Source organism: Sardina pilchardus, chromosome 10 (assembly GCF_963854185.1).
Source record: "Sardina pilchardus chromosome 10, fSarPil1.1, whole genome shotgun sequence".
Lineage (NCBI taxonomy): Eukaryota > Metazoa > Chordata > Actinopteri > Clupeiformes > Clupeidae > Sardina > Sardina pilchardus.
Window position 1 is genome coordinate 12340279 of NC_085003.1, and position 52153 is coordinate 12392431.

At 41.8% G+C, this 52153-nt stretch overlaps 2 protein-coding genes across 3 annotated transcripts; one reads left to right on the top strand and one right to left on the bottom strand.

Annotated features, from left to right (window-relative positions):
- Positions 1-2879: 2879 nt before the first annotated feature.
- Positions 2880-5145, top strand: si:dkeyp-59c12.1 (Ras-related and estrogen-regulated growth inhibitor-like protein). Of its 2 annotated transcripts, none has more exons than XM_062548311.1 (4): positions 2880-2999; positions 3117-3170; positions 3251-3327; positions 3851-5145. In XM_062548311.1, the coding sequence occupies exons 1-4, from the start codon at positions 2927-2929 to the stop codon at positions 4274-4276; spliced, it is 630 nt and encodes a 209-aa protein (XP_062404295.1). In that variant the 5' UTR covers positions 2880-2926; the 3' UTR covers positions 4277-5145. The 2 variants fall into 2 exon arrangements, with proteins under 2 accessions (XP_062404295.1, XP_062404294.1); XM_062548310.1 differs by having other exon boundaries at positions 3251-3322; positions 3843-5145.
- Positions 5146-5328: 183 nt separating this feature from the next.
- On the bottom strand, positions 5329-29036 carry plin1 (perilipin 1). The gene is made up of 9 exons (XM_062548309.1): positions 28949-29036; positions 28633-28698; positions 28175-28373; positions 26379-26461; positions 25928-26192; positions 21754-21944; positions 19318-19449; positions 16543-16737; positions 5329-7160 (listed from the first exon to the last, which is right to left on the bottom strand). The coding sequence occupies exons 1-9, from the start codon at positions 28949-28951 to the stop codon at positions 6843-6845; spliced, it is 1452 nt and encodes a 483-aa protein (XP_062404293.1). The 5' UTR covers positions 28952-29036; the 3' UTR covers positions 5329-6842.
- Between the last annotated feature and the right edge of the window lie 23117 nt (positions 29037-52153).

Consider the following 52153-nt stretch of genomic DNA (forward strand, 5'->3'; position numbering starts at 1 on the left):
TTGATGTTCAATTTGTTTGTTTTGTCAGGGAAAGACAATACAAAGTCTCACACTTTGAATGGTTGTTGTATGTTTTCATGCAGGTGGCTATGTACTGTAAAATAAAAGATAGCAGGTCTGTTTGAAGGTCTGTTATCCAATATCCAATTGAGAGGCTCATGCTTGTTTGTTGTTTCATTTAAACCATTAGTATCTTGAAAATATGTTGATATTTCTGAATGAGCACAGCATGTGTCAATTCAACGCACTGATGCCAAAGGCCTGTCGAGCACTTTTGTGGTGTTCTGACATGCTCTAATATTTCAAGATCACTATTAACATCCTCCCATAGTCTGCCATCTGCTGCACCTGGCCACCTAACCCCAAGTCTATGACCATTAATCTTCTCCCTCCTTGGCTGCCTGGTCACTCTTTCTGCCTCAGTGCTCAAACCTTCCTCAACAACAGGGGTGCTGATGTCTGTTTTACTTATGTAAAACATGACTACAGTATTATTGCATTCAGTACAAAGTCATCAACAGTCTGGGATCAGAGTGAATGCATGGCTCTAGCTTTAGATTCTGTCTTCAATAAGCACACACTTAAAAAATATAATGTGACATGATGTCAAAAGTGGACACACTTTAAGATGTATGAGGAGAGGCCTACTGTTTAGGCCTACTGTATTCTGAACATCATGCATTGTGTACTGTATGTGTACTCCCTAAAGCCCCTGCACACAACTCAACACTAGAGGGTAGTATTTCACAATTCCTATTAGGGATGTGTACTGTTCATTGTTCACTGCTCACAAGATCATTTAATCTGATTTTTTTCTTCTCCAAAACAAGCAAATAAACAAATAAAGTAAATAACCTATAATAAAAGAGTAATATAATATAACATAATACAATATAATGAGAGATGGTTAAGATAGAAAGGTGAGGAGGCTTGACAGGTATGGTATCATAAGTGCCGCTAAGAACCAAAGAGGCAGATGGACAGAGAGTTGTAGGAATTGGAAGAAATAGCATCTGAGGTTGACTCCACAGTTTCTTTATATTCCCAAATTGTTAAAATGAAACAACACAAACTGTTGCCCCTATCTCGACACAGAGATTCACACAGTCACACATTCATTTTAAGAATACAGGATTAAGCCACAACCATACAAACACAACACAAATTGCCTTTTGAGGACATTAAACGTTTTTAAAGTATTAAGTCAACTCACAACAATCACTCCTACTGTTCCTACCCATCCTAACCTTAATTCTTGCTAGGAGACCAACCATCTTCATAAGTTTTGAAAGTACTGAAAGTAGAAATTTTAAGTATAGTCCATAGAATAGGTGTTCATACTGACACAATAAAACAACATCAATATATGAGCCTATAGGGTATTTCCTAAAGTGCAAAAGCATTACAACATAACTACGGAACCCTGGTTAAATTTCTACTTTCACCAGGATGGTGATGAGTCTGCTTACAGGCAGGAGGTGGAGCAGCTGGTGCAGTGGTGCAGTCAGAATCACCTGGAGCTTAAACCCAAGAAGACAGTGGAGATAACCGTGGACTTTAGGAGAAGTCCCCCTCCACTCCCCCCCTCAGAATAACACAGTGTCTAATGTGGATTTCTTTAGGTTCCTGGGATCAATCATTTCACAGAACCTACACTGGTCTCCCCACATTGACACTATTAAGAAAAAGGACCCGCGGAGGTTATACTTCCTGAGACAGCGAAGGAAGTTTAATCTGCCTAAGGAGCTGCTGACCACTTTCTACTCAGCCAGTCTGTCATCTGCACCTCCATCACTGTCCACTGGCTTGGGTCAGTCACCAAACGAGACAGGGCCAGACGGCAACGGACCATTAGGGCTGCAGAGAGGATTATTGGAGTTGACCTCCTCTCCGTTCAGGACCTGTATTGGTCCAGGGTCAGGAAAAGGGCAGCAAAAATCTCTACAGACCCCTCACATCCAGGTCACAAACTGTTCAACCTCCTTCCCTGGTGGAGGGCACTGTTCCTCAAAATCAGCCGATACAAGGACAGCTTCTTTCCCCAATCAGTCACTCTGTTTAACACTCCATCCTTACACAGAAAAAAGTAGGCCTAATCAACCTGTTCGGCACACCTGTGCACTTCAATCTTACAGTTACAAGATTGTTAGGAATAGCCTACATTATTATTGCACTGAACTGCATTGGCTTGCATTTATATTCAATCTTAAACCTAAGTACTACAGTATACTGATATTGCACTATTACCAACCTCTTTGTCTTTTCAATTGTATTATTATCTTGCTTGTGCCTGTTGTAGTGTCCACGACCACGGCAACCTTGAGAGGAACAACAAGGAGGCGGTCATTCACAGCCGCCTCTGAACAATTGCATCACCCTATCTATTTACTCGCAAAATATTGTATTCTTACATTTTCATTATTTTATGTTTTATTTGTTTGAACCTTGACTTCACCTTTTAGTACAGTGTACATCATCAAGCGATGGTCAGTTGTCCTCTGTGAAATGTGTCATACTGTATGCAGGGGTATTTCATCTATTTTCAGTGTTGTTGGCCTCCACCATAAGCATGGCAATCCATGTGGATGCATGAATTGAAACGTAGACTATATGTGTAGACCTGCTATTCATAAACTTGCAGCAGATTATAACCGGTGCGGACACAGAAGGTCCATGTTAAAATATACATTTCAATCAAATCCCGACTGATCTAAGCAACGTAGGCTATACACTTAACTAATGAGTTGGATTTATTGTTTGTCTTATCGTAGTATCTTCCCTTCATTTGGTACAGCCCAACCTTTTCAGTTTATTATACACCCCCCTGAGACTCACGAGACAGTAGTTGCGACTTTGTGTGTAGCACTTCTTACGAGATCCCGCCTCCACTGTTCTGTAAACCACACTTATTGCCATACTGCAAGACATGACCGGACTAAACGCTTTGAAGATGGATGCAAACATAGTAGTTTTGGGGACGGACACGGTTGGCAAATCTGGTAAGAACATAGCTGTTATAGTGCGGTTTTTTTTTGATTTATTTTAAGTTAGACAGATGGAAAATGGTTTAAATGTATTTGAACGCACGTTGTTTCTGTCAATTTCATTGCATGCAGCACTGACAGTCCGCTTCCTGACGCGGAGATTCATCGGAGAATACGGAGACATTGGTAGGTTATTTGATGTTAACCTTACATTTTGACCTTTCATTACTTATAGGCTGCTCACACTTCCATATTTCCTATTTTAGAAACGATATATAGTCATACGTTCAGCTTGGATGGAAGAGAATTGACTCTCAGCATCTGGGATTCCCCTTATTCTCAGGTAAATAACTTCGAATGATGAGTATGAATCTGAAAAGTGAGTTTCTGTTTTGCTTAATAGCGTTTATAAGTGATGTCTTAATTTGTTACACATTTTTTTATTATTACTATTCAAAGCATATTTAATCAATAATTGAAGGAAAGTGAGAACGTGTGGTTTAAGTATTGCACCTGAGGGCATGGACTTTAGTTCACCTTAATGTGTCATGTTTTCTGAAGTCATGTTAAATGATTGACGCTATGAAGTCAAACTTACTGTCATTCTTACATCTTACTTTAGCTCATTTGTATTTTTTCCCCAAAAGCTTCTTCATAATGTCAAGTTTATTGTTATTGTATTGTCTGTGTCATCACATTGATAGTATCTTAGATCCTTTAATAAAGTCAAATATATTGGTATTTATAATATTGGAGTATACCAGGAAAATCCCCTGACCATAGTCTTAGAGATCAGAGAGTGAGAGGAGTGAAGCGGACTCTGGATGTCTCTTACCTAATTGTGGTCCCCCCTCTCACCTCAGCAGGATCTGTCCACAAGCTCCTCCATGTGTGAGAAGAGACTGCAGTGGGCTGATGGCTTTGTGCTGGTGTACAGCATCTGTGACCGGGCCAGTTTCAACATGGTGACTCGGCTCATCCAGACCATCAAGAGCACCAAGGACTACCTGGGGCTGGAGAAGGTGCCCATCGCCATCGTGGGCAACAAGCGAGACCTCCACCACCGCCGCACGGTCCTCAGCGAGGAGGGCCGCATGCTGGCCTTGGCCTCGGACTGCCAGTTCTACGAGGTGTCCGCCGCCGAGAACTACCACAGCGTGCTCATGGTGTTCCACGGCCTGGTGGAGCGCGTCAGGGAGTCGCGCTCGTCCGTCAAGAAGACGGCGGGGATCAAGGGCATCGTGAAGAGCATGTCGGCCGTGTTTGCCAGGAGGCGCACCGACTCGCTGTGACGCCGTGGGGTTCTCAGTGGAGGAGACTGGATCATTTAGGAGCGGTGTTTGACACTGTTGTTTTACAGAGGGGAGCTCTGGGATGCTGGCTGTGATCCCAGGCCATGTCCCCATGTACCTAAGCTGTTTAGTGGAGGGTGGCTGGCTGTAGGGTAGTCTAGGAGGATGAGAGCTGCTCCCATGCTGTCTGCTACAAAGGACACTGTGAGGAGGATGAGGGCAGACCTAGTATAAGCCAATGGGATAAAGGCAAATCTGGGGTAGCCATAGGGAACCAAATCCACACACAATACCTCTTGATTTCTTCGTTAGACTTCACTGAGAAGATGTGAGGATTTGCATGGATTCAACATTATTATCTGATTCAGTGTCCTAACGTCCGATGTCCATTATAAATGTTGCCATCATGTTTGAATTCCACATTAACATTTTCAAAGCCAAAGTCATGTTGAGGCAGTGTTGTTTGGATTGTCAAGGACTCTCGTTATTCATATCTGAGGTCTTAAAATAGTTCAGAGATAACACTGTACTGTGATTCTGAAGAATTCAATCTATTCCATAAAACTACCTTCAGAAACAGCATTGCAAGCAACTCTAGTGTTAGCACTTTCTGTAATATCAAATTCCATATGCATTGATTTTTGTTTCACTTGTAAAAGGTGAGCTCTTTTATATTTTAGCTGGTATTGAGGAGATGGTCAACTGAAAATGCAAATCAGTACTCAATGGCCATTGTACATATTATGAAATGAACTGATGATTAGTCTGTACATATGTTTAGAAAACTGTAAAAAGATAATGTTCCTGTTGTAAAGTTTGAAATTAAATATTTAATAAAGTGGCTTTGGTTCTGGCATACTGTACATCAATGATTGTTTGGGTTGATGTTAAAAGGCTGAAGATTATTCATTTGTTTTGCCCAGGCTGAAAGTTACTTGATTCATCCATAATATATTTGTGCAGACTAGTGACTACTAATACTGCTAATACTGCACATACACACACACACACACACACACACACACACACACACACACACACACACATACATACATCATGCAATAGCTTTATTGGGAAAAAATGATAGAGTCCCTATTAACACTAGCAAATACAGAGAAAGCAAATTAAACAAATAAGTCTCATACAATATCAACATCTGCATAGTGCATTGACAAATATCCTAGACATTTGCAGAGGTCTTGTCCATAAAGTACAACATGCAGATCCTTCTGAATCACTGAATCTACCATTACAAGAGTCTCAAGGAAGAGAAAAACACATTGATTTTCATATAAAAACATGTTTGGTGGCACATCCCAATCCCCCCCATAAAGTCAACCTCAAAACAGAACAGATACCAACTTTCTTTTACAACTTAAAAATCTCACAATCACAACACAAAGACGTTCTAGATTTGATTGGGTCTTAGGCATTATTGTCTCAGTCTTAGTCATCACACGCCTTCATACAAGTTTTTATACAGGACAGTTGTGAAATTTGGCTTTTGGACTTTGTAAACTATTGTAAACTATTTGAAACCTTGCGGTCAGGCTGAAGCTTACAGTACATTCAAACAGTGAGCTCAGCTGAAGCTCTTCTTTGCTAACAAGAGAGCTCGGTGTTATTGTATGTGTGTACTAAGTGCACACATATATTGACTCAAGTCATGAATGGACCTACTTAGGCTACATTAGTGGCACTTTCTTGTTGTCGAGGCTGCAAGACGATATTAGAAATGACAGAGCAAGCGAGCCTTTATGGAATATGTAGAGAGTTAAGGAAAACATACAGTACGTGGAGCAGACTTTAAACACCTCCTGGTAGGGAGGAATAGTCAAGTTAAGGGCTGCTTTAAGTGACAACTTATCACAGCAGTTCCAAATCCACATTTCATATATTTTCAAGACCTCATCAGCTGAGAATTGACCAGGTCCAAGTGAACATTTCAGATAAAAGAAACCCTACATCTCTATTCTACAGTATATTGCTTTGTAATATTAGTTTTTTAGATATTTATAAAAACAAATATCACATGTTAATGATATGATTAATATTTGTTTTGCACCAATTGACATTATTTGCTCGAGGGGAAAATGTTTCTTCTGTTATTGCCTCAGATTCTGAGTAAAAGAAACCGAGACTCTAATATCCAGATATCTAAATAGATCCAAAATCCCATTGTGATCTGTGCAGTATCTCTTTTAGACAATCTGCTGTCTCAGCCAAGGTGGTGCATATGGATTAGCGGGGAGATGCTTTGGAACAATTGAATACTTAGAAGTATCAGTTTGGCTGTTGCATGTCATAAAAGCTTACAGTAATTTCCTGTGTATTAGCCGCATGGTGTATAAGCCGCAGGCCAGTGTTTTAAGCAAGTTAAAACCACATCAGTACCATATTAATGGCTCCTGTGTATTAACCTCATAGCTGAAGACATTTTGCTAAATCAATGTGTAAGCTGCGGCTAATAATTGGGAAATTACGGTACTTTTGCTAAAACGGCAGCTGTTACTGTATCTGTATTTGCTAACTGCATTGAGCTTAAAGAAAGCTGACCAACACGGCATCACTCCCTGATAGCACGTGAGGTGCGTGTTGTCATGGTCAGGTGTGTCTGCCCCTGGCTCCTGTGTTTGTAGCTCGGGGGAGCGAGAGACCGGTGTGTCCCACTGAGGACCACTCTCTGCTGGGTAGGGATGTCCTGCAGAACCCTCCTCTGAAGCAGCCTCGCCTCCTCCGACACCTCCGGCTCCATGGGTTCGGATGAGCCCTGGCCATCTGCTCCATTCTGGCTTGGCTGAGAAGGATCACAGGGTGTGCTTCTGCCACCTTGTTTTTCATTTGTACCAGTTGTAGAAGCCTCTTTGTCCTCTTGGGTGGAGAACTTGGGGAGATATGAATGAGAAGATTAGAACTACATTAACCTGACAATTGAACACATTTACCTATCAATGTCATCCTACTCCGGTGACTTTTAGAATGCAAGTGTTTAAATTTCTTATAATGAAAATGAAATCAGTCGACAGAAAACATATTAAGAAACTGAATAAGCATCCAGCATTAAAGCTTGAGCTTGCTTCCTTTTGGTTTTGGAACTAGCCATTAACATTCCCACCAGATGTTACTGTGTTATTGGCGAGAGAACCACAGCTGTAATCCAAGTGAAATTCTTACACTAGAACAACATAAACCTTTGTTTCCGGAGTAATGATTTTGAAGTTACTTAGGCATTTTTGTGTGTGTGTGTGGGGGGGGGGGGGGGGGGGGGGATTTCAGTATTTATCTAGAAGACATCATTCTGGGGAAAACAGCATTAGGCATCCATGCTTTTGCCTAGTGTGTGTGTGAACTTGAGATGACCCTGCCTAAGGGGTCAAAGGTGAGCCTCTTAGACTCTTCCCTCACACCTTCCAGGGGGCCTCTCCCAACATGGCCGACAAAAGAATGTAAAGAAACCATGGGCAGTGAAGCAGATAGGTAATGCTGGTGTCAGACCCTTTGGAGCCAGTCGACTCTTCTGAGCATCCAAAATCAGACACATTCATAACAGAGTAGTGCGAGGACCGCTCAGATGTGTCTGGTGGTGGCGAAAGCATCTGTCAAATTCCCTGAACTATTTCTCCAAACCATCTCTCGGCAGAACCCTTGCCTCCAAAACAATATGAGTAATTTCTCTCTGATGCATTAATAAGCATGCTAATTTAAGACTCTATACATGAGGTGACCATCTTTTGTCCAATGTAAATACATAATTAAATAAATATACCATACACAATAGTTTAAATTGTTGGTAAAACTGGATGCTAAATGGATTTGCTAAATATAAGACACACAGCAAAAGCATCTCTGGGTCAGCATGTTCTTATCTTCAGACAAAAACAATAAACAACAGAGCAGTGTATCTTAAGTCGCGTGTAAAAGACCATGAACCTCTCAGTTGACACTAGGCAATTGCCTCGCAGTTTTGTGGATATCTGTGATCTCCAGTTACGCATGACTAGCAAGCTGGAACCCTCTGTCTGAGCAGGAGAGCACCACAACATGCAGGCCTAAGACCAACAAACAAGCCCCAATCAGCTCTGCAGAGGTGAGATACACTCTTGTTATTCCGAAAACAAAGACGCTGGAAAGACTAAACAACCCGGCAGGACACCCATCCACCTGATGGTGAGATCAGCCAAAAAACGTGCCCGGGGTTCAGACCCTCTGGCAGCACCCACTGATCATACCACAAGCTGTCATGCATGTATTTGCAAGTCCAGAACACGAAAGCGCAACACTCTCTGCATTTAACAAAGCAGCGGGAGACCCTCATAAAAGTGATGGTAATGAACGGCATCGGACAAAAAGCATGATGCATTTATTCATTGATGTGAGGGGATGTGGGGCATCAGAGGCGTCACGGCCACCTTATTTACCGCAATGTTGCTCTCTGATGTAAGCGTCTGCTCATCGTCTCTGCCGTCGAGGGCAACGCAGACACTCGATGTGAGAAGAACCATGTGCAGCAGGGCGCGGGCGTCTGATTAGAATATCAGACGGTGTTTTCCCAGAAGAAGGCCAGCGGGTTTTGTCCTTAAGGTGGATCGGTTCCTAAGAGACGTTTCCTGCTGTTTTAATTCTTTTTTTTTTCATGGAAATGAGCCGTGTGTGATCCATTAGATGAGGCCCTGATTCATTCATTACCTTCACATGATGACGACGCAGAGGATGCACTCTCATTTCGTCACTACATCTAACGCTGAGGTACTTCATTAAGCAAATAAGAAAAGATCAACCATGCTTTCAACATTTACATCCAGCTATTTGAAAACAGCCCACATGAATTGGGCAATATCTGATGTTTTTTTGTCTCACATTCGACATTAGAGGAAGCCAAAAAGCACCCTGTAAGGTATCCACATTAAGGTCAAATTGTCCGTTCCCATCATGTCCTATCATTCGACTGTTCATAATATTACATCTGCATCTGGATTCTGAAGCTGGAGCCAAGTCATAACATCAGTGGTAGGGTCAGTGTCAGAAGAGACAGAGGAGAAACCCAAAGAAGTTCAGTCTTCAGTCGGTAACACCTACTGTACTTGAAGGTATCTACATACTGTAAGAGTGACATGACACCGTCATGGCACATGTTCCCTAATCCTAACCCTAACTCTAACCCTAACCCTAACTTGTCATGAAAAAAAACATTGTGTCATACAAGTGAATGACTTGTCTATGACATGTTCATGACAAGGTCATGGCACTCTTATGCAGATACCTTCAAGTAAAGTGTAGCCCTTCAGTCTTTCTTTTGTACTTCTGCCAGCCTTGTGCACCCCGAGAACATTCTCTCCAAACAATACTGTTTTTTTTTATCAATCTTTTGTGTTGATGAATGTGTGGCCTATCAAGTATTATGATGGCAACGAAGCATGTGAATGTACTATGTATACAGCCTCAGCTGTGTGGGAGAGGAATAAAGGCTGTCCTACATAGGAGTAAAACAAAGAACATCACAAGGACAACTACTGTATGTATTTGGGTCAGATCAAAGAGTGGATACAAGAACAATCAATATGCACTGTTTTTTCTCTGTTTTTGCTTGTTTGGATGATACAATTTCTCCTGTCACCACTGATCAATGCTAATGCCGGCAATTAGTCCACCTTGTGCTCACTGAATTCAGCACAGTAGCAATAACTGCATTACTGCACAAGAAACTGAATTACTGTACGCATGGGTTTATGAAAAGTCAATAGAGATGAATGTATTGGTGCTCGGGTCAGCCAAACATGACTCATATGGAGCATGTGTGTTGCCACTGACAAATAGGCTTTTGTGGCCAGTTTTGGAGTCATCCTACTGTATGTACCTCCAGTCACTATCTACAGTATAGACACTCACATCAAGCTCATCTTCCATACAGTACTCCTGCTCATCTACAGTACTTAGTAGAATCTCCTCTATCCTCCCTGACCTTTACCGGTATCCCACACCCACTCCAAATGCATTCAATTCCCAACTGTCTGCATCACAATGACATGAAACAATATTAAAATACGATATCACATAGTATGATCTGATCACCTGCTAGTCTGTGTGCTCACAATTCATTAGCGCATCGCAGCCTTGGCCACAGAGTTCTTCAGCTCGCCTCACTCACCTTTCAGCTCTGTCAATTCTGCTTATTACCCTCCTTACGAAAAGATCATCTCCCATATCTTTAACAAATGACAATGACCATGTCCATACAGCATATACTGCCTCCAACTATATCTCTCTAAGACCAAAGTGCCAGCCAAGCAAACTCTACAACTCTCCTGCTCCATCCAAGGCTTTAAGAGTCTTGCACATCATGGCTGATGAGCACCTAACCTTCTCTGTCCATGTTGCCTCTGTTGCACGGCCATGCTTCTTCACACTATATAATGACAAAAAGCAGGCCAACATGCCACTAAGGTCTTGGCACAGACCATTGTTATCCCTAGCCTCGACTACTAGAAGGGCAAATGTTAGGGCAAAACTGTTCATTGTGTGGCACTGGCTAACCTAAGCCACCCACATCATGTTCAAGTCAAATGCTGGCTTACAAAGTGATGGCTGGCTCTGCTCCCACTTATTTCAAATGCTCTCATAAAGGCTTATGTTACCTCTTGTCCGCTGCTTTCCTCTAAGGAACGTCATCTGGTAGAGCCGCCCCTACACACACAGTAATCCTGACTACTTTCATCTGTAGTTCTCCTGATGGTGGATCGACTTACCAAGTGCTACCATGGACGTCCCTCTCTATATTCAAGAGGCTCTTGAAGACCCTTCTGAGAGTACCTCCTCTCCAAACACCCCACAACTCAACAGACCTAACTTACACTTAGCATGCATTTCCCTTCTTCCCTCCTTCAACTTCTATCATTATCTCCATCAACTACACATCAATAGGTACTTAACTTCTGCATTCCTATCCTCTATTAATAGAAGTCATTGTAGTATTAAAGATGAAGTCAGTGACTGTACTGTATGTGCTTTCAAGCCCATAACGTTTTTGTCACCTTCAGTGAACATCTCCTCATGATCCATTAGCTGCCTACAGTATCTCACTGTACACTGTAAAAACTGGTCTCTGTAGGCAGCCTAGGCTCAGAAAACTGTAAACAAACAAAGTGGGGGAAGTCCCCTAAACAAAAATAAAGCCCTGTGTAGTGTTTCTCCGGGAATACTGAGGGGAGGGGTGAGCATCTTCTCTGGCATGTTTTGTTTAGACCTGGTTAGAGTATAATGTATGGTGTTTTGGACAAAAGTGTCTGCTAAGAAATGTAAATATAAACATAAACATAAACATAATCGCATAAGTGCAATCACTGACTGTACTGTACATTGAACTGGTACCCATGGTCTCCTCTGCAGTGTAGCTCTAATGATACTCCTCATTGTTAAAGCTTCTCTGCAGTGTAGCTATAATGCTACTCCTCATTGTTAAAGCTTCTCTGTAGTGTAACTTTAATGCTACTGCTCATTGTTAAAGCTTCTCTGCAGTGTAGCTATAATGCTACTCCTCATTGTTAAAGCTTCTCTGCAGTGTAGCTATAATGCTACTCCTCATTGTTAAAGCTTCTCTGTAGTGTAACTTTAATTCTACTGCTCATTGTTAAAGCTTCTCTGCAGTGTAGCTTTAATGCTACTCCTCATTGTTAAAGCTTCTCTGCAGTGTACAGTAGCTTTAATGCTACTGCTCATTGTTAAAGCTTCTCTGCAGTGTAGCTTTAATGCTACTGCTCATTGTTAAAGGTAAACTATGCAACGTTTTTCAGTTAATCAATTCGTTCCATACTGTTATATATGATTAAATGAGTCATACCAGTCGAACAGTATTTCTTTAGTAACTTTAATACTACTCCTCATTGTTGTACGTTGCTTTGGATAAAAGTGCTAAATGAATGCATGTATGTATGTAAATGCAGCATATTCAGATGCTACCTTACAGAAGCCATCCATTGTGTTCCATCCCCCCTTCTTATTATACCACTGAACATCTTCACAGTGGTCAACAGATTCTATCAATATATGTCCTGCTTTTCAGCTAAGTACAAAATGTCTCCCTGGAGACAAGAACACTCCATCCTTTTTCTTACATTGCTGGAGAGAATGGCACAATTGCATTAGCCACTGAGTGAATACTAGTGGACAAAAAATGGGGTATTCTGCACTGCCAACAGATGCACAACAATGCTCTCGAGATGTTTTTTTGGGCCCCTGTGGTCAAAACAACCCCCACCTCCTGTGACAAGTTGCTAAGGAATCGCTCAAAACATTCTAAAATGTCTAGATTAAAGGTGCATTTCAGGAATGGTTGTGCTGAATTCCTTTACCAGCTCCCTACTCTAAATTTAGACTAGCATGGACAGGAGACAAATATGACACATGGCATCTGTTCACATTTTTTTCTAGGGATGCTCTGACGACAAAAAAGTCAAACAATTCTGTAAAGATAACGAGTCTGAAATGGTGCTATTTTAGGCATTTAGGCCTCAAGTACATCAGAGGAGGCGTGTAGGTGGCCAGATGTGATAGGAAAATAAAGACTGTACACAGAAAACTATCTATATATGATGTGAAATTGCAACACATTGTGCTAAACCTAATGGTTTAAAATGGATGCAGTGGAAACCAACAGTTTGCATTAGATCATACATTAGAGAATGTGCAGAATGAGCCCCTCCAGTCTATCACTAAAACCCTGTAGCCCCTGTTTTATTACCAATTACTCCTAGACTTTGAACCTCTTAGAATAAAGGATTTATCGTGGTTAACAGGGGGTCTGGAATGTACAAACTGTAAACCCAAATGTGCTAAAATGAAGTCCTTCTTTTTATAAGAATGACCATAGAAATGTGTTCACTGTTAAAATATGCCAGTCATCCAGAATCCCTCTGGAGCACCTGGGAATCTCAGCTGTGTTGAAGGTTCCCCCTGCAGAGTTGGCCTCCACACACACACACATCAACTTCCTGTGCACTCACAACTTGACTTTGAGCAAATTAGTACCCACAAATCTCCCCCTACCCGCTTTTGGGATGGATTAAATTACGCCAGTAATAGTAGTATTTGCCAGCAACATGGTGTAGCTCATTTCTATTGCGTTGGCATTGCACTCACAGTTACAAAAACCCTACTGTTAAAGAAAAGCCTTATATTATATCCAGTCAGTGAGGTTACAGGTATATCAGGCAAAGGAATTGCACCGAGGCCTAAGCCCCGAGATAAGGCATTTCAGAGTAATATGTCCCATCCTTCCACAATGCAATTGTGTAATACACAATATTACACAAATCATCAGTTCTACAGTAATATACCGTTTCATTTAATACAATTGTGATCTGCAGCACTACTGGCAAAGGTATACAATAATATAAAACTCACAGAAATAAACAAGCATATCTTAAACACATTGCTGATGGTGTATCGATCTACTCATCTATTTCTTTTAAACTCACTGTCTGCTCTGCAAGAGACTGGAAGAATGTGTAGCCTATCATTTTCATTTACCGGTACTTCACAAAGGCTAGAAGTACACGACCATGTACTAGAAGAGTTTTGTACACTTCACAATCAAATTACAGTTCCTTCTGAAACTCACATGATTGGGTAATGAATGCATGTGTGCCGCGTACAAATCAAGGCATTATGTGCTCACATTTACTGTTTCCACTCTGACTCGGGAGCAAAGGATTTGGTCTGTCTCTGATTAAAGCCAAATTTGGGTGTGTCCTTGGAAAAACAACACCTTTCACAGGCTCCGAAAAACATGGCTGTGCACGTGCCTTTGGTCTGGCTGCTCCTGCTACCTGCATTCTAATATCTCCCTCCCTCTCTCTCCCTCTCCCTCTCCCTCTCTCTCTCTCTCCCTCCCTCCCTCTCTCCCTCCGTCCTCCTCTCTCTTGCCCAGCTGTGGGCTGAGCTGGAGTACTCCACTGAATGTGCCTTGAACCGTCCATAGCATTCTCATACCACTGGTTATTATTTCACTTGTCTGTCAGACAAGTAGGTGTTACTGAGGCCTATCCCAGCTGCTGTTTACACAAAGAGAACTGTATGATTCATTCAGTTCTGAGGCAAAGCAAACAGAGAAAGAGACAGAGAGAGAGGAAGGCAGAGAAAAAGTGAAAAGAGGGTCGTTTCATCACCCTCTCCTCTCACTTACATCAACTTGAGAGAAATTCTCTCAGCATCCGTATAACACCTGCTGAAGCAGCCTTAATGAGAGTTCTGCTGAAGCTTGTCTCTTTCCATTTTTATGGGCTCAGACTGCAGCTTCTGTGCTGCTTCACTTCAAACAAAGAGACACTGATTTTTCTTCCACTTTACAAAAAAAAAAAAGTTATGTTACTGGTTATTCTACATCAAGTCAGCAGGTCACTTCCTGAGCGAGAGACGTGTCTGTCATGTTGCTAGGCCACACATGTGGCCAGCCATTTGGCCAGAGATGACTGAGCACTGAATATATTTGTATTTGAATGTATATTGAATATATTTGTAGATATGAGGCTAAGGAATAACACACAGTTTGAATGACAGCCTTAAAACTCTACAAAGAATAAATTAGCAAAATCGGGACAAGTTATTACTTAAATGAGTCAGATAATTGTCTCTTGATGCAAACTCCTGTGCCTTGGATCAAAAAGTTCCATCTTGCAATATTTTGTCTTGTGTGCTCATACCAAAGTTGCGTTTCAGTAGTGACAGATGTGGAAAGTAAATGGGGATAATGTCTGTGCACATGCACACACACACACAGGCACACACACACACACACACACACACACACACACACACACACACACACACACAAACGCACATAGACACACACACAAACACACATAGACACACACACACACACACACACACACACACACACACCTACTAACTGCTGTCTGCACTGCATGTTTTTTTTATATTTTTATGACCGTGTCTGAGTGGCCCATAGCTCCACAGCATGGGCATTGGCAGGCGGGCGGGCGGGCGGGCAGCACTCATACCCAAGTCTGAGACTGGAGTGACAGGCCAGTGGAAATATTTTCAGGACATTTTGTTCTGTTTACATTCCCGCCTGAGCGCTGACTGCTGAGGACTATGAAGAGGGATGTGATGATGGTGGGAGACATTTTTGGCTGTTTCATTCTGAGTAATATCCACCGTAATCATTACTGCACAATGGGCGGATCAGTCAAGAACAGCCTGGACTCCTACAGTAATTGCCGGTAACGAAGGCAAGATTTCAGTTAAGCACAACAGCATAATCCTCTCACCGAGCATATCCCTGTGGCTATAGAGCTATAAGGAGGAGGGATTTTGTTTTGTATTTTTGTCTAACTTAAGCTATACATACAGAGACAAATCTTACAGCTTGAATTACAAAAAAATGAGAGGTATTTGTATGAGAATTAGAACAACTGCTCCTATACAAAGCCCCCTACTGATGGTTGAATGAACCTCAGTTTGCGATGCTTACAGTAAAAGGACACTTTTCTTTAGCACATGGTGGTAAAAATGGTCCCTTTACTCAGTAAACTCTCTGCAAAGCCTTGAGCGATCCTCCTGTTCATTTTGCAGAGCAGAAGTCTCCGGACGTACTGTTCCTGTCTGTGTGCTTATGGGTGCCATGGATTTTGAATTAATAACATCCATTCCAACCACCCACATTACCTCGGAGTAGAGACATTTATTTGCTTAAGACCCGTTTACTTGAAGTTCTAGAGTTACTTTGTTCAAATTCTCCGAGAGACTATGAGAGATATATCAAGTCAAAAAGTCATTTCCACCCAATGTTTTGGTAAAGATCAGAAAAGAAATATGCATGTGGAGTTCATTGCCAAGAGTAAATCTACAGAGCTTATCAATCTAAAGTACAGGAACCATGTGTGCTGTCTGTGGGGCCGGCAATGCATCTTCATTAGGTAATGACTGTACTGTTCATCTGAAACAAAGCAAAATATCCGCCATGTCACTCGCCGAGAGAGCACATTACTGGTGAAGATAATGGGTGATTGGATTGGGGAGGCGGGCTAGGGTTGTATGTGTGTGTGTGTGTGTGTGTTGGGGCAGGAGGGGGCATTAGGGGCAAGTGGGGTTAGGGAGACAGATGGATGAATCTAAGGATACGGAGAAAGGGCTGGGTGCACGTGAGATATGCACGTGTTTGAGATGCCAGACGGATCAATGCACGTGAGCCAACAAATCAAATCACGGGGGGGCGTGGGGTGGGTGGGGGGGGGGCTGGATGACTGACTCACCCGACCATAATAAGAGATGTTGGCGAGGAGACGCTCCTTGGCTGAGCTCAAGGACCCAAGGACCAAGTCGGCACCATCCTTCGCAAGGCCCACGGAGGTCTTGGGGGCATGCTTCACCCCCGAGATGACTGACACATAGGCGCTCTGAAGCTGCTGTCCTGCGCCACTCAACAGCTCCTTCACCCGGCTGCCACTCTGAAACACAATGGGGAAAGACCTCAGTCTCCGTCTCCGTCTCTCTCTCTCTCTCTCTGACACACACTCACACACACACACACACACACACACACACACACACACAGTGGTTAAAGTGGGATTTGGAAGGTAGTGGAATCCTCAAACCCAGTGTCAGTGCAATGGTGACTCGGGTCTGACTCAAACTCGGCTCCCCAGACTAGCTAATCTGTGGATGGAAATATGTGTGCTGTAGCCTAAACTATTTTGCACTTCAGAATTTTAACCATGCACACACAGGTGGAATAGTTATGATGATACTGCGGTTCAAAACAACAAAGCATTTTTGCTAAGTTTCAAATACATGCTGTATCTGCCTTTTTCATGACAGTCTGGGCCACCCATATCTGGGAAAGTGTGATGTGATGATATTTGTAGTTATTGATATTGTTGTGTTATGTCAGCTATATATTTATGTGCCATATTTTTGCATTATTGTCACTAGGAAGCATGCCAGTAAAATAGTCATATCTGTGTCCGTGGGACTGTCTGGAATCTGGCAATATAAGAACCATGATGGTGGGATACAAAAATGTATGTACTGGCATGAATAGTTTGGGCTCATTTGGAGGCTATGTTGAAATATGTTGCCATCTCAAAACCGGATCACTCGGAAACCGCTTATTGTACAGAGGCTTTATATTCTCATATTCGGTTCCTAAAGTTACTTCCTACTTTGCCTAAACTTTACGAACTGACAATGAACTGCATCATCAGTCAAGAAACAATGTATGTGGGTATGTGGAACCTTTGCTGTAAACACATTTATACATTTTCTCAACTGCATTTTTCGACATTGCAGGTATTGCTGCTTGCTCTGAGGTGCTGGTCTGCAGTTCCAAACCGTTCCGGCCTACTTTAACCCCCGGACTCTCTCGCTCGCTCGCTCGCGCACACACACACACACACACACACACACACACACACACACACACACACACACACACACACACACACACACACACACACACACACACACACACACACACACACACACACACACACACACACACACACACACACACACACACACACACACACTCATCACTCTCCAGGATCTGGTAAACAGTAACACATGTAGTAGGCAGTTGCCCGCATGCATGCTGCACCTAGTGTTCATCCTCAACTGGTGGTGAGCTTCAGCACAGTTACGTAAACTATGCAAACGCGCATGCTTCATGCCGTATGCTCGCTCGCTAACTCATCAGTCTCCTTCGAAGGAGCCTTGGCTTCCAGCCAGCCAAGTGAAAGTGTCAGCAGGGAATGTTGTGTAACAGTACTTAAAATCTCTTTAAACGACAACCCTCCCACCCCCCCGAATTACAGTTGAGACGGGGGGAGGCAAGGGGAATGTGTGTTGAATGCTAAGAATGTCTTTAATAAAGATTTCTGAGAACTCCCCCCTAAAAAAGCAACAGTTGGGGTCAGATTGGGAGATCCTCAGGTCCATCCTTCAGAGGGAAAGACCAAACAGATTTCAGCTGGCCTTTGATGTTGGGGTGAACACTGTTCAACACTGGTTTAACCTGGATCAAACTAGTTTGACTAGTAAATATCCAATATCAAGTGCAATACAACACATTGAAATGCTTTAAAATACCTTTAAGCGTAAACAACAGAGGTCAACACACCTGGAAGGCTGAGTGCAGGTGGAAACGAAGGACCCACATGCGCTGAACTACTATTGGCTCATATAATGTTTGTCTGGTTGGTTCTTGGACACATTTGTCCATACCTAATAACATCACTTCACATTATAATAAACATTACATTAACATGGAATATGGAACATGGAAACAGCATAAAGTCATATGGCCTAAATAAAAACAGGGCTGCAAGGTGATGACACTGTGTTCATCATCACAATCTAGGACCTTATCAGCTATTCAAACGTACTCAGTATACCTGTCACTGCAGCACTGACTGACTGAGCTTAGTTAAACTTGACTGTGTTACTAAAGCTGAACTCTTTATATGGCCCCCGTAGGTTTAACTCTGACAAATAAGATACAGTAGGTTGTTTGTCGCATGCTGTGAGAGACACACTTGAGAGTTGCAGATGCAAACAGGCATTAAGCTCCACCAGAAGAGTGAAGGTCATCTGAGAAAAGTAGGTTAGGACATATTTCATTTCCATCTGCAGAATTAGTTTGATGGACTTTGCAGATGAGCCTGTGATCGTAATTCAAGTGCCTTGTCTATGTTGGCAAATACAAACTGCTATTTGGATAGCAGTCTCAGTGGACCAAATTATTTAGTTCCAAATCTGATCTAAGGCTAATAAAATAATTTCATATCTCACAAGATCAGATCATCAAATGTGACTAGATTATCACACTAATTTGAGCATTTAAGCGACAACTGTCTGTTTTCTGTGTGCCACAATACGCTAAATAAGTTCTTCAATAGATGCAATATAAAGCAAAGGCTGGACCTACAGTAGAAAGTGCTCTTTGCTATACATGACATGAGAGTACCTATCCAAGACAGTGAACAGGTTCTCTATGCATAGTATGAATGGTGTGCTGTCAGTGGGCCAACCTGCTGTGGTTCTCCAGTTGTGTTCTGTCCCTGTCTGCTCTGCTGTGGTTCTTCGAAAAGTCCAGCTACGACACCAGGGAGGCCCAGAACGGTAGAACTCACAGCGTCCAGGTTCTGCTTTGCATAGGTGGCCTGCACGACGACACAGCAACACAATGTCGGTCTGGTTATTCATTACACAACATCAGTGGCCTACTTCTTTTACAGTGAGCAAATGATCAGAGTATATGTCTTTCATATGAGAATAAACTGCCTACGCGCGCCCAGGCTGACACAGAGAAAAGGACAATGATGAATAGGTTTGTCCCAGATATTATGCAAGGACAACTCCATGTATTCAGGTCAATTCCACTGACTTAATGTTGTGTCTCTACCCCTGCTAGAAGATTCACTTTGAATGTGTGCTGTCTGTTCTTTCTTCTGGCCAAATATATTCGAGACACTATTTTAATACCTGTCTCCCTTTGTGCATGAATGGAGGACAATCCAGGTGTCTGTGGAAAACTAGTCCATTCCATAGCTACACATTTATTGTGGATAGAGTGTGGAGTAGAAGGCTCTATCAAAGGCAAAGCCAATCCAGAACCCTTTCACTAAGCGCACTTATGGTTTACAAAGACATCGGCCTTGAACAGCTGACGTCAAACTGCTGAATGTATCACGGGCATCCAGACCCCCACCATCCATGGCCTTCAAGGAGAGATGTGAAAGGCTACTGCGTCAGTGTAACAGTGCTGGGAGGAATATAAAAGATATGGGGCTCTCAAAAATAGAGCCAGAGAGAGAGCGCGCTCTCCTAAACTGTGTCGTCCTTTGTTTGTTTCTGTATAATTCTGTTTTTCTCTGGCAGAAAATAAATTGACAACCCCAATATGCCGTAGGCCTACACAATTTCATAATGTGCATCAATACCTCTTTTGGAGGGATGTGGAAATACATTCTAGCTACAGTACGACATCTGGCAGATTTAAAAGCAGAGGAATCTGTTATGTTTTTTCAAACATTTTATATGTATTTCAGTATAAGTAATAATAGCAAATGTGTTCAGTAATATTACTGCACTACTACTAAAGCTCTTTAAATAATGCTCACTACTCCAGAACGTTGTACATTCTGGAGTTAAAAAATAACCATCAGCAAAATAGCACAAGAAAAAAAATGACCTGTGAACTTGAAGCTGTGGTATGATGTCTGTCCTTAGAATTGGTTATTCAAGTCAGAAATGAGGTTAGACAAAAATGTCTGCTTATAACTATTGAGCCCTGTTGCCTTGCCAAAAGAACACAATGGATCTGCATTTTCAGAGCTATCGGTTAAAACAAATAGACTGTCTACTGACAGCACTGGTCTGAACTGAACTGAAATTACTTTAATTTTCATAACCACAAGTAGTTCTCTTCTGTTCCCTTTTAAATGGACGAATCGCTTACATAGTACACAAAAACAAACCTCAATCAAATCAAAAAAAGCACACACTGACCTAATGTAAGTGACAACAACTTAACAACAACCAAAATTATATAATAGCCCAATGTGATTCAATGTTTACATAAACAGGTCAACTTTGTTATTGTCTTGTAATGGTATGGCCTAAACATAACAACACTGCCAAGGACTTTTCTGTGCTTGAATTATCATGTAATAACACCGTAACTGTTATTCTGGAGAGAGTAAATGTTTATGTTTGCCAATTGAATAGACAGATAGAGTCCATGTCCATGACAAACAGTGTTTTGGATCAGAAGCATGAACCTCAAGCACTGAGTGATCACTAGTCATCCATTATGAAAGCTTTTGTGCCGTTTGTTTGTGTCGACGTTATTGCATGATGCACCCCAGTGACAACCAACAAACTAAGCTAGGCATTCTACTCATCATATCATCTATACTACACTTACACTGTTTCTGCCTATAATGGTACTTACTACCCTTACTCACTATAAAGGGCTTACTACCCTTATTCTTACTACTCTTACAATGTTACTGCTACTACACTGAATATATTCATATTTAGTTTATATAACTGTAAACCAAATGTTCACTGCGGTCTACACTGCACTATTTATATTATCCTGTCTATGCACCACCTGTCTATACTTTCTATTTCACATTGCACTCTTCTGTTATTTTTGCACTTCTGGTTGGATGCAAACTGCATTTTGTTGTTTTTGTACTTGTAAGATTAATCTAATCTAAAGTTGAATCTAATCTAATGAGATCAGTTTGGTCAAAGTGAATTCAATTTTCTATGAGAAAACAAATGGGCCCAAAATCATATTGGCCAGACCCATAGTAGAAAATACCCCTGTTATCTATCTATCAATTATGTGGTATGCATTACTGTAAACACAGTTGCAGCCCAAAAGTAAACCCAAGGCAGAGAGTGAAGTACCGCGAGGATTCATAGGTCTGTGCTGACTCGTGACAGTGACTTACCAGAGACACCACTCCAGGGATGCGTGCCACCAGGTCCTGGCCTTGACTGCTCGTGCGTTGGATCTGCGTGGCCGTCTGACTGTAGGCACGTCTGCACGCGGTGTTGACCAAGGCACCGAGTCGACCTAGACTGGGCTTGGGGCCAGGGGAGCTGACATCACTCGACTGCTGCTCCTTGGACACGTCCCCCTCTGGAAGGAAAACGACCCTCTCAGTGAAAAGTTTACAGAGAGAAAGACACATTGTTGACTTTGTCAGTCTTTGTGTTTCTGTTTTGGTTCTCACTCCCGTCCCATTCTTTTCTTATCTCTCGGTAGCTCTCTAACTTTGGATTTTCCTCTTTTGCATATAAAATGTGCAGTTTCAGGGATGGGGGTGTGGGGGGGTTAACTTCTGCTGAAGTAAACACAGAGCTTTCACACCCTATTCCCATCAAATCTAAAAATAGATAAACCAACGAAGATAAACCATCGAAGATAAACCAACAATCTTTACAGTGCGGTCGGTGCCAACCGAGATGCAGCCGTTGTGATTACAGTTGCAGCAGGGCCCAAACACGTGAAGCCAGTCTCCCGACACCACTAATGGAATCAAGACACATCCGTATCCTCTGCCTGACCTACATGCCTCAGGCTCACGCACAGGCTTCACCCAATCGGTTGACGAGAGATTGGAGCTAACTCTGGAGTCGACTGGCCGGTGATGTAGCCTCGCCAAACAGTTTCGGAGTGGATCATGAGCTCATTGACCTCCGATGCCAGACGTCGAGCTTCCGGAACCAGCATTAGCGCATTGTTGGTAGCAGTGATTGTAAAAGGCAACATGTATTACAATGACAGATAGCGATGTCTGCGTTACAATGACAGATAACAATGTTCTGCCTGCTGGGCGACAGTGGGGAGTGGGGAGTCTCAACAGAGCCCAGACTCCCATGCAGCTCGTCCTCCAGCTCGATACGTTAGCCGTAGCGCTGATGAAATTCAATTAGGGATGGCAGATGAAAAGCTCGCTAAACGGATTGTCTGAGGAGAATGTTCCATTAAGGGAGGCGGCAAGCAGGCCGGACGGTGAAATAAAAGGCTGCGGAGGCGCCATTACAGGGGCCACATGGCTAACGTGGGACTGCTGTCGGGCCACGTGACGCTGGCATCACTTCCACTGACACACTTTGGCACGCTCCCCAAAGAGACCCATAGACCAGGTGGAGAGAGAAGAAGAAAGAGGCACAGGGGACGGACACAATGTCCTTGGGACAGAGGGAACTTTGTGTGCTGCTGTTTCTAAGGGGCCTCAATGACTTTAAGATGTAGAGGTGAGTGTGTGTGTGTGTGTGTGTGTGTGTGTGTGTGTGTGTGTGTGTGTGTGTGTGTGTGTGTGTGTGTGTGTGTGTGTGTGTGTGTGTGTGTGTGTGTGTGTGTGTGTGTGAATGTGTGGGGGGGTGTGTGTGTTAGTCTAGGGGTGTGTGGGACGTGGACAAAAGTATTGGAGATAAACGGAAAATAACCATGAGTGTGTGTGTGTGTGTGTGTGTGTGTGTGTGTGTGTGTGTGTGTGTGTGTGTGTGTGTGTGTGTATACATGGTTAGTGACCAGGCAACCCCCGCGAACTTCCAACCTCAACCATCCGCACTTCCCAAACGCAAATCATGACACTAGCCTATGCGGGATGGCCTTCAGAAAGACCTCTAGGGCTCTGGAACGCCGGGTCTCTTTAAACAGTCCAGAGGCCCATGTGTTGTCCTAACCATAAGGCTCTCGGCGGGGCTCTGTGGGACTCTTGTTTTGTATATGTGGGGAGTGGTGGGGGTGGGCGTAGGGGTGCAGACAGCAGTCTGGTGGCCACACATGATAGAGGGACCGTGGGACACCGGCGCTCTGCTGTGGCCTGCAGCCGGCCCTAATCATCAGCTCCAGTACAGCATGTTCTGTTCTGTGGGGAGAGTGCAGTGAGGCCCTGGAGCTCACATTGAAGTCATTTGGGGGGAGACAGCGGGATTTAACCTCCAGCACCAGAGGCCAAGGGCTCTTCCTGTTCCCCCCTGGGTTACAGAAAGGGCTCTCACTGCCTGCACGTTTGCATACTAGCATGAGAATGTGCAGTGATTTTCATAATTAAATAAATTATAGTCAAATGGTTAGTCTAAATGAACTTGCTAGAGGATAAATAAACTCATATCCACATAATCCTCCATATCCTTAGTAGGATAAGATTAACTGAAAGATACACTTTTGACTTGCATACTTGAATACATACTTCCATATATTGATATATATACTCCTATGTTAAATTAGCATAGAGGCAGGCAGATTTTTACTTTTAAAGGCCAGTTATTTCATGGATCCAGGATACTATGCTTCCTGATAAATTTCCCTTAGCCACTGGAATTGAAATAGTCCCACACCATCACATATCCTTCACCAAAGTTAGAGATGGGCATAGTTTTATTTCAGTTAGCCTAATGGCTGGTTTGATTAGCATTAAGAGATGATCTTATGGAAAGTAGTCCATGCCCATTCCATCTACTATATAAGTATACATTTGCCCACATTGGGCCAGTCAGACAGACAAACAGAGCAACGTTTTCAACTTGTGTATTCTTTGGCTCTGTTACTCAAAACACCACTTTTTTAAAAAAAAAAAAAAACATCTTGACCAAAGATCTGTGCATGATTTCAACAAAAACGCTCACATGGATTGTTCACATGTGTGTCTACAGCACCCCTCTATGGGTGCATCCAGAACACCACTTACTTACACTTGGCCTCACCCTCACGCTATTCTAGACTTCACATCAGCCAGTATCTTCTCATCACAACCATTTGTCTCACAAACAGAGATTAAGTTTCTTCGTCTCTCTTTGCTTTTCAACAGCTGTAATGTCTACTCTGCAGACTCAAAACAAAACAAAAACATAATCACAATGTTTATTCTACTGTTCCTCATCCTCATCATGTTAGATCTCTGGTAGTCTAGTACCTGGTACCAAATGCATAACGATCAGTCCAAATAATAATGGCCGGGTTTCCCAGATTTGTTAAGAAGCTCTTAAGTGCTAAGAACTTCTTAGAACATTCTTACAGCGCTCCTAAGAAGTTCTTAGCACTTAAGAGCTTCTTAACGAATCTGGGAAACCCGGCCAATACCTGTCAATCAAAGAGATGATCTAACAGGCGAACAAGCCCCTTTACCTACCTACAGAATCCTGTATTATGAGGACATCTAGTGGCCATGACGACTACTATAATATGGTGTCACAAGAGTGCAATATCCTCCTAGTTGACATGCCCTCTTTAGTAATAGCCTTTCAGACAAGCGGTCCCTCGTCTACCCCACCCCACAACATTACAAGTAATGAAAAGTCGAATCCTAAACCACAATTTAACCCTTAAAAGGGAAACGTGCTGTAAGAGGTGTTAGTGTATTTGCTAAGGTAGCAGCTTATTAGGAGTACCATTAGAAATCACCATTGAGCGCACTAATGCTGAACAACAAAGTGGAGGTGTCCAGTACACTTCATGAACCCATGTGCTCTTCCTACAAGTAGTAAGTTGTCCAAAAATCCCCCCCTTAAATTGTCTGACAAGAAGCGATCTCATACAAGTAAGGAAATACACACTGTTTTAGTAGGAAACTAGCCTGGGTGTTCCCATCATGCCTTGTGCGGTGATTTCATTCACACTGCTATGGCAGTCTGGAAACTACAACCCTAATTTTTGCCTGAGATAGGGGACCAATCACAGAACAGGGGGGAAAGCAAGACGATGATGAGATATGCAGACGGATTTGAAAAGCAAGAAAGAAGGCCGCACTATGCATAATCACCATTTATTCACACAGATGCGTTCCATAAATGGTCATCATGCATAGTGCGGCGCTGCGGCCTTCTTCCTTGTTTTTCAATGATAGTTTATACTTTGGTCAGCACTCTAAAAACTTGAGTGAAGTCTGCTCCTACCCTTACAGACGGATTTGATATGACATCCGTGGCGCCCAACGGACGGATCTGGGCATCTTTTCAAATACGAGAAAATGAACGTCTGGTTGCCAGACCATGTCTCATTTGAGAAGTGGTAGGCGCTAGACAGGCTAGTAGAAAACACCAAGGTTCAAAGAATTCTAAATGGATCCGATAACCAGGTCGTTGTTGGTCTAAACACATCCACAGTGACCTCACCTGTCTCGTTGGCGGAGGGGGGCAGAATGTAGTCGACCAGCTGCTCAGCGATGGCCAGGGCACCGCCGGCCCCCTCCTCGGCCAGACGGACAGGCCTGCTGTTCAGCACATACTCTGCCCCGTCACTCAGGACACTGCGGGTCAGCTCGACGCTTCCGGATGCCAGGCTGACAACCGCGTCAGACGCCGTGATTATGGGAGTGGTGACGCCATCCTTTGCCGTCTGCATAGTGGATGACACCACCTCCGAGATCTCTGTGGCGAGCTGGGTAAGAGACAGAGTGAGAAAGAGAGAGAGAGAGAGAAAGACAGAGATAGATAGAAAGAGAGAGAGAGAGAGAGAGAGAGAGAGAAAGGAAGACAGAGACAGAGAGAGCACACATGGCAAGTCAGATGAGGACACCCTGGGGAGGCTCTTAGTGTTTAAAGGTTGGTGAGTGTTGCTGGCTACCTTCTCAGGGGAATACTGCAGAGCAGGGATCCTCTCCTCCAGATGGTCCAGGCCGCGACAGACCAAGCTGTTAGCAGCAATGACTGTGGACGTCAGAACAGGCCAGTGTCTTACTTGGCTGCACACACTGACACCCTTGCCACACACTCCCAGAGCATGTCGGTGTCATTCAGGGTCAATGTCATGATGAGCCTCGTCTATCAGAGTGCTAGGCCTCTGCAGTTTCTAATAGAGAGTGTGTGCTTTCTAACACTTTCTGTGTATAACACAGCAGCACCTAACATGTTGTTTGCCATAACATGGACGTATATGTTATGTTATAAATGTGTGCCATTCAGAATGTCACACAAGATTTTTATAGAATATTTATATTAAATAGAGTTCACACTATGCACTTACTATGTCTGCTTCCCCAGCAACTAGCTAACGTTCAAATGACCGTTCAAATGACCTTTGCTGCTGCTCTTCCAGACAGAGAATATTGAGTAATCCCCAAAAGGACATGTAGGGAATACCAATATTTAAAGATATTGCCCAATTAATCATGCAATCGCTGACCAAATCTGAACCTCTGGACAAAGTTTTATTTCACTCCCACTCTCCCCTGGTTTAGCCACTTACACAACAACGTGGCACACTAAGGTCTATCTGTCTTTGCCTAAGGGATAACCTGCCTCCCACAAGAGGGAAACAAAAAAAACAAAGGAACAGTGTCTAGCCATGTCTGAAAGCACTTCAAACTGATATGGGTTGGCATGAGACCACAGAGGGGAAAGCATTCAGCAAGGCATTAGCAATTTCACAAGTGCAAGATCACAGGTATCCTGAGAGCGGGGGAAGAGAAAAGTTCAGCAAGTAACAAGATCAGGAGGGACACGTTTCCACACCCCACTCCTAAAATGACAGAGGTGCTTGAGGGTGCGATATGAAAGCAAAATGTGTTTCAGACCAACCATAACCATGCACTTCTAGAAGAGCAATGGGAAGACCATACTTCTGAGAAGAATTCTTCCAGAATTCAGATTCCTTGTTTCAGATTTGCATTTATTTACAGTAATTTCAGGCATAGGAAATGCAACTGAACCAAATGCCCAAAACAAGAAACCAAGATGTATAGTAAAGTAGACCTATTCAGTCTTTTCATTTCATTTGAAAACAACCAGTGGCAATATTCGTGTCATAAACATTATAAACAAGTCATAAACGTATGACAGTAAGTGTCATTCGGTTTTTGTCATGACATGACATTAGGGTTAGGGTTAATGTCAGTGTCATGTCCCTCATATCATGTCTTATACCTTCAAGTAAAGTGTTACCGAATTAATTAATAAATAAAGCTGAATAAAGCTTTGTGACAAACATACTACAACAAAAGGACGAAGGGAATGGATTGCTGCTTCAAGCTCCCAAATGTCATTCAGCTATGGCAAATATTTCTATCGCCTATGATCTTTGGTTCGGAGTGGCGCAGTAGGCTACCAAGTATGTTTGTGCGTATTAGAACTTCAGAAGGTAACTGAACAGACCTGAATAATTTAGATGTAGGCCGAATGTAAAGCTGATTAATAGATTATCCACAAACGTAGCTTTTGCTCGGCAAGAAAAACACAGGCAGTCTGAATAATGATTAGGAAAAACAGCTTAACATAAACTCCGACAAACACCATTTTTTTCAGCGAGACCTGGGTAGCATTCGCTGTAGCCTTCAGAATCGTTTTCTAGTTATTTAGCACATTGTATTATAATGTCAAGTGATGTATAGTGCAAGCATAGAATGTCTGGCATAGACAACTTACGTTGCGGCTCGAGTTTATCAATGGCAGGCCGCATACCCCTCGCGGCCAAGTTACCAGCAGTCCTCACTCCGCGCTCGTACACTTCACACACGGAGCTGACCAGTGGATGCACCTGCTTAGTACCACTGTAAGTCTTTTCCACCATTTCACAGGTGCAGATGACGACAGGGAGGTTAAAGAGACGGACAAACACGTTCTCCTGAAAGAAAGGGGAATCATAACAACATCATTTTGGGACGACCAAGACATTCCCTAAACACTTTTCTAAAAAAATATTCTGATAGGTCGACATAAAATTCATTCAAGGAAAGCATTGACAATGAATTGCTTCATTCAGCACATTTGTGTAATAATGTTGTGAGAATTTACACAGGTGCCATATAAAGATTAAGCAATAATCAGCAGCACTTAATATTACATTTGCGTTATACTCTTCTGAAGTAGTAAAGTTAGGGTACCTGTTTCTGCTGTTCACCACGTACAGGTGTTTTCTCCGGTGCCATCTTGACTGTGTTGTCATAAGACTGTATTGATATAAGTAAATGGTGAGTAATACATTGGCTACTTAATTCACGTTTTTAAAAATGAATCAATTAAAAGTTACAACCTGTTCATCAAGGGCATTAAGAAGCTAGAAGTAGCCTAACCTGACATTGCGCACACATTGCGTACATTAATCTTTAAAGAGCATGCAATACAATAATTACATTATTCAGAATTAGTATTAGGCTATCTGTTGGTCCACGTTTGCGTTTCGTTTTTCCATGTACTTACCATCAGCTAGAGCCCTGCAACTGAGGTTTGATGCATTAAGAAATTCCTGAAATACTCTGTCAGGCTACCCTTAATCCACGCCCTGACATACTCTCAGGGGCATATTTAAGAATGAAACGCTTGCTTCACCAACATAAATATATCACTAATTGCTACAGGGAAATTCCTATGAGGATCTGCCCCCATAATGTTGCATTTCCATTCAGTTCCACAAGGCGGCAGATATCCATTGGCTGGTGAAAAGTATTTAAGCATTCACATTTCTATTGATAACTCCAAATGAAAGTCTTTATTTTGAGACAACAGACACTGATTGAATTATTATTGTTTTGATGCTGTTTGGATTATTATAGCAATTTTGATTGATGCCTCCATCAATGGGCAGCCATGGCCTACTGGTTAGGGCTTCGGGCTTGTAACCGGAGGGTTGCCGGTTTGATCCCCGACCAGTCCACAGCTGAAGTGCCCTTGAGCAAGGCACCAAACCCCTCACTGCTCCCCGAGCGCCGCTGGTTGGGCAGGCAGCTCACTGCTCTGGGTTAGTGTGTGGTTCACCTCACTGTGTTCGCTGTGTGTGTTCACTAGGTTAAATGCAGAGAACTGAATTTCCCTCACAGGATCAAAAAAGTATATATTCTATTCTATTCATCGGCTAACATCAAATCAGCAAGGCATGCATAATCGGAACCCAACACAAACACACACACAAATCAAGCCTTAATGTTCTCGTTTTAGGGTAATACAGTATGTTGTTCTCCTTTGATGGATTGTTTGTTCTCTTACACAGAAGTTTGGGTTTAAATACAATCTGTTAAACTTTTGACTCCACTGACAAACAGGTTTTTAAACCTTTTCTTTGGTATTGATTTACATGTAGAGAAACAGTGCTTCTGGATCTGGTTGACAGCTCAAATCAATTCTTGACACCTACAGTTGTGGAATGGAATGTCAATGTTGTCTGTGGTCTGTGACTACATCGGTGCATTAACCATAACCAAAGCATTCTAGCAACAGATTACAGCACAGGAGATATCACACACGCACACACACACACACACACACACACACACAAAGACGCGCGCACACACACACACACACACACACACACACGCACACACACACATTACTCATGATTGATCTTAACATCCAGCGTGTGTAACTGTGGGTATAAGACAATCCAACACTGTGGCTTGTGCGTAATAAATGATTCAAATCTTCCAGGCCAGCTTGCGCCATGTTCCAGGAGAAAGTGCCAGTGTGCTGGCCTGGCCTCCAGGAGGGAATCTCCAGTGGTGTGGAATGGCATCATCCGAGCTATGAGACAACTGACTCAACCAGGGTCTCCAACAGGCTCCTCAGTGTGCACTCATCAGTGTGTAAGTAGCAATATATATGGAGATTAGGCTGCACGCAGAAATGTACACTTTAACCCATCATCTGTGTGTCAAGCGTTGTACTGTATGGTATGTGGTGTGTGTGTGTGTGTGTGTGTGTGTGTGTGTGTGTGTGTGTGTGTGTGTGTGTGTGTGTGTGTGTGTGTGTGTGTGTGTGTGTTGAGATGGCTGTTGGCTGTTGCATAATGCTATGATTTCGAGATCCTTTTCGTTTTCAAATGTGAAATCTTCTGCATGATGGATGCTCATTTAGCATGTATGCATTTTTCATAGAGATGCATTTTACTGTACCTTCATGGTTGGTTGAGAATTTTGTGACTGATACAAGTCTACCGGTTCTGTATGCTTGCTTGCTTGCTGTTATGTGTTTGCAACAAGGTGACAAAGCACTGAACATGTTTTGTGATATTTTTTTTTTTTTTTTTTAAAACAGCCTTACGAGTTTGCCCTATGAGAACAGAAGTGTTCAGCACTAGTGAGTGAGAGAACTCGTCTAAAGAATATCCCTACCATTTTTACTATGATACAAAGAAGTAAAACAAATCCAATATTATCATTGAAATGCTATATCTCCAAGTGCAAGTACATGCTGGTGATGAGACATATGAAGAATTTGCTGAATGTGAAAGACAGACTTGTGAGCACGACCACACAGTGTTCATGCTCATTCAACATGCAGGTTAATGCTCAGGACACATTTAGAGAGGAAGCAAAAAGAGTGTGGTGTGAAAGAAGACACAGCTGTCCCAGGTCTCTTCTTTTTCACCTTGTTTGTCATTTTCATATACTTCTTCAGGTGTATCCACACATGTGACAGCAGTGTCTTCTTTAAATGCATCCTGAACATTAACCTGCATGTTGAATGAGCATGAACACTTTGAGTGGTTGTGCTCACAAGTCTGAGTAAACTCTCACCTATGACTTTTGATCAAAGCAAGCACCTGCTGTCTTCTGTAGAATGAATCGTGGATCTATGATGGCAATATTGGTTGAAAGGAACATTTTGTGCAGAAACTAATGTTGATTAGAATATTTTTTAATAACTTTTTTTTATTTTACTATTAGGGCAAAACACAGTTACAACACAGCATGAACACAAGAAGAATATTACTCCACAGACCCATTATTTTATGCAAATTAGTTAATAAAATGATACCTGTATGCAAATGAGCTCTCACAAAATTGTGTATTAACACTAATTCAGTAAAAACATCCATAATTGCGTCATCATGATGTTCTTGTAAAGGTGAAGTTGCACATGAACAAAAATGTAGAAAATGCCCCAATTTGCATAATGTAACAGCAATATTGTTTGCATAATGTAACAGCAATATTGTTATAATTGATATAATTTTAATATTATTTGGGCCTAACGCCATTTACTTATCTACTTACAGCCATATTATCAATACGTTTCTTTAGTATGCATTTATATACGCTCATGTATTCAAATATGCAAATGATCTCATTAACTATATGCGCAATATAAAAATGTCCCAAGCAGAAATGGATTCTACGCCAAAAAACATTATAGAATCAATTGAGAAAAGTTTGGCAGTGACCTTGATCAGATCGTTCTGGGTTTTGCCCTGTCTTACTTTCTTGGCTCCTGCGTAATCAAAAGTCTCAAACTCAAAACTATTTTTTGACCTCATACAGCAGAGCTAGGGATTGAATCACACCGGATTTCTCCTTTAGCATGACACACATTACATGGTGGTTAATAAGTGGCAAATAAAAGTAACACTTTATAACACACACAATTCATCATCTACATGTATTAAGCATTTGTTAACTATTAGTGCTTTGCTGATGATGAATTATGCATGAACAATAAAATACTAATGATGAACAAACCATTAACTAATAGGTAACAAATGTGATGAATTGTGTGTAGTTATTATAAAGTGTTACCTTGGTACTACCATCTTACAAGCCCCATACTGAGTCATGCATTTTTAGGTCATAATTCATATGCAACAACTTACTTAATAACTATGAATAAGGGGTAATTAGGAGCTTACATAGGGGAAATTCTTAATTAAGGGTCTAGTAAGGGTAGAATAAGGTCTTGCAGAATAAGGTATTAATTAGTGACTTACAATGACTACCAAATGGCTATGCGACTAATGTACATGTTAGTAAGCAGCTAATTAATGGTGAATACGTGTGTTTTAAAATAAAGTGTTACCACTCCTATAAAACTACTATAAAAGCAGCACTGCTAGGTGAGCAGTCTATTGAATTAATGTTCCCAGTCCTCAGATTCATTACACTACTTCATCCTTGTCTCTGAATACTTAACTCTTTCATGCCTCTATGAGTTCAGGTGTGCTTCTGTGAAAACCCAACAGCAGGGATCACAAACTTCTCAGCCCGTGCTTTAGACTAACATTTCTTTCTGAGTCAAGATTTTCTCAAGCCGTGAAGCCAAAATGACAAAGTGCAATATCAGGGTGAGGTCTCAGTATCACATTCTAACTGTCCACACATGATCAATCAATCTCAAGCAAAAATGGTGTTGCAGAAAACTGGCAAATGCTCGGCCATTATATGAACAATGTTTATAATGTGAGTTCATTCTTGACCAGCGTTGACATGAAGATGAAGACAAGTCAAGCCAAGTCTCTCTTGGGAACAACTCATATACATGTATACTTTATATGGGGACAATTTCAACTCCCCTATCAGATTGGAATAGAGGTATTTACACTGAAGCTATATAAAATGAAAGCATTCCCTTCTGAGTTGAAAAAAAGTAATATCTCTTGTTCACTCCCATGTAGGGACTGTACATTTTTTTCTTTTTCTTGGACAGTCTCAATGTGGGGGTCAATATGATATTTGCAAACCTTTGCACACCAGTTTTCTTTTGAGTTATGAAATGCTGCCTTCTCTGACACAAGCAGCCAGATCAAACAGGTTAACTCGACTCGACTGCATTCCACTAGTAAGGTTGAAGGTAGCTTCTGGAAGCCATAGGAACGAAACAAATATCAGCACTCTAGGGAGGTAGCCAGAGGGGTATACTACGAAATGAGATGTTGAAACATTATGTGGAGCCTGAGGCCAGGTAGATCAAAAGATCAGAGAAAAAAGTCTGCAAGAATGTTCACCTTCTTTTGTCCACTTTGAACACATCTTGCTTAAGTCTCAGCATACCACTTAGCTGGCTTCATAGTATTCCCAAAGGTGGACGAGCAGTTTTGTTGCCATTGGTTACACTAGTGCCCGATCAAACATGCCATTCCTGTAGAAAACGCATAGCCCAATTACATGCTCACCGGAATGCCTGATAAGACAGCTGCCACCTTTGAAATCAATTGGAGGAACGGTCCAAGAGATACAGTATGTGAATAACAGACACACAGACAAACAGACTGACAGACATTCCTGTAATTTATAGATAGATTGTGTTCCATCTTAGCCTGGCTAGCACCTACCACTTCTCAAATGAGACGTAGTCTGGCAACCAGACGTTCATTTTCTCGTATTTGAAAAAATGTCCAGATCCATTCATTTGGCGCCACAGATGTCTATCAAATGCGTCTGTGCATAGCTCATCATCGTCTTGCTTTCCCCCCTGTTCTGTGATTGGTCCCCTATCTCAGGCAAAAATTAGGGTGGTAGTTTCCAGACTGCCTTAGCAGCGTGAATCAATCACAGCGCAAGGCAGAATGGGAACACCCAGGCTAGTTCCATCTACCATACTGCATACATCATGCGCCAATGGTCAAGCTGTGTTTTGGACATCATTGACAGTTTATTTTGGCTTCTTAGTGCTGAAACGAAAATCAATATTTACTGCTCTGTGCTCTGGTTTTAGTAGCCTATAGAGATCGCTAAGACATGTGACCAACATCATCAAAACACAAAGAATTATGGGTATGTTTGGCTAGCCCGATGCCAGCCCATGTAAACTAGAGTTCTGGGTCTATGATCTGGCATGATAATAATGAAAACTAAGAGTGAAAAAATAGTGTGAAAAACAGAACATAATCTTGCGCTTCCTTACTGCTGCTATCCATGCAATTCCTCGCCTTTTTGTCACCTCTGATACATGGTGTGTACTATTATTTTTCCACGCTGAAAAAATGATAATAGATAAGCTACATGTTACTCTATTGAATTTTATAACACAGCAGGTAAACGGCATTTCGACAACTGTACTGCGTTGTTCCCGCACGTCAGTAAAACTACTTATTTTTTGGGCCGCCGATTCCCAAAATGCGTTGTGTTTTATGTCATGTTCTCAATCTCTATACTAATAGATGAGTAATATTCTTATTACCTCCGCCAAGGAGGTTGTTTTCATCTGGGTTTGTTGGTTTGTTTGTCTGTCTGTTAGTGCGCAAGATAACTCAAAACGTTATGAATGGATTTTGATTAAATTTACAGGGAAGGTCTGAAATGACTCAAGGAAAAAAACAATTAAATGTTGGGAGTGATCCGTATCGCCGTCTGGATGCAGGAGGTTATGTGTTCGCTTGGCGGAAGTTTGTGCTTTCTGAGTGCTTTTCTAGTTTTAGTATGCTAAGAAGGGTAGAGCGGAGTGGACAAGTGTGAAATGACAATTACTGTAAGTCATTACTACTCACCACTATTCACTATTTCCTTTTCGTCTCTCTCTGACTCACAAATGGTGTCAGGCTATTGTTACTTATTTTATCATACAGTAGGAATTCAATGGAAGCATGTTGCAGATAGTTGTTTCTAGTCATTGCCATGAATGACTGTGTGTTGCAGTGATGGGTAGGCCTACATTTCGATGTGTGAGCACAGAGTTGAATAGTGGAAGTTGAAACGCCTCCCCAAAAAAGCAGTGCTGAAATACTGTCAAAGCAGAAAACAAGACCACAAAAGGCAGTTTTTGATGATCAAATATTTTTTTTAGTTTTTGAAGTTCAATAAGATTAGATTGAGGTATTTCAGTATGTGAGTACATTAACTGCGTAGACAGTCCTGGCTTAGACTGAGACCTCATGTGCAAGGCAAAGCACAAGTTTTGAAAGATGTTTCTGCTGCCAGTGCTACAGTACCTTCACAGGTGGTATGGATTTCTAATCAATATCTTTTACTTCAAAGGGCCAGATGTGTTTGGGTTGTTGTCATATGCAACCTCTTCAGAGGGTGGCAATATAGTGTTGCCTTTCAAAGCATCTATTTCCGGCACATCGTGAGCGGAATAGACCATGAATTAATAACAGGAAAAGAAAAAGCAAAATGGGCTGGCTGTCACTCACAATGGAGGGGAGCTCAGGGACCAGGTGCTGAACATTGTGGAAGGGAGACGCTACACACATGAGCATACTCACTTGGATCTTTCTCCTGTAGCCTGCACAGGCAAATGCTAAAATGCAGATTTAATGTTTCCCTATCGGCAAACACGAGAGTGCCCGACCTGCATCAAAGCACCGCAGTTCTTCAGTGGCCTATATCCTGCTTATACTGTAAGGTCTTTTAGTTACTATCCTGAAGGATGCTCAGAGGAGCATGCATGACTCATGCCAGGGGATGCACTGTAATATGTTAATGGGTCCTCTTTAGGTTCCAGAGCTGCTTCTGTCTCTGTGGAGTTGGTGTACTGTACACCCCAGGCGAGGTCCCTGTGGAGAAGCACAGCAGGTGAGTCACAAAGCCTGGCGCGCAATCCTTTTCTTTCTCACTGACGCACCTGGATATGATGCAGCAGGGACCAAGGACACTTATGCTGTTCTCATCAACTCTTACAGCAGTGCACACACATACTCCATGCGGTCATATACATACGCGCTCGCAAACACACACACACACACACACACACACATGTGCGCGCGCGCACACACACACACACACACACACACACACACACACACACACACACACACCACATACAGTACAACGCTTGACACGCAGATGATGGGTTAAAGTGTACATTTCTGCGTGCAGCCTAATCTCCATACATATTGCTACTTACACATTGATGAGTACACAAGAGCCTGTTTCATGGAGACCTCTCTGTCCATGACCTTTTGTCCACAGTGTCCATGTCATTCTTGTCAGGGAAATTAGTTCAGGCATGTCTTCATACATGCCTGAATGTGTATACACAATTTTGCTGCACTATCGGAACGCCGTGCATCAATGTGATGGACTCTCTCTCCTGGGAAGATTATAAACTGTTGTGTTCCTGTGGAAGATATGTGTCAAGGGGCCATGCGCAATAACAATTTCCTCCCAAGAGGATAGTTTTCTGAATGATAGTCTTTATCATGTAATGATGGTTATGAAACAACACTTAAAGGAATCCTTGAGCAACTCTCAGATATGAAATGACCCCAGACGAGATACCTAGCCCTTGGACATTTTCAGTCGATTAGAAATTGGACTAATTTAACATGATTTGTTTCTTTCCTTTTAAAATGATTTATTTTCTTTTTTAATTCATATTATTTGTTAATTAGTTTTTTGTCTGTCTTGTACTGTATGTCTTGATGTTCACGGGTATGCCGCTCCGTTCTGTCATCTTTGGTTCTCGTCTATCATTTGTTATTTTGTAAATGTGTTTGTTCATGTCTTGGTGTCATGAGTACGCTGGCGGCTACGACGCTCTAGCCGTCATCTTTTGTCTTATGTGTCAATGCCTTCTGTGTGGAGCGCTTTGAGTCGCAATGTGCTTGTTAAATACGCCATACAAATAAAGTGACTTCACTTGACTTGTGTGCATTGAATCTCATATAATTGTACATTCGTATGGGCATTAGTCAACCTCTATCACCACATACAGAATATGTATGTATGTACAGTATGTATGTACTTATTTTTTTATTTGTTTATTTTTTCCCCTGTGATAGCTCTTCTGGCAACATGACAAGATACAGCATTTCTCAGAAAACTAGCCAGAGGATATGCTGTAATGTGTTAATGGGTGCTCATTAGGTTAGGTTCTCTCTGGAGTTGGTGTGCACCCCAGGGCATAATTCATAATGCTCCACATCAGATCTGTGACTTTTCATTAAAAAGAAAAAACTCATCATGTGTCAGAGGACACATATATCTACGGAGCAATTGGATGTACATATAATAAGGTATAATATAATGTGCCTGAAGCGCATCAGAGTCTTTTGACACAATGCGTATAGAGTATCTCCAAAAGCAAAAAAATAGTACCACTGGATCCAGGCAAAACATTGCATGCTGACAATTAATGTGCATTTCAAAATAAATGACCACAGGCAAATAACCAAACTGAACAAATATAATTCCACAACCTGGAGGAGCACCTGTACAGATGTCTTATTAGAATAAACAAAAACTGTAATTCATTTCTGGACATAATCATTCAGTAATTGTATGGGGTTTATGATTGTGCTGCTTAAATTAAAAGATTGTTTTTAATGGTTTAGTTTTTGGTTATTGTTTTATGGTGTAATATTCCTAGAGTTGATGAAGATAATCCACATTCAGTTTTGTTGTTGTAGGATTCAACTCTGGGAGAACTAGCCTCTATCAGATTAAAGAGTCACTGCACCCTAAAATATGTTTTTTGAGCTGTTGATTGATTGAAAATACTCATAAGTGGTGAACTGTACTATTACCAGGGTTAATATTGACAAAAATCGTGTTTCTCGACAAAAGTAACATTTCGTCTGATTTTGTATTGGAGATATTGCTCTCAGCGCATACTACAGGTTGAGTGTTGGTCCAAAATGCTATTGGAATGCTGACGAAGTCCTGTACTTCTCGTCCAACACTACGTCACCGGGTCGTTACAAATTAGGAATGAAACGCCCCAACACCTGCTGCCCTGATTAGCCTACCTGTGATAAGCCATGTCTGCAGCACTCACTCCCAGATTGACAAGAAATCACCATGGTTGATTGGTTGCAGCAGTGCTGCACTCCCTCTCCAAATTTCAAAACGTCTCGTCCATTTTGAAAGCCGTTTTCAGAAATGTGAAGTGGGTGGAGTTATGGGGTGAAGTGACTCTTAAAGGGTCTGGCCACGAATCATGTAATGGCCCAACTCGAGGGGTGGCACCTAGCGTGCATTTGAAAAGCTCACTGCACGCAATTGGATAACACTACGATCAGTGTTAACTGACTTTGAATGTTGCAGCGCTGTTGTCATCAGTTTAGCTCGCCTGTATCTATATCAGATACACTGATTGGTTCCCCCCAATGCCTGAGGTAAAAGTAACGTGCATCATTATTCATTGCCAGAGTATCTTGCAGACTCAATTGGGGTCTAGCAGCGAAAGCTTATTCTACTCAGGCCACTAACCACTTTTCACCAACTTACAGACTCCAGCGGCCGGTTTCACTAAGGTAGTTTAGACTGGTCTATGGCTTAGATAGGTCTTATGTTTCTTTATAGATCAGTCTAATGCAAGTAAGCCAGTTTCACAAAAGTTAAGACTATCTAATTTTAGACTTAAAAATATAGACACCTCACCCCCAGGCTAACGTGGGTCTAAAGGGCTATATCACCATGATAACAACAGAAAAGGTGCTAAATTAGGCCTACGTCATCTTATCCATTTGAAAGCAGGCTAGCATGGCTAGCGAATGTAGGGCTTCGAGTCAACAGCGTCTGCTTTATACTAACCTGGCTAGATTAAGGCAACAATGTATGTTCCTGCCTACGAATAAAATGTAAATGACCTCAAAAGTGTTATGCACACATTAAAAGAGCATGCGGACTGGTAGGTTGGTGGAAGTAACGTAGCTTCCTAGCCAGCTAACGTTACGCTGCCTCGATAGGTAAAGTGGGATAGAACATGCCATGGGTAGGACAAGACGGGAGCAAAATATTTATCTATTACGTTAGCCAGCAATGATAACCACACAAGCCACTATGCATGACACAAAAAAAGTCTTTATACGTGTTTAAACTCCTCCAAAATGCACAGTTTTTCTGAGTGAGCAAAAGCTACGTGGTTAGTGTCCACTTGGTCGGCCATGTTTTTTGTTTTGAAAAGAGTCTTAAAATACCCAGATTACCCACAATTCTTTGCATCTAGTCCTACTTAGGATAGTCGGTGTCTCAACTGCTTTGTACAACACTATTATTTAGACGTCTATGCTAAGTCTGACTATACCCTTAGTCTAAGTTATAGTCACAGTCTATCTTAGTGAAACCGGCCCCAGACCTCAAACTTCCAGCGCCACCAACAGGTCAAAATTCATAATTTTTTTAACAACATTAATGCAAGTAGTTCTACAATGTTTAGACCTATCAAGCTGAAACTTGCTCAGTGTATTAAGGCATAAGCATAAACTATGTCTCTAAGCCAGCCCATGGAACCGTACAGTAAAAATCCTTGGATGATGCCAAATTCAACGCACCCTTTGACATCAATATCACATGATACCTTCTGCCATTTTGGATTTGATCAAAAACGCTTAAATACTTTCACAGGTCGCAAATTTGCTCCAATTTTCACAAGCTGGTCAACAAGTGGGGTGCGTTTCCCAAAACCATAGTTAGCAACTATGTAGCAACTTACATGGTTGGAACGATGTACTGTACGACACACCTGTTTCCGAAAACGATGGTTTGAATAACTTACATTGTTGAATAACTTATTTGCATTTGCTTTATTTGTTTTCTGAGCTGATCTCATGAACACACTGATCTCATGAACACACACAAAAAAAATATTTTTAAAGTTAGGTCCTCCAGAGTTTGGAAAGTGTCATGGTCCAAACGTAAAGTATACTTAAGTACTAATATACAATGGTTTTGGGAAACAGTCGTAACTTAGATGTGGCCTAGTTGAACGATGCATCGTACCATGTTAGTTAAAAGCTGACCTTCGTTGTACGGGAAACGCACCCCTGGTCAACCAGCAAACCACCTAGGTTGCATCAGCGATTGTAGACCCAAACATAAATGACAACATGAATCTAACTTAGGGCTAGACAACTTAATTACCAAGTGGGTCAGACAGGACACTGAGTCTTCGCGGGCCATCCAAAATACGGCGTTGCTAAAATGTCTCTATTGTGGCTAGAAGAGACATGCATTCATAATTAGGCTATAGAGTGCTCCAAGCACACTAAAACTTTTAAACCGTGTCTTACTCTATTTCCAGAGTCAGATTGGATTTACAAACACACCCTATATTTGTCAGCCCAGTGTGACAGGCGCACGATAGTGTGATGAGCCAGCGCAACATTGTTTACTTTTGCAGCTTTTCGTTTTTTTTTTTTTTCATGACAGCCAGATTTGAAAGCAGTTTGTACAGGCGGGCCGCAAGTTAAAATCCAATGGGCCGCATCTTCTTTTGAGAGTTGATACTGTATGTTTTGATTTGCTGATGTACAGGTACATAATTATAGATTAAAATGAAGTAGAGGCAATTATTCTCATATGCAGTAATTGCCTCTACTTAAAAAAGAGGAGGAAACACAAGAAATGAGTAAAAAAGTAAAAGTAAAAAACAATCTCTGGACATCTGCAAACCAATTATCTCAGCTGGACAGATTGCTGCTGTTGTGCATTTACATTTTTATGCAGATGATGGTGAAGTGAATCATAAGAGGACAACATTCTCTCTTGCAATAGCTAGTTAAATTTAAAGGAATTAAAAAAAAGATTATGTTATGGTATGATAGTTATGATGAGCCTCATTAATTTCACTTGTGATTTTTGCTAAACATTTGCAGAGACTGTAATCAAACAAGCTCAACAAATCCGTGTGATTGACACTTGGGTTTACTGAACCCTATTTCAGGAAGAATCATTTCCTCAGATTTCTGGAAAAGCAAAGAAGCGCCCAATTGGGAACCCTTTAATAAGACAATTAACTTCAATGATCAAAGTGTTCCACACAAACGAGTGTGACAGAAAAGTGACAGGAGCTGGTTACACAAGAGCCTTTTGTGGCCACCTGCATGAATTTGGAGAAGTGTTTTTGCCAGCACCCAGTTAGGTAGCCTGGGTGTTCCAGTTAGGCTGGTGGTCTTATAAACACTGCCTGCGGGAGAATGGATTATTCTCAGCCTTATAACAGGATTTCCTGTCATGAGAACACAGAGCAAAGTGACAGAGAAAATAGCAGGAGGTCCGAGTGATGATTGGAGGGACAATCCGATGTCTGATACGCACATAACGGATGAATTCAATTTCGATCGTTTTTGGTATTTTACTCCCACGGTAGTCAGTGATGAAGCAACAATATGATATAAGTACCATATAGAACAATACTTTAAATTTAGGCACCCTGTTTAGTTCACGTTTAGTTCAATGATCTATTTCCTCTTTGCCTTACAGTCCAATAGTTATTATTGATGTATGGCTATATCGTCCCTCTTTGTTCGACCTTAATCCTCAGTGTTTCCTACCGATGGTGTACTTGGTGTCCACATTGATTGGACTTTAACTTGGAGTGTTCCTGTAACTGGTATATATCATTACTTGTCTTTAGACATACAGTACTGCAATAAAAAAAAGTAATCAGCCAGAGAGATATTTGATATACTGTAGCTTTCAGTTCATTTGTGACCAGTGCATGTGCTCAGAGATATCCTCTGTGATCCTTCTCAACATCTGTACTCTCAGTAAATCCTCCTTTCTTGAGGGCTAGTGAATTGCTCATGAACTTGCATGCAACTTGTATCTAATGATAAAACAAAAACAATTAGAGGTGGCTTGCTTTTGCAGTCTCTCTATCTGAACACCCTCATTTCTGAAAACAAAAGTGATGATTGGTAAAATAAGGTACCTCTGGCCAGACGTTATGCAATTTGAAATATTCAAAGCACAGTGAACAATTCATTTGACAGGAGAACCCTTTGTTGTGGTCTTAGAGGACAACATTGCCTCCAGTTTATTTTAACATTTGTCTAATTGGCCCATGTCTTTCGCCTACAGTAAGTGGGTTACTAAGCAGGCAAGGCAGTGGGGGAATTCATGCAGTATTGAGTGAGCTGAGCAGAGGCAGGCTTGTGATGCTGCACGTCTGTATCAGATATGGACTACGAAGGTACAGTAGGCGAAACATGCAAACTGATTACTAACTCTCTGAACTGTCTCTAAACTTTAGTCTAAAGTCATTTTCTTCTTGCTGTTTACATAATTTAGTGATGCAGACAAAAGGAAAGCCAATCGGTTAATGAAATGAGGATTGCATGCATAGTTGAAAGGAAATGCAGCATATAGGGTTCACACATGCACTCACTATATTAACTATATCTTAATTTACTTTAAAACATTTAAATCTAATAATCTGTGTGTGGTGACATCCACAGGTTCTAAAATTAAGGAAGAATATTCTTGGACACACTGAAGGACTAGAAGGTCCCTGGACGTTAATAATGCCAAGCATTATTTGCACATTGTCCTCTGGCACATCCACTCTCGGAAATCATTTTATCTGCATATAGCAACATGGACCATGACTGTGCGTCATATACAACCTTTAGCCTTGAAGAGATGTCATGTGAATAATGCAATGCAACGATGCAGGTAAATAGGGGTTCCCACTTGATAAAACGCTGTAAAAGGACTAGACATGCTGGAGTGCTATTAGGCAGAGTATATGTTGCTTTGCATAAGTAACTTTATTGTTGATAAACAGATGTGAGTGGAGGCACGTACAAACAGACACAGCTGGAGGGCATATGTCAGAGAGCTAGGAACTGCACATCTATCAGTGAATGCATAGTGAATGTCTGTCTCCATGGAGATAGGCTAATGCATTCCAGGGATTCTGGAACGCTGACATGACGAACATTGCAACAACACACATTATGTGCATACAACATGTGTAGCTCTGACCTTCTTCCAGTGATTTTTGTGAATCAGTCCATTTGGGTATAACTTAGTTAGCCTCCTAATTAACAAAAGGAAGAAAACAGGACTGAGGTGACATTTATGTCGGTGTGTGTGTGTGTGTGTGTGTGTGTGTGTGTTAGTCAAGGGGTGTGTGGGACGTGAACAAAAGTATTGGAGATAAACGGAAAATAACCATGAGGGGTACATCTATTTATTTTTTAAAAAAGGAATACTGGTAATAGATCAAATAAGAAATAAGGCTACAAAACGATATCCAAATGCAAGTCCCAAAAAAAGGCCTTGAAAGCAGGCTCTGACAATCCCACACACATATAGTACGCATAAACACACAGGCCCTGGCAATCCCACCCCACATACACATAAACACACACACACACACACACAGACCCTGGCCCTTCTCAGACCCTACCTCTGAGAGCAGTGTGACGGTGACGATATTGCTGGATCACATGGCTTGCACTCAATGGCAGACCATAGCATGGCAGCGGCGAACCCAAAAGCCTGAAAGTGCAGCTTCCCCCCTGCCTGAGATCACCCAGCCCCAAACACACTCTGCAGTCAGTTAGGAGTCATTTGCCCATCTGAACCGTCTGAAATCAACACAACACACAGGACACAGAACAAAACAACAGTGTGTGTGTGTGTGTGTGTGTGTGTGTGTGTGTGTGTGTGTGTGTGTGTGTGTGTGTGTGTGTGTGTGTGTGTGTGTGTGTGTGTGTGTGTGTGTGTGTGTGTGTGTGTGTGTGTGCGTGTGTGTGTGTGTGTGTGTGTGTGTGTGTATTCCAATGGTTGCTTAGGTACTGAAAACGCAATGACTCTTTGTGAAGGCCTGATGTAGGCCTTAACAGGGCAAGACATGCGATTGGATAAACATTCATTGCTCTGGCACGCGGCACAACTTTGATAGCACTTAGCTAGCCCACTGTGTTCATTAGGATCCAAAGAGAGATGAAGTTAGAAGCGACCAAACACCTCCATGTTTTCCCTATTAAAATTCAGTTACAGTACACGAGTAGTCACACGACCAAGTATGGTGAGACAAAATAAAAGGTGGTGCATTTCTAAGCAGGTAAGAGGGATAACTATATTGTGTGGCGCAGTAATATCCTCACTCTTGCACTTTCAGTTTCACTTTGGAGTGAGGATATTTCTGCGCAGAGTCTCCCAAGTGCTCCCAATGTTATTCCGCCACACAATATAGTTATCCCTTTTACCGGCTTAGAAATGCACCACGTTTTATTTTGTCTCACCATACTTGGTCGTGTGACTACTCGTGTAACTGTATTTTAATAGGGAAAACATGGAGGTGTTTGGTCCCTTCTAACTTCATCTCTGTTTGGATCCTAATGAATGCATTGCAGCATTGGGCTAGCTAAGTGCTATCAAAGTTGCGCCACGCGCCAGAGCCAGTGAGTGCATGCATTGAAACGTGAGAGGTATGTATCAACTCGTCTTAGTTAAGGGAATAACGTAGTTTAATATGAAAAAACAGTGAAGTGTTCCTTTAACACCCTCTGAATCCATGCAAGTTTCTGTATATTTAGGAGTGCTTTATCTCCCTATCTCTGACCTCTGTCATTAATCATCTCATGTATGCAGATGATCTGGTCATCCATAGCCCATGTAGCGCTAGTCTCCTACAATTATTGAAAGTCTGTTCACAATACGGCATGGATTATGCCATTTAGTTTAATGCTAAAAAGGGTCATGTCATGATAGTCAGAACCAAAAAGGATAAGAAACTAATTTCCCCTGGGTGTTATCTATGTAATATCCTCACATGTAAGGCAGTAAAGTATCTTGGTCATATTCTTACTGATGATTTGAGTGATGACAGAGATATATACTATTAGTGTTGTAAGTTGTATGCTCAGGCCAATATGCTTCTTTGCAAGTTCATTATTATCTGTCAGTGTGAGATGCCTTCTGCACACCCACTGTAGTGTTCTGTGTAGGGCTCGTCTTTGGTGTAGTTACAGGAAAAGGAGGCTCATATTGTATTATGCGTTGCTGCTGCCTCAGGTACCTAGACAGTGTTGTGCCAGTCTGTCATCTGTTTGTGTTCTCTGGCATGCATTCGTATGAGGTAATCCTCATAAATCTTGTGTATAAGTTAATGTGGACAAATCAGACAACAATGTCATTGAGGCCTTAACCAGCTCCAGAAAGTGTGCTGTGTCCAGTGTTCATCCAGGCTTAGCAAACACTAGAGAGAGAACCTAGTGTTGATTGGTGGGTTTATTAACTGACTGACTGACTGACTGACTGACTGACTGACTGACTGACTGACTGATTGATTGATTTACTTTTGCTATGAGATGGTTTTATGTAATTATTGGTACTGTATATGCTGTTGACTCTCCTCTGAGTCTGAAATAAAGATTGAATTAAAAAAAAGCTCTTCCACAAATTCTCTACAAACCATTTGTGCATGATATAAAAACTACTGCATGTTGGGAAATACGTGAAAGCATTTCTTTTTTTATCATTTCAATGATCTGTCTTGAGGTCAGTTAACTTAAGCTAGTTTGTGATTGTGATCTTTAGTTCACTCATTCAGCTCATGTCATCCGAACAAACCACTTTGATGAAAAGATATTCAAAATTCCTGAGTAGGAATACATACTGTACATGTAGTAATGATACATTTGTGTGGAAAGATAAAAGAGAATACAGTGCTAACTAGCAGTCTACCAGACATGGGATCTCCATTATGCAGGGTTGAGACTTGAGCCTCTTTCAGAGTGGTGAAAGAAGGGCTAGTAATGCAGTGAGCAATGAGGATAAGAAACAAATTTCTTCTGGGTGTTATCTACTGTATGTAGTAGGCCAATGTAATATCCTACTCATAACATGTAAGGCAGCAAAGTACCTTGGTCATATTCTTACTGATGATTTGAGTGATGACAGAGATACATGTATATACTATTAGTGTTGTAAGTTGTATGCTCAGGCCAATATGTTTCTTTGCAAGTTCATTATTATCTGTCAGAAAAGGAGGCTCATATTGTATTATGCGTTGCTTCTGCCTCAGGTACATAGACAGTGTAGTGCCAGTCATTTGTTTGTGTTCTCTGGCATGGATTCGTGTGAGGTAATCCTGATTACTTCCTGATTACTGATTGATTGATTGATTGATTGACTGATTGATTCTGATCTGTCATGTCCTAATTATGCATGTATATAGGCAATGGTATTGGAAAACTCAGGAAGTGAGTTTTATGTAGCGGTACTCGTCAAGGGAGAGACAGCATGACTTCACATGAAGATAAACCAGCTACTCTAGCCAAACAAGTAAATAATCAGGGTTTGAGTAGGCTATCCTTCCAAGTGTCTGAGAGATGACATTGATCAGCCCGGGTTATGTGGACCATTTTGAATCAGACCCTGATTGGTGGCAATTTGGCATTCCAGCGCAGATAACTACTGATGCAGGGGATGCATCCATGCAGAACTCCGACACATGGCAAGACTCTCTGTTATTTCTAAAGACATAGTCACATAGACAAAGATATTTTCAGGAATGGTAAAGGGACACAATGTAAGAGCCTACTGTACAGCTACAACATAGCACAACAGCCTCAATCCCACCATACCTCAGACTGTAAGCATAAGGACACAAAATACGAAACATAAATAGGAAACATCATGAAATAAAACATTTACTACTAATATAAAAATCATTAGGCGTGAATTCTAATACTCTCAATAGTCATGCATAAACATTCAGTGAGATGGTTAAGGCAGCAAAATTCTTGCCAAATATCTGAAAATGTTGCATGCAAATCTTTGGGATGATTTATTTTCTTTCTTTCTGTTTTTGCCGTCAACGTGTTTGTTTCGGGTCAGTTATTTTTGTGCTCCTACGCCAGGAGCACAAACAAACTGTTCACCTCAGTGCAGCCAACCCCTTTTCCACTACTTCGTCTGCCTGATAATCCCTCTCCTAATCCCTGTGCCTCTCCGCCAGAAGTCAGAGGACCCAGTGAGTTGCATTTCTCCCTCTGCAACTCTCACTGGCGCCTGATGTGAGGGAAAGGTGAGCAATGTGAGGGCCACAGTGACGGCTGATTCTGTTTGATGTGTCTGATTCAGCTCGTCATTTCCTGAACGCTCCCACTCCTCATACAGTCAGTGTCCCCCGAGGTGAATGTGCGCTTCCATATCTCTTTTGTTTGTTTCATGTTTCGTTTTTTTTTTTTTTTTCACAAAGTGCAAATGACAAACAATACAGCCTTGGCATCATGCCCTTGCCTTGAACCATTAAATATTTTGGCAAATATGTGCAGAGGCTTGCAGAGGATTTTCAGGGCCTGGAATGTAAATCCTTGGAGTTTTTATTGAGCTATACGAGGATGGGGACATTCATCTAAGGACTCGAGGTTTTGTGCAACATGCCTGGAGCCATCACCATCCTCGGTCTCCTTAAATGAACAATACATCTACACCAACTATATGCTATTTTTAAATAAAGGTTGTTTGAAATTATTTCTGTTTATCTTCCTATTGGGTGCCAGGAAATCTAATCCTCTAGCGCCGGTTACACTGCTATAATGACTGCATTTTCCCTAAAGCCTATAGCACCAACCCTGAGCCTGAACTACATTAAACTCAAACCTTGCAACAGGAACATACAGTACAGTACTATATACGAACAGTGTTCCCAAACTTCATAATGGGTCTTATTGGTATACTTTTTATATACTTATTAAAGACAGAAGTTACACATGTATTTTCTCTTCAGTGCTATGCCTATGTGCAACCTCTAGAATATAAGAGCTTGGAGATGCAGTGATTTCCCTCATCATATGTTTTTTTGATAACCAAAGACGTTTGATACAGTAATGCAACCTGACAGCATGAACTTTCTCTGATGATTTGTGATGAGCAGTGCGTCTTCAGGAATGTGTTCTATTCTCTATTCAGATAAAAAAGACATCCCCTACAGATGCATACAAATACATGTTTAATATATGATGATCCTGGAAACACATTTATTTCTGGGGATGGAGATAAGGCATTTGAAGTGCCCTGGGTGCAAAGACGGTAGAGAAGCGCCCGACAATCTGGCTCCATGTTTTTATTGATCGATAATGTTTCAGCCTGAGGCCTTCCTCAGATCATAAAAACAGGAGACCAATATACAGGATATACATAGGGTGCCCTGATCGATGTCGGATGAAGTCACTTCTGTTAACGTAAAAAAAAAAACAGATATCTAGTTCGCCCCTCCATCCACCTCCATCTCCTTCCCTTCTGTGCAACTGAAACTCTCCATCTTGTCAGTGCATGGCTGGAAAAGTTTGTTACTGTATGTTTGCTGTATGTGACAAAAAAAATGTTTTAGCTCAGAAACCGTGTCACTTAGAGCACCTTTAACACACCTGGCAACAGGGCTTCCCCCCATTAGAGGTAAAAGGAAACAAGCAGGAAACATTTGTTAACATAGCATTCATAGAATAGAAATGCAAAAAAGTTAAAACATCAGTTCTAATGACCATCATAGTTAAGTTAATTTGTATTCCCTAGAAACAGAAAGTACAAGAAACACTTTAAGTCATAATCTATAATTAACCCATAATGCGATCATTTTTTATCGTTCTCTCCTAGAGAGTAAAGTGTCTAAGTGGAGGAAAGGACTCTTTCAATACCTATATATTTCAGAGGAGAAATTGGATGGCTAAATTCCACATATATTTATGCACCTGATTGTGCTTCTGTGTTCCATGATACGAGCCTTTAGTGTGTGACTTATTTTCCCCACATAAGATATGCCACAAGTGCAAGTGATTAGATAGATCACCTAGTATTGTATAGTTTCATTGACTAAAGCAAACACAGCGGCAGTTGCCGTCCGGAATGGGCATCATTGCCTATAACGTCATTGTGACAGACCTTCACACTGTACACCTACTGGCTTGCTGAATTGCAGGCTGTCTAACGTTACTATTTTGATGACAGAAAGGGATGAATATGTCGGCGCAACGAAGATAACTGACAAAGAAATTATGGTATGACTGCCAGTCTGACAGCTAGACTATAGAATGACTGATGGATGAAATATCTGGCAGAAGCAGTTCCATTCCAGTCTTATTTCCAGCTACTGTATGAGAAATTGATCAGAGGATCTGAGTGTTCATGCTACTTCTGCAATAAATGAGACAGATACGGGGGGCTTGTCCTTTCACAGAGTTAAATGTTAGTGTAATGGTCATATACTGTAGGTATACAGTACACAAAACAGCACAGTACACAAAACTTGGTGGGCAGGGGGGTAGATTTCTGTCAGTATCTCAAGAATCTTTAGGGGTGTGTATTTTGCAATCTGTAGTGAATAACATTTTAAAAGTAACTTTCCTAACACTGCCTGGAAACCTACAATGGTTAGGTGAACACATTTGTTTTTAACTTGAGTCTGAGTGTTGAGTCTGAAATAAGATGTAGTAGGGTCAACACAGTCTGTATGTGTGTGTGCACACAAGTGCAAAAAAAATAAGTCATTAATGAAAGCAGACAACCAATGTTTCTGTTGGAAGTGCCAGTGACATATCAGACACCAGGGGCAATTCGATTCGATTCAATTAAAAAAAAAAAACAACTTTATTTATCCCAGAGGGGTAATTTCTCCATGCAGGCATTGTGACATATGACATAACACAACATATAAGACAGGACAAAAAAGAAATAGCAGGACAGACAGGGGGTGTGTGTGTGGGGGGGGGATTAGTCCCAGAAGAGGGAGGAGGAGGGGGCTGGGAGCATATTCAAGTTCAAAAGGTGAATAGCCTCAAAACAAGTAACCAAACAAGAAAAAGAAAAAGTTGCTCGGGAACGCACACCTGAGTTCGAGTGGAGTCCTATACACTAATCCAGCGAAACACGGAAGTAACACAAAACCGCCATTACTGCGTGCCTGGCTGCTAAGAAATTAGCCCGTTGGTTCCATAGGCAGCTGTTGCAGAAGTTAGCTGTCATTAATACACGTCTTAATACCTTATGGTGTTAATAAATTACCTTCATTGGTAAGTTTTGGTACAGTCTGACATCATTGATCCAATGTTCCCTTTCACCTGACATTTTCATTCATTAGCAGTCCTCTTGTTAGACATTCTCTGACAGGATGCTTTCATTGAAAAGCACAGACAAGTGTCACTCGTCACACTCGCAGGCACGCAGTAATGGCGATATTCAAGATGGCAGCGCCCATAAAGTTCGCGCTGGATTAGTGTATACTGAGTAACGTTTGGCTGTAGCCGCTGGAGAGGTACCCGCCCACCAACATGTACGTGCATAAGAGCTTGTGCCCAACACGGACTTTCATGCACAGAGCTGGTTCTAAATGCTCCATACAGCGCCATACTTGAAATGGTGTATGCTAATGCACAGCTAACTAACTGGCATCCGTTACACTAACATGCCGAAGCTAATCTTCACAGTCTTGACCCCCTGACGATAATGATAGGCTTGCAACATGTAATTGCTCTCAGGAACGCCCCCTGTCTGCTGGTTGGTCGGAGGTGCTGTTGCCAGAGTAAATGAGGGCGGATCAAGCTATTCCAGACGGAGTAGGCCTACTGTTGGGAAAAGAAACTGAGCGGAAGTAAGTAGACAGGCGGAGTCAGGCTAAGTGAAACCAGCATATGGATGAAAAGGTCAGTAGGCTATACTTTCAATAAAGGAGGTGTAAACCATTTTGAGAATCTTCCTGCTCACTCCAAATGAGTAGGCTATAGCTTCCTAAAGAAATACTGCTGTTGACATTTTTTAAGAATCACCTCTGTGTTAAAGTCAAAATGCAGTTTGTCATCAATGACAGTTCCAAGGTATTTGTATTCATGTACAATTGAACTGGTTCCCCACTGATTGTAGTTGCTGTCCTGCATCCTCCATGCTCGTTGAAGTCAATGAAAATCTCCTTTGTCTTTGTAACATTCAGTTCCAAAAAGGAGCTATCACACTTTTCCACAAACTCACTGAGGACAGGCCCCTGATCTTCAAGTTCAAGTTCAAAGTTTATTGTCATGTACTCATAAATAAGCATTTACAAGTAGGCCTATTGAAATTCCTTGTGCTCAAGTGTCCATTCAACGACTGAAATACATTAAAAAGAAAAATAAATCAATAGATAAAGAGCGGTTGGGGAGCACCAAGGGACACCCAGGAGCAACAGGGAAAAGGAAAAACTCCCATGTCCAGGAAGAAACCTTAGGCAGGGGCCAACCCAACTGCCTGGGGTCGTGCTAGTAGAGGGAGCCTGTAAGTGTGTGTGTGTGTGTGTGTGTGTGTGTGTGTGTGTGTGTGTTTGTGTGAGGGGCAGGGGAATCCTAAGGGCAGGTATGTGTGATGTCTTGGACAGGGAAAGGAGAACGGTGTCATTGGCAAACCTCACTAGATGGCGATCAGCATGGTGGCTTCTACAGTCATTCTGTAGAAGATGACTGTAGAAGATGAAAAGCAGTGGTGAGAAGACACAACCCTGGGGTGAAGCAGTAGACATGTATCTGATGTCAGAGAATCTCTTGTTGACCATTTTCTTTAGGAGACAAAGTCTGTCCACGGAATTCACTGAAGAAACATCATCAGGTCACTCTGACTAAACCAATTATGTTAAATTATTATATTGAAGCCCACTTCACATTATTCATCTTAGCAAGCCATTAGCTCTGATTATCAGTTGACAAAGGGTCATTACGCCATCATTACGGGCTTTCGACCACATGATGTGCACAGCAGAGGTATGAGACCAGCCAGTCAATCGTGTGGAGGAGGGGGCGAGGGAGGTGGGCGCTGACGTGTATGACGTTCATGCCCGTTGAGGATACTAGATGAGATGAGGGGGATATTTGCGCTGAGAGTCACATCCTTGCTGCAGATGGGTTTTAAGAAACTGCTATTACCTTTCGTCATACAGTGACCACTCGAGCATGCAACTGCGTTTTGAAGATGCCTTTTTTTCGTTTATTTTCTTTTTTCGCTTCTTCTTTTTTTCTGGATCGATTTGATACGTTAACAAGGACTATCACTCAAACAT

What these genes read in the sequence shown, in the direction of transcription:
- plin1 (XM_062548309.1), bottom strand. An exon ending in TGCAGTATTCCCCTGAGAAG is followed by an intron (nt 26,193 to 26,378) that starts GTAGCCAGCAAC and finishes TCTCTTACCCAG; the next exon opens with CTCGCCACAGAGATCTCGGA. An exon ending in CCCCTCCGCCAACGAGACAG is followed by an intron (nt 21,945 to 25,927) that starts GTGAGGTCACTG and finishes TTTTCCTTCCAG; the next exon opens with AGGGGGACGTGTCCAAGGAG.
- si:dkeyp-59c12.1 (XM_062548310.1), top strand. Translation starts at nt 2,927, where the DNA reads ATGACCGGACTAAACGCTTTGAAGATGGATGCAAACATAGTAGTTTTG. An exon ending in GGACACGGTTGGCAAATCTG is followed by an intron (nt 3,000 to 3,116) that starts GTAAGAACATAG and finishes CATTGCATGCAG; the next exon opens with CACTGACAGTCCGCTTCCTG. An exon ending in CATCTGGGATTCCCCTTATT is followed by an intron (nt 3,323 to 3,842) that starts CTCAGGTAAATA and finishes CCCCCCTCTCAC; the next exon opens with CTCAGCAGGATCTGTCCACA.